Below are 72,089 nucleotides of genomic sequence, written 5' to 3' on the forward strand. Positions count from 1 at the left end.
ACAGTTTCTACGTGATACTGACATTTATTGCAAATTTTAATTTTTTCTATCTGTGATATTTGTATTTTTGCACAGTTCTTTACACTGTGTTTTAATTTGACTATTGAATTTTTACATTGATGTTGATCATCACTTCATGTTGTGTCTTCACCATAGTTTGACACCCAGCCGGTGTATTTTTCGTGCTGGGGTGTCGTTAAACATTCATTCATTCATGCAATCAAATCTTTGAACTCTTTATTGACTGCCCAAACTTCAGCACTAAAGATCGATGCCGAGTTACGCAGTCACATGGAAAGTATTGTGTGTGATGTAAAAGCTGTAGCACAAGCCACATAATTCCCATCCGTGATCCCCTGCGTGTGCATTAACTTCATCGTGGTGCAGGGGTGAACATTCTTTTTTATAGAATGGCCAATAAATGCACAACTCCTCGTATGAGGCGCCTTGTTTGCCGTGAGGTGCATGATGGGATCCTGGTGGTTGGGTCATGGTTAATGTCTGCAACCGAGTATATTGCCACTGACAATACACCACTTTGGCCCGCAGTTCACGTAGACGGGAGGTCAGGAATGGCCCGACCTGATCAATCGGCTGGTCACGCCATGCTCTGGAGCATACAACCCTTTGCTTATACAGTCAAGAACAAAGATTGTTTTATATACCATGTGTATCTGTTGCTCTTAGGGCGGTGGCTAGGGTCAATTGGGTGTTTTTGCTTTTTAATGCCCAAGTTGAACCAGTTATGGATCACTGGTCGGTGCAAGTGGTTTACACCTACCCAATGAGCCTTGCGGAACACTCACTCAGGGTTTGGAGTCGGTATCTGGATTAAAAACCCCATGCCTCGACTGGGATCCGAACCCAGTACCTATGTCCGATGGCCTAACCACGACGCCGGTTATGTCGCAATTAAGGTAACTCCTCATATCTCCCTCAATTCGTCAAAGGGAGTGATCAGAAGCAGAGATCTCGAAGGAGTCAGCGAGGAAGAAATATGTCAAAATCTTAGCTCACAGGGTGCTACTGCTGTGAGGAGGATAAAGGTTCGTCGCAACAATGACTTGTACCGACGAATACTTGCATTCTCACATTTAACATCCCTACCCTTCCCCAATATGCTGGTTACCTTAATATCCCTGTTGAACCTTTCGTTCCAAATCCCTTGCGTTGTTTCAAATGCCAGCGGTTTGGTCATGGACAGAACACATGTCGTGGTAAACTTACATGTGCTCGTTGTAGTCTTTTTGATCACGACAGCAAAATATGTAAAAACGATGGCAACTGTGCATACTCACGCGAGTGTCCACGGTGGAAGCTGAAGAAACAGGTTCAGCGGGTGAAAGTACAAAAGAAATTATCCTTCATTGATGCCAGGAGGTTGGTGGAGACAGCAACATCGACTGTGGCCGACAAGTCTTATGCATCTGCATCTGCTGCCAAAGTCGCCACTAAAAGTGTTGCAGTCAACACAGACCTCACCTGGCATTGTGATGAAGCCAAATACAAAAAGCTGTCTGATATTGAGAAGGCTCAAAAACAGGTAAAAAAGCAGCACAAAAAGAGAAAGTTCATCCCGTGCACAAGGAAATTGAAACCCAAGTGTCATTGGATACTAAGAATCCACCAAATAGGTTGAGCACTAGTCTCCCTAAGACAGGCAATGACAAAAAAGTCACCAAAGAAATCTACAGAATTACTTTATGGCAGACTGAAAAAGAACGAACTACGTTCGGTCCCGATCAGTAATATTTATAAAACCTTGGCTGATATCGGTGATGATATGGAGATTTCATAGCCAGATCATTGCCGATCGGAAAGACCACCAGCAAAGCCAAAGTTAAAACCCATACTTCTTCCCGATGGAAAATAAAGTTATCCAGTTGAAATGTCTTGGACTTAGGCCCAATTTTGATGAATTGAGTCTTCTAATTCAAAAGTATAATCCTCTTGCAGTGTGTCTTCAGGAAACCTTCCTGAAGGATACTGACAGTATTAACATCAGAGGATTTAATCTCTACCATAAATGTCAAGAAACTGAAAATAGAGCGTCTGGGGCGTTTCCATTATCGTAAATGAAAACATTCCCCAGAGTAAAGTTACATTAAAGACACACCTGCAAGCTGTGGCTGTAAAGGTCACAGCTCATAAGACTATTACTCTATGTTCAGTTTATTTACCCCCTCGAAACAATGATAATTTTTACCCTAGTGACTTACAAGGTCTTCTTGACCAACTCCCTACTCCCTTTGTTATCATGGGAGATTTTAATGCCCACCACACTTTGTGGGGATGCGATGACATAAATAATAGAGGTAAACAATTAGAAGACTTAATTCTCAAAAATGACTTAATATTATTTAATGATAAAAGTCATACTTACTTTCATCCTGCAAGTAGTTCTTTCACATTCATCGATTTAACCCTTTGTAGTCCATCACATTGTCTTGATTTCTCCTGGAAAGTGTGTCCTGACCCTTGTGGCAGTGACCACTTTCCAATTATTTTGGAGAATGATGGACCTCCATCACCTGAAAGAGCTCAGAGATGGAGGTTGACGGAAGCAAATAGGGATGAATTTCGGCACCTGTGCAGCACTCGACTGCATCAAACTGCCATGGCTGGTGCCGATGATCCCATGTCTTTGTTCACCTCCATCTTGAAAGATATTGCAGAGGAAACTATTCCTAAGACTTCGGCAATACCGAAGCATTTCAATAGCCCATGGTTTAATGATACGTGCAAAGATGCAATCAAACAGCGAAACAGGACCCTCGAGAGATTCAAATGCGAACCTACTGGGGATAACCTGAATACTTATCGCATTGCTCGGGCAAAGGCTCGTAAAGCTATCAGACAGAATAAGAAATCATCTTGGAGAAATTATGTTTCCAAGTTGACTTCTCAAACATTTGTGAAATCTGTCTGGAATAGGATACGTAAAATCAAGAGAAAAGAATCCAACAATACAGTTCGCCATTTGTCTGTCAATGATACGGATGTGACGTCTCATCGTGACATTGCCAATGTATTGGCAGACAATTTCTCTCATAACTCCTCTTCTTCTTTCAGTACAGATGCTTTTACATCTGTCAGAAATAAAGCTGAAAAGCAACCTATTAACTTTTCATCTGACAATGCTGAAGTATACAACAGGCACTTCTCTTTGGACTAGTTGCAGGACGCTCTACGTAGAGCCCATGATACTTCAGTAGGACCAGATGAAATACACTATCAACTCTTAAAACACTTACCTAGATCATCATTATTGGTTCTATTAAATATCTTTAAAGGGGCATTCCCTAGTTTTTAAACACTAACACATATTTTTGACTATTATAACCATTTGTGATAACTTAAATCATATTTTACTTAGATTTTAGTCTATTTTTAGAGGGTATTTCACCATTTCAAAGTCAGAGACTCATGTTTCACTCAGTTGTAACTTTACCCAAATGTGTTACAGGTTTGTAGATTAACTAAACTTAGTGTTAATTTTCACGGGTTAAAACTAGGGTATGTCCTTTTAATAACATCTGGATTTCGGGTGACTTTCCCTCCGACTGGAGAAAAGCCATTGTCATTCCTATTCCCAAGCCTCGTAAGGATCCAACAAATCCTACCAGTTATCGCCCTATTGCTTTGACAAGTTGCATTTGTAAAACCATAGAACGAATGATCGACTGTAGACTTGTCTGGTATCTTTGAGTCCCACAAATTGCTTACTACCGTGCAATGTGGGTTCAGGCCTAGACGTAGCACGGTCGATCATCTTGTTAGATTTCAAACGTTTTGTAGGGATGCTTTCATCCATAACCAGCATTTGGTATCGGTCTTTTTTGACCTCGAGAAAGCTTATGATACCATGTGGAAGTATGGAATTTTGAAAGACCTTCATGGCATGGGCCTAAGAGGCCGTATGCCTGACTTTATCTCAAATTTGTTACAGAATAGGTCTTTCAAGGTACGAGTGGGATCTACGTTATCCGATTCCCACTCACAAGAGATGGGTGTGCCACAAGGTAGCATCCTGTCAGTAATCCAGTGTTTAAAACCTGGCGTTGATAGCTCGTTATATGTCGACGATTTTCAGATTTGCTACAGGTCGTCCAGTATAAGTATCATTGAACGTCAGTTGCAGCTTTGTTTGAATAAACTTCAACAATGGGCAACTGACAATGGATTTCGATTCTCAAAGTCAAAAACCGTCTGTATGCATATCTGCCAGAAAAGAGGTCACCATTTAGATCCTCAGCAGTTTCTGGACAAAACTCCGGTTCCAGTTGCGGAGGAGACCAAATTTCTGGGAGTTATTTTTGACAGGAGGCTATCTTTTGTTCCTCGTTTACAGTATGTAAAAAAGAAGGGCTTAAAGGCCCTCAATATCTTAAAGGTTATTGGCAAGACTGAATGGGGAGCAGATCGAAAGGTTATGCTCCGACTTTATAGATCTTTAGTTCGGTCTAAGCTTGATTATGGGTGCATTGTGTATGGGTCAGCACGTAAGTCCTACTTGCAAATGCTAGATCCTATATATAACCAGGGACTTAGGCTTTGTCTTGGTGCTTTCAAAACATCTGTGGAGAGCTGGTACGTCGATGCACACGAACCTAGTTTGGGTGCTAGACGTGCAAAGCTTTCTCTGCAGTATGCTACAAAGATTAAATCAATGCCAAAACATCCTACACACAATGCGGTGTTTGATAATAAATATATGAAGTTATTTGATGCGAAACCGAATGCGATTCGAACATTTGGTCTTCGCATTAAGCAGTTTTTATCAGTTTCCAACATTGATTTAACAGACATTTTGGAAACGCCTTCATATTTTATTTTGCCACCTTGGTGTATCAAACCACCAAAAGTTGTATTCGATCTTGTGCATCTAAAAAAAGATCGCACAGATGCAGTTATTTATAAACAACATTTCATGGCAATCCAAGAGCTGTACTGTGATTACATTCCTGTTTACACAGACGGATCACGGGATGGGAATTCTGTGGCTTGTGCTACAGTGTTTCCATCAGAACCAATATTTTCCACGAGATTGCCCGATTAAGCATCAATCTTTACTGCTGAAATTTGGGCAATCATTAAAGCCCTGGAACAGATTAAGGATTCATGTGGATCCAAGTATATTATTTTTACAGACTCGCTTTCGTGTCTCCAAGCTCTACAGTACATGTCTTTTTATCAATTGCCAATAAAGATGTTATATTTTGTTGGGTCTGCTTTGAACTTGCCCCGTGTCCATGTTGGTGTCCCCTTCAAAGATTTTAAATTTCATATTAACCAATATATCTTTTCGACTTGGCAAAACGATTGGGACGGTGCGGTTGCGAACAAGCTTCATTCTGACAAGGCAGTCCTGGGAGAGTGGCAGTCATCCTATAGGCGATGCAGGAAGGATGAAGTAGTCTTGTGTCGTGCCCGCATCGGCCATACATATTTGACGCATTCATTTATTTTAAAGAAGGACCCTCCCCCTCAGTGTGAACATTGTCAATGTAAACTGACTGCGCCACATTTTGGTGGAGTGTGGTCATCTCAAGCCGACGGGAAATGATATATTTGGGAACAGAAATGTCTTGGAATCTTTTAAATTCCATCCAGAATTAATTGTAAAGTTTTTAAAACACTTTGACTTGTATACAAAGTTTTAAAATGTACTTACCTTGATTTTATGTATTGTATTATACTTTTCACCCACAACTCCTTACACTGTGGTTTTACATAAATATATATATATAAATAATATTTCCATATACTTACCATTTGTGACACCCAGTAGCCGATATGTATTTTTGTGCTGGGGTGTCGTTAAACAAACATTCATTCGTTCATTCATTCCCATCCGTGATCCGTCTGTATACACAGGAATGTAATCACGGTACCCGTCTTTAATCTCCATGAAAAACAACATCTGTATGATCTTTCTTCAGATGTGCAAGATCAAACACAATGTTAGGTGGTGTAATACACCAAGGTGGTAAAACAAAATATGAAGGAGTTTCCAAAGTGTCTAATGTCTGTGGGATGGTGGATATCAAAGGAACCTTGGTATTATTGCAAACATATAGCGGGTTTCCTCTCTAAGTCTATATGTTAAAATTGCCATATGTTTGATATCCAATTGCCGATTGTTTTACAAAGATATTTGGTAGTATACCAGATCCGTGGCTAGGATTGTGTGTGTGTGTGGGGGGGGGGGGGGGGAGATGAATTATTTGAACAAACGAGCATGGAAGGCTCAGCATACTAGAGTGGTCAAGCGCATGTCCCCCATGAAAGTTTCAAACCTAGAGCCTCTAAAATATGATTTTTCAGCCATTTCAGGGAGGTTACATAGTTAAAACTCCTTAAACGGCTAAGAAGAAGATTTTCTTTTAAGTTTCTATTATTTTAACCGGATCTGTTTTTGTTTGTTGTTGGGTTTTTGTTTTTGGAGGGACTAGCCTCCACCCCCCCCCCCCCCCCCCCCGCTAGCTACGGCCCTGTATACATGATTATTAAAAATAGAAGACGCAAACGGAGAGTTTTAAAAAAGTATAGTTTATGTATACCATATCCAATTGTAGCAGATCAAATTGCAAAGTTAACGTGTTTAAAAAAAATTCCATCTATCTAGTTGTCCTTGCGTAGAAATTGGTGATCTTTTGTACCTTTTATATCCAAAAATATTAATATAGCTGGATGAATAATAATTGTGCCCATTTATACACACTTTAATTCCACGCTCACGTGTTCACCTTTTGATGGTGGTATATGAATTTGCTTGTTATGTAAATGAATATTGTTCAGTACTGTTTCCATTTATATGTATGTAATTATAAATATATGTTTACTTCAGTTTCCTAGTTTTAAACAATATGCTGAATTAAAAAATTAAATGGCATATATGATATTAATAAATGTAATATATGTGAAGTTACAATCCCGGGATATTTATAATTTTAATCAGCACTAACATATAGTAGACATGTTTAAAATGTGCTGAGATATCGCTGAAACAAAAATATTTTTCTGTGTTGCCTGCAACAATCATTTTGTTGTTTCAAGGGAATCCCTTGAGATGGTGAGACCAAAGAAATGTTTCCTTCTTTGGTTATCATGAGAAAATCCCAGATGGCGTAACAAAAAGAATAATGAATTTCAAATATAGAGACAAAAACGACGTGTGTAACCCGGCAAAACGTGCAGCAAATGAATAAATAATTTTTTCCAGATAAATATAGCTTGTGTAATCCTAAGGGAGGAGATCATAGTTCTGGTGAGAGAACAGAAAGAAATGTTTTATACACGTATTGTGTTTTAAGGTTAAAGTGATATTGAATTGTTGATATTCTGTTTACGGTAAACATCACAAATCATTTCCAGAACAAAACCGGGAAAGAAAACCCTTAACTATTTTTGTTCACAGTTTGTAAATTAGAATGTACTGACAGAATACAGAAATTAAAGTAACTTCTGCTATAGTTAAGATATGCCCGACTAACAAGGAACCGATTTCATACATGTTACTTTACATTTACTGTTGGCAGTCGTACTATACTTTTACAAATATTTGTTATCCACTACATGCAGAACCGTACAGATTCTAATTCACTCGGCATATAACGCGAAATTTGATTGGCTAATCAAATCCATTTGCGGTAGTAAAACTAGCATAAGCTGTCGGAACTTTTGAGGATTCCTGTTTACATATTCATGCGCTACTTCTCGCTGTTTAGTTGACATACTTTCTTTTAAAGTACTAATGTTGAATCTTTTTCTCAAGCAAAATGCATGCTGCTCTAAAATTTATGACGTAAATGCTGTTTATAAACGTGTGTGACGTCATATATGTGACGTTGACAGGAATGCGGAAGTAGGCCTATGTAACGGCAACTATGCCGAATTATGAATCTTAGTTATTGAGCACCCGTTGTCCTGATGAGTTCGAAATAAGTGAAGTCAGTAATAATGGTTGTTATAGTTGTATAAAACAATAACATACTAAAACGATTAGGAGCAGCAGTTGTATTATATGTAAAAAAATATTTTTAATCTGCTTGCGCTATAATATTTGTTTAAGGTGGATGACTTAAAACATGATATCGGTGCATTCTAACTCTTAATACATTATTCATTAAAACAAATTACGTCATTACTAAATTAACTTCTATTTTAACTTTTATAGTGAAAATACTGGTTAAAATGGCAAAGATTATTTTTAAAACGAATAACCCAAAACAACAGAATCCTTTTGGATCTAACCTGAACGATTCAGTCAGGAAATCCTGAGCAGTGGATGGCTAGCATTAAGCGTGATGCACGTGCTGAACGTGAAATCATTGATTTCCTATTTAGTTTTCGACAATCTTTGCTGTGTTCCACCAGAATATATTACTATCACTAGTATCAGGTTTATAAGTTGTTGGGTTTTGGGGTTTTTTTTAAAGTAAATTTTATTGTCCCCAGAAACACTTGGCAGTGCCAAGGTTGAGGAGCCCTGAGCTCACTGACTTACAAATATTTTAAATTTATTTCATATATATATATATATATATATATATATATATATATATATATATACTCTGTCAAAAAAGAAACGCATAGGCGATAGGGAAAGAAGAAAAGTGTTTGATTTTACAAAATATCGTTTGTTTGTTTTTTTACAATGTTGCTGAATGACCATGCTTGTTAATATTCCTGAATGGGACAGCATGCCCAAATGCACCCTGAAACAAATTTAACGCACGTTGTGACATGTGCGACAATTGCAGAAAATCGGCGTGAAATGGTCAGATGTTGGCGAATGCACGTGAAACTCGGGGAAATGATTGGGGTAGTGATGGGTATTTAAAGCTGCAATGCTCGCAATGATGCCTCATTTGATTTTGACATAGACGAGTTGCAAGATGCCAAGACTAAGCCTGCCGAATCAAAACATTGCAATAGGCCGCCTCCAGTTAGGTGAATCGCAGTCAGCAGTCGCACGCCACATGAATGTCCGACAGAGCACCATTTCACGTCTCTGGAACAGGTACCAGCAGTTTCAATCAGCTGAAGACCAGCCCAGAAGTGGAAGGCCTCGCATAACAACTGCAGCACAAGATCGCTACATTCGGGTTCTGCACTTGCGACACCGAACTGTCACAGCAACGAACACTGCTGGACGCATACCTGGTTTGAGAAGGGTGTCTGCACAAACCATTCGGAACGGACTTTGAGAATCTGGTTTATGGGCTAGGAGACCATATGTTGGCCCCGTCCTGCGACGTCAACATCGACATTTACGTGTTCACTGGTGCACGAATGTACAGGGTTGGAACTTGGGGAAACTGGCGGCGATTATTGGTCAGCGACAAGTCACGTTTCCTTCTACAGTGACATGATGGACGACAACGTGTTTACAGACGCCTCAATGAACGTTTTGCCAACAACTGCGTCGCCCAAATTGACAGATTCGGTGGAGGGAGTGTCATGATGTGGGGGAGCCATCTCATACACCGGCAGAAGTGAACTTGTGCTCGTACAAGGCAACCTGACAGCTGTACGCTACCGGGATGACATTCTTCGCCGTCACATGCTTCCCATTTTGGATCGACAGAGAACACTCTTTCAGCAGGACAATGCCAGGCCACATTCAATGGATTAATTGTACAATGGATTTCCTACAGAATGAGAACATTAATGTGCTGCCATGGCCATCAAGATCGCCAGATCTCAACCCCATTGAACATCTATTGGACGAACTGGACAGACATGTACGCCAGCATGTCCCGGAGCCACAGGCGCTTCCGCAACTGTCACATGCACCGCAGGAAGAATGGGCTAGGATTCCACGTGCCCTAATTCAGAGACTCGTTCAGTCTATGCCAATGAGATGTGGAGCAGTGATTGCTGCTGCTGGTGGCCATACAAGGTACTGATTTCAGCATCCTCGTGCGACGCTGTTTCGTGACGAAAACGCCTCCACTGTCGTCAGTCCATAGCAAGAACATTGTCAGATACTATTGTCCAATTTTACTGTGATACGATCATAAATGTCAAAATTATGCAATTTTGTATTAAAGAAATAATTCCATGATTATTTCGCCTATGCGTTTAATTTTTAAACATATACTGCATTCAAAAACTGTCTCACCCACTCACCTACTCACCCCCCCCCCCCCCCCCTCCAAACACATTTTTAAAAATGTACTGCAGTTTACACGCATGTCAGTAATTAGTTTTAATTATTTCTGGGATCATAAGGCTTAAATTACATATTTATATGAGAATGCAAAATGTTTGGCCACGTGCAATGTTTCACTGGTGTTGATTCTCGAAAAAAAAAATCTGTACCTAGAATAATAGTGTAACGTCACAGGTATGGATTAAATATGATTGAATGACATGAAAATGCAAATCCTCCCCACTAAGATATTACCCTGTCTCACATCTGCACCTTCGCACCAGAATATGCGATACATGCGTCTCATCTATTCAATTATACATTTAGAATTGATGTAATATCAGCACTGGCTGAGGACTATGTATGAATGCATTTACTTGTAAATGAGTACGTATTCCATACACAGAAAAATTAAGGGGTGTGTAGATCCTCCCTGGCCTCACTTCTTCACCTTTTGATGGTGGTATATGAAATTGCTTGGTGTATAAATGAATATTGTTGAATAATGTTTCCATTTATATGTAATTATAAACATTTAATATGTTTACTTCAGTTTCTTAGTTTTAAACAATATACAATGGGGTTTGTAGATCCTCCCTGGTCACCAGGTAAATGTGCCATGTTTCATGTTTTTAATCAAATGTGCAATCAAACGTTGCTAGCTGCCCCACTATCACAATGACAGACAGCATAACATGTTAGCCAATGAAAGCAGTTACTTTCCAACACAACTGACGAATAGACGCATAGTTTATCAACAGTGTATCGGTTTACCTTGTTGTTTCTTCTAGATGTTACAGTCATTCTTTTGATAAGTCATTTCTGGAAAACATCTTTAGTGACCAAGTTGTGATGTTTTAGAAGTTGTTTTAACAAATTGTTTCTTAAAATAGTTTTCTTTCAATTTGGAAGAAACAGTGGCATGCATTTGCTATTTCATTTGATTTCGGTAGCATCGGTTCTAAATTTGGTGCAGTCTCCAGGCTGTGAGGAGAAAATCACATTTACAAGAGATGACTTATTTTCCAATTTAGGTTTAACGGAGGGCAGAATTCGTACTCAGGCTGGTGTAGAAAATCAAGCCAAGTGCGCTGTTAAATGTAACCGACTTTCTAACTGTAAATCGTTCTTTTTCAACAAGAATTCTGGCAAGTGCCAGACTAATTCTGTGATTTACCTTTCAACAGCTGGATCAGTAGACGCTGAAGGATTTGTATACTTCAGGAAACAAATGGGTGAGTAGTGTATACACATTATATTTTAAATTTGTTAGAGTTTTCATGCCGCTACGGTTCAATAATGCTACCCCGCACACACTACAACTATTTGGGCTCTCTGTTCAAGAGAGGGGTTTGTTGTTACATCTTAGCGATTAGTGAACGAGAAAACGGTTTGGTGACCTTACAGATGCCGGTACTCGGAGAGGAACCCAGCTCCTATCAGCTTTAAAACCGAGAAGTTCAGCACTTCACCACCTTCGTCGGTTTTCATGCTTAACATTTCAAAACCAAAATGGTCAGGTGAACCAGAAATCATAATAATTTAAAGTCAGGTCAATCAGAGAGAATGTAGAAGTTGAGAGCCAACATAAATAATGAATTATATTTAAAACGACAGGCTGAAAATATGTATCCATGTGTCATTGGAAATGTAAACATACTTGAATTACATGCAAATTATATCGAAATACTAGTCACAGCTTAATGTGAATTGCATTTCTGTATATCTAGTTGAAAAGACTATGTGGGATCAATTAATTTGTAATAATTTATCACATGAAAATTGAACATCAACAAGAATTGTTTTTAAAGAAAACGTCAATTTTGAATATGTCAACTTTGAATACGATATCAGCTTTGTCGTTTTGGTTAAATAGACTTGTGTACACCATAATTTTCATTGTTGTTTGTAAAGGACAATGAAAGACAATAAGAAAGAAAAACGAGGAAAAATGCACTCGTCAAAACTATTATTTTCCATTTCCAGAGTGTCCTGCCCCGCCGTCAGTACCACATTCTCATCCTCAGTTTGACGTGAACTCTCCTCCTACTGCCACAGGTTCGGCTCTGGAATATACCTGCAGTGTTGGGTACACGCCGCAGGGGAGTGTCAGGTGTCAAGTTGATGGCACATGGACTCAGATGTCCTGCATCGAAGGCTTGTATTTTTAATATTAATATCACTGTCAATGTAAATCCATTATATTTGTTTACATGAAGGACAGCGCTACAAAATTAATGTTGGTAGTGATGCTTTGGTGTTTTGTTTTCAATACAGCAACTACTCTTAATATTATAAGCATACAATAGCCTCTCCATTTGGAAATAACTCTGTAGAGTGTCGTTTTGCAAGAAAGTGCCGAATTTCAAAACAAAAATAGTTTTCAAATTTCCGATTCCAGCTTACTCTAACATGATCTCTGGGTTCAATTAAATACCAACAAACCAAATTCGTCATATCTTTTCATAAAATTGTTGATCAATGGACTTTTGACATTTTCAGATATACTGCATTTCCACTAAGTGCCGTTTTGCAATAAACTGCTTTTTCAACAAGAAACGACTTTCTTATTATCTCATAATCACAGTATGTCTTTACCTGGAGGTGGCGAACAATTTCCCATTCCAACTTTTATCAATAATAAATTACAAAAGAAAATATTTTAGTTTATTACAAAAAGACACGCTAATGCATTTTTTTCAGTGTCATTTTTCAATAAAGTGCCGAATAGCAATATTTATTTTTTTAATTTCCAATTCCAACTTACTCTAACATGATCTCTGGGCTCAAATGAATACACCCAAACCAAATTTGGCATATATTTCCATAAATTTGTTGATAAATGGACTTTTGAAATTTTCAGCTATACTGACTGCATTTCAATGAATGAATGAATGAATGAATGTTTAACCGCACCCCAGCACGAAAAATACATCGGCTATTGGGTGTCAAACTATGGTAATGGAAACAAATAAGGTGATTATCAAAATCAACAGAAAAATTCAAGATATAAATAAACACAGTGTAAAGAACTGTGCAAAAATACAAATACAAATATCACAGATAGATACTGACTTTTACTCTAAACTTCAATTTGTGCTGTATTGGCCATTCTCAAAGAGAATGTTACACCCCTGCACCACGGTGAGGTTACAGCACACGCAGGGGACTGCATTTCATTTAATGTGCCGTTTTGCAATAAACTGCCCTTTTCAACAGAAAACGACTTTCTCCTCATCTCAAAATTACTGAATGTGTTTAACTAGACATGGGGAAACAAAATCCCATTCCAACTTTTATTAATAACAGCATACATTTTCTTTATTTGAGTTTATTGCAAAACGACACGCTAATGCATGTTTTCAAAGTGTTGTTTTGCAATAACAAAACATTTAATTTCTAATTCCGACTTAATCTAACATGATCTCTGGGCTCAATTGAATACCCCCAAACCAAATTTAGCATATCTTTTCATACATTTGTTGAACAATTTGGCACTTTATTGCAAAACGACATTCTACATGGTGTAACCGTCTTGTTTTTCGGGTTACCTTTGTTTGTAATAACTACTCTGGGGGATGTAGTAGGGAGCAACTGGAGTCAGCCTAGTTATAAAATGAAGAGAGAATGAATCGAGCGTATATCGTCTTTATTGCAATCAGATGTGTGTCTCTATTGCAATACATACGTTTTGACTGACAAATAGAAATATTACATTTGCAATGAAATGTAATAATAAATGCTTATTCATTGTAATAATAAGTAGTATGAATAGATAATAAGTAGCATCTGTGTATATAAGGCATGTTAGCATTTATACGTGCGTGTAACTAACGCATAAGGCGTGTAACCATTAACAAGTGACATCTGTGTATATAAGGCATGTTACCATTCATACGTGCGTGTAACTAACGCATAATGCGTGTAACAATTAACACATGTTATGTTCTAAGGTATGTGTTACAGCATAGAAATATATAAACATGAATGTGAGATCGACATAGATAATAATTGCATAAAATAAACATTGTACGAAATATATAGTTAAAATGACTTACCTAGTTATAAAATGAAGAGAGAATGAATCGAGCGTATATCGTCTTTATTGCGGAATCAGATGTGTGTGTCTGAAGCACATTTGCGTCTTGCTTAAATATAGCTCGATTCATATGGTTACGTAAACGTCTTATTTCTTGATTAAAGGTTATATTGCTAATGGCGACATACTGTCTAGGTAATGTTTTGTGTGTGTATCGTCTATCAGTATAAACCCTTCATTTTGTTTAATTAATGTATAGTTGATTGGCGTACCTAGCTGCCGTCTTTAAGTGTATCCCTATTAATTTGTTTGCTGTATTCATTGCTGATTGACGTTGCTGGCGTAATTAGCCGCCGGTTGTTAATTGATAAGTACTCTGTTTATTGCTGCACTGTATTGTCAACGTTACGTGTTTTGTGCAGATCTGCCTTGGGGTTGTAAATGACACTGTGATAGTACCCCCATGCGGAATATAGCTTTTGTCCTCGAAAGCCAAAATAAGTTATTGATAATGAAAGAACATACTAGTATACATCTAAACATAAAGATGCATAATTACATACATACATACATACGTACATACTATATTTATATACATTTCAATACTAACTAAATACATACATGAGTATTGCCCTATGTCACATGTCAACACTATTCTAGGTAGTGAGGAGCTAGCCGTTTAATATGTATTGGCCGAGGACTCTGGGCCAATAAATTTAAAAAACCCATGATGGATAAGTAAAATATAGGCTGTAAATGACTGTTGGAAGAGATTACGTAGCTTCCTAGCTGTGAAGAAGGAAATGCGTATTTGTGATGGGAGTGCCCAGTATTTAGTTGCGATATGGACAGGAGGAGCAGGTTTGAAAAGAATTCCATAATTCAGTCGTTGAACCGGTTTCACCGCGAGGACAGGAGATGTGCATATCATCAATAGCCAAACAAGCAGTCTCCCCATGGTAGAACCTATGACAGGATGAAACCAATGGAATACATCAGTGGGTGATCCAAAATTGAGATATGTTGTTGCCATCAACAATCCCAACTCGTACATTTATAACATAAGTAATTATGTTGTAGAAAACCCACTCACATAGTCACGAGTCTCAGACATGTCACGGACTAACACAGGAAGTCAAAGTTTGATTTACGAAAAATATTTGCGACCTCATTTGCGTCTGCGTCCAGACTGTGTCCTGCGGATATGAAAGTCCTTCAAAAGATCTGCTCGAAAATTTGTATGTGGTTCCCATGTAGGTGTAGGATAACCCATCCATGTGGTTAGGTAGTGTTGAACACCTTGAATACGTTTCATTCTCATGAGCCGCTCCACTGTATATGTTTGTGTTCCCGGTTGTGAAGTAGCTGGTTGAATGGGAGACTGGGCAGCTGGATGACTACCAAACTGGGCAGCTGGATGACTGCGAGACTGGGTAGCTGGTTGAATGCGAGACTGGGTAGCTGGTTGAATGCGAGACTGGGTAGCTGGTTGATGGACTGTTGTATGATTCCTGGCGTTCATGTTAGCGTCCGTAGTAGGCAGTGTGCGAGCTCTTTGTTGCAATTCACGTACATCTTGTGACTGATGTGATTGTGCAGGCTGTTGTGGGGCTGGTACTGTACTGCTGGAGTAGAGATCAAGTTGAGAGTCTCTATCTCTGGTAGCGCCGGTTGTTGACTGTTGCTGTGCCCTGCGTGTGCTGTAACCTCACCGTGGTGCAGGGGTGTAACATTCTCTTTGAGAATGGCCAATACAGCACAAAATTGAAGTTTTGAGTGAAATTCAGTATCCATAAAATTCTGTGATGTTTGTGTTTTTGCACAGTTCTTTACACTGTTTTTGTTTGTCTTGAATTTTTATATTGATGTTGATCATCACTTTATTTATTTGCATTACCATAGTTTGACACCCAATAGCCGATGTATTTTTCGTGCTGGGGTGTCGTTAAACATTCATTCATTCATTCATTCTGTTGCTGTGCTGTTGGTTGTGACATCTGCGTTTCCTGAGAGTGACGTGTTTGTGTCGATTCTTGTGGGGTGGATGGCATTCTAGCGTCAAAATGTTTGAGACGATTTGCATGTACCAGGGACGTGTGAGTCTTCTTGGACGCTGAGTGACAAAGCTTGTATGTATGATTAGGTCCTATTTGCATGATGAAGTAAGGACCATCCCATTTTTGTGTCAGTTTTGGTGAGTGACCTATCATCTTGTCCTGTTTAAAAAGGAGTACTTGGTCACCAATGGAAAACGTAGGCTGTTGTGATTTGAGATCTTGGCGATCTTTGTTGACAGTTTGGCTTGTGGCCATATTGTCTTTTGCAATAGCCTTGACTACCTTGAGATTATCAATGAGTGTCGTGATATGCATTTTTGCGTCTTTGCCTAAGCTGGGTTTGGGAAGAAGTGAGGTATCAGAGGGCAGGTGCATTTCTTTTCCAAAGAGAAGGTAATGTGGAGAATATCCCGTTGACTGACATGGTGTATTTCGCATTGCCATCATGATACATGGAAGTAGGTCAGCCCAATTAGTCTGTTCTTTATTGACGTAAGATCTGAGAACTTGTTCAATGGTGCTGTTTCTTCGTTTACACATACCATTTGTTTGAGGATGATAGGTGGATGTATAATGATGCTTCACTTCAAACAGTTTCGCAAATTGCATTTACCAGGAGGGAGGTGAATTGACGTCCTGGATCTGTGATGAGAGTGCGTGGCGCACCATATCGTGTAAATACCTCGTTGAAGAGAACTTTGCCTATTTCCGTTGCTTCTTGTGTACGCAGTGGAAAAGCTTCTGTCCAGTGGGTAAATGAGTCAACTACAAGAAGTATGTACTTGTATCCTTCTTTGGTTGCTGGTAAGGGCCCGAGGATGTCAATGTAAAGACGAGAGAATGTATCTTCAACAGGCATAGGAACCATGGGAGCAGGTTTTGCATGCTTGTTGCGTTTTGACTTTTGACACTCTTCACAGGAATGGATGTAGTTTTCTATGTCTTGGTACATACCTGGCCAGAAATACTTGTTAAGAATCGCTTGTCGAGTGGCATCTTTTCCAAAATGGCACCCTCCTGCTTTAGGATCATGATAGGCAAAGAGAAGATCTTTTCTGTCCTGTAGTGGAACTACCAGTTGTCGTACCATAGGTGGGCGGTTATGTTTCTGTCCTCTATGTTTGGGTAGATAGAAGTGATACAAGATGCCATTTAGGACATCATATTCTTGTGCTCGCCCTTGAAGACCTTTTATCTGTGACTGTGTAGTTAGGTGGCATTTCATTCTTCTCTATGTAGTCAATCACAGGTTTTAAATCAGGAGACTTGCGTTGTCTATCTGTAATGTTCTATTTGTCCAGATTTGTGTCTATTAGTACAACAAATGCATCCATCGGAACTGTTTCGTGATTGTAGTGGAATTCAACAGAAAGCTGAATTGGCTCTTCTGAGGGTGAATTCAATGTTTGTGTTTGCGTCGAAGGTATTTGTTGTAAATGTTGTGGTGTATCAGTGTCAGTTGTACACACAGAGGTTTCTATTTCATGTGATTCTGCTAGCTGGGCTGAAGTTGGTTCTTCAAGCTGGATGTTCCTTAGATCTAATGAAGGGATGTCATCTGTAACTGGCAGTGTCGTTTGTTCCTTATACAGGATTCTAGATAAGGCATCGGTATTTCTGTTGGCGGTCCCTGCACGGTGAATAATATCGAAATCATACTCCTGTAGCACGAGTGACCATCTGGCTAGACGTCCCGAATCTGGTTTTATATCTTTTAGCCATGTCAGTGCTTTGTGGTCAGTGAAAACTTGGAACTTCTGTGATGTAAGATATATTCTATAGGTTCTGATGCCTTCTAGTACAGCAAGACATTCTAGTTGTGTGGTTCCCCATTTCTTTTCACATGGATGAAGAGATCGACCTCCATAGCAAATAACATGTTCTCTTCCAGTGGAATCTAGCCGACTCAAAATATACCCAAGAGCAGTCCCGGAGGCGTCTGTTGTGAGTATGAATGGCTGATGTGGGTCTGGGTATGCAAGAATAGGTGCAGATGTTAAGGATCTTTTTAGCTGTAGGAAGGCTTCCTGACATTTGTCTGTCCACTGGAATGGATACTCTTTTTGTAACAGATAGTTGATAGGAGTGGCAATCTTTGCAAGTTGTGAACAAATTTGCGATAGTAGCTGCATATTCCTAAGAAATGTCTGACATCATGGACTGTCTTTGGAGTAGGAATGTTTACCACTGTATCAATTTTGGTATTGTCCACCTCGATTCCCTCTTTGCTAAACAGATGTCCGAGATATGTTACCTTTTTCGCAGCAAACCGACATTTACTAGGTTTAAGTGTGAGTCCAGCTTCCTTTATCTTTTGAAAGATGCATTCCAAATGTTGGAGATGTTCTGTAAAGTTTTTGGAGAAAACAATGATGTCATCAACGTAAATCAAGATGTATTTCCAGTTCATTTCTTTGAGGGCGGTTGAAATTGTTTGCTGGAAGGCCATCGGAGCATTCTTCAATCCAAAGGGTAGCCGATTCCATTCAAAAATACCATCTGGAGTTATGAATGCTGACCGATCTTTGGTGGCTGGATCAAGAGGTATTTGCCAGAATCCGCTTGCACAGTCAAGGACACTAAATATTTGAGCATGTAATTCACCAACTGAGTCAATGACATCTTCAAATCGAGGTAATGGAAAGAAAATGGGCTTTGTAACAGCATTGAGCTTCCTGTAGTCAACAGCAAAGCGGTAAGTACCATCATGTTTATTCACCATGACTACTGGAAAATGCCATTGAGAGGAACTCGTTTAAATAATACCCGCATCAAGCATCTGATGGATTTGTGTTGAGCATTCTTTCATAACCTGTATATTTTGTCTGTAAAAGGGAAGTCGGATAGGTCTAGCATCACCTGTGTCAATTTTGTGATGATGCAAGTCAGTTTTCCCCAGTTCAGACCAATCTTTAGCAAATGCTGTGCGGTGACCTGAGAGAAATTGTTGTAGCTGTACCTTCTGTGTTGGAGTGAGGTCAGAGTCAGAAAGATCAAAGAATATGTCATTTGATTGGGATTGATTTTCTGACGGTGTAATAGAAGAAACATGTGGATGAGTTGATGGAGGGTCTGGGACATCTGCTAGAGTATGCACACAATTAGCATCTACCACTGATGCGGTTGCAACTACTCTTCTTGAACCTAGACGAATGAGTAAATTAGTAGGATTGAGAACTCTTAACCAACATGGACTTTTTGTCAGATTTGACCAAACACTTTGCACCCTGTAATTGTAAGTTTTGTAAGCTCGCTGCAGGCTCGAGGAGAACAATTTGGTTTCTACCGCACCGGGATATCTGTACAGGTATGTCTGCTTGCGATAGTGGGGGAATAATGACTGGTTTTACTAATCTGACACGGCCAGCATTTGTATCAGCTATACAGACAGAAATTAGACCATCATGAATGAAGAGTGTGCGTGAAGCCAAGTCAATTGTAGCACTGTTTTGTGTGAGAAAGTCGATCCCCAAAATGAGAGAATGATGGAGAGAAGAAAAGACACGAAATGTTTGTGAAATGGAAATGTTGCCAAACCGAATGTTCAGAGTTATTGAGCCTAATACTGGATGTTTTTCCCCCCCTACTCCTATGATCACGGGGATGTTTGATTTGGACATTGTATTTTGAAATCCTAACTTTTGAATGAATTTCTGGCTAACACAGCTAATAGATGCCCCTGTGTCAACCGAAGCTGTTGTTTTCAATTGTCTCACCTTAACATGGACTGTGTTTTTTGTTAAGGGGGCGACAAGAGAAACATTGACTGGTTTGTGTCTGATATCAGAAGCTCTCCTTTGCCTATTGTAACGTTTCATGCATACAGACTCATGGTGACCAACGTTGAAACAATATTTACAAATTGTATTGACATGTGGACAAACATTACGACTAGGGCAATACTCACCACATCCTGGACAGCGTTTTTTCTTAGATGAGCTGGTACAGCGGAACGGTTGGTTCCAGATGGCTGGTGTCGTGGACCTGCTCTCAGTCCATTGTTGTATCGGCGTTGTTGTTGGTATGGCGTCTGATGTTGTTGTTGGCATGGCGCCTGGTATAGTGGCTGATGTTGTTGCTCACATGGCCCCTGGAATGCTGGCTGATGTTGTTGTTGACATGGCGCCTGGTATACTGGCTGATGTTATTGTTGACATGGCGTCTGGTATACTGGCTGATGTTGTTGTTGACATGGCCCCTGGAATGCTGGCTGATGTTGTTGTTGACATGGCGTCTGGTATACTGGCTGATGTTGTTGTTGACATGTCGCACTTCTTCTAGTGTTTGGGGTTCTTTAAGGTGGACCCACTGTCTCATTGGCTGCTTTAGTCCATTCACCGCAATGGCTACCACCACTTCCTTAGGCAGATTTCTATTTTGTGTGGCCGTTTGCACTCTTGTCAAGAACTCCTCCACAGTCTCCATTGCGTTCTGAGACATACTGAGGAGTCCCAATTGAAACACCGAACTCTTTTTAAAACGTTTCTCGAAGGCGTGCCAGGTGTTTTTGAACGTCATCGGTGAGATGTTGGTGCCACACCTTTGCTGAGCCTTCTAAATAGAACGGCAGTAGCAGGCATGCTCGTTCATTAGTATATACATTTAGCGCTGTTAAGTCTGTAAAGTCATGCCACCAAGTTGTGGGATCCTGGCTACCTGAAAATGTTTCGAGTTTAACATGCGCCATCGTGTCAGAACCTCCTTGTGTTGTTGGTATCGCAGGAAGCCATGACAAATTGTGCGTTGTAGTTGTGGATGACGACGGAAGTGTCTGAGTGTTGGTCGTAACCGTTGTTGATAATGATGATGGCTGTGTAATTATTTAAGGATATAGCGTTGTTGTTGTTGATGTGTCTGTATGATTCCGTCGAAGCTTCTCTCTGTAGTTTATTGGGCTGGCTCCGTTCATTGGTCGGGATCGGCTGCATCTCCACCACTTGTAACCGTCTTGTTTTTCGGGTTACCTTTGTTTGTAATAACTACTCTGGGGGATGTAGTAGGGAGCAACTGGAGTCAGCCTAGTTATAAAATGAAGAGAGAATGAATCGAGCGTATATCGTCATTATTGCGGAATCAGATGTGTGTCTCTATTGCAATACATACGTTTTGACTGACAAATAGAAATATTACATTTGCAATGAAATGTAATAATAAATGCTTATTCATTGTAATAATAAGTAATATGAATAGATAATAAGTAACATCTGTGTATATAAGGCATGTTAGCATTTATACGTGCGTGTAACTAACGCATAAGGCGTGTAACCATTAACAAGTGACATCTGTGTATATAAGGCATGTTACCATTCATACGTGCGTGTAACTAACGCATAATGCGTGTAACCATTAACACATGTTATGTTCTAAGGTATGTGTTACAGCATAGAAATATATAAACATGAATGTGAGATCGACATAGATAATAATTGCATAAAATAAACATTGTACGAAATATATAGTTAAAATGACTTACCTTGTTATAAAATGAAGAGAGAATGAATCGAGCGTATATCGTCTTTATTGCGGAATCAGATGTGTGTGTCTGATGCACATTTGCGTCTTGTTTAAATATAGCTCGATTCATATGGTTACGTAAACGTCTTATTTCTTGATTAAAGGTTATATTGCTAATGGCGACATACTGTCTAGGTAATGTTTTGTGTGTGTGTCGCCTTTCAGTATAAACCCTTCATTTTGTTTAATTAATGTATAGTTGATTGGCGTACCTAGCTGCCGTCTTTAAGTTTATCCCTATTAATTTGTTTAATGTATTCATTGCGGATTGACGTTGCTGGCGTAATTAGCCGCCGGTTGTTAATTGATAAGTCTTACTCTGTTTATTGCTGCACTGTATTGTCAGCGTTACGTGCTTTGTGCAGATCTGCCTTGGGGTGGTAAATGACACTGTGATAATAGCTACTAATACAAATTCCATGAAGAAATTTCAAACAAGGAAAGCAGTTTCATACGTTAAAAGTAAGCATCATAACAATATATACTAAAACAAAATGACGAAAGGCGGTTGGATGATGTTTTGGGGGATTCATACCCCGATGAACGTAAAATAAATAACTGACAATCCTTTAAGTTACAGTGTCTGGTTACCATATAATACTATCATGCACAAATATGAAATACAAGTTCAACTGCACTTTAAAAAAATCGTATGTGTACGCTATGAACGGAGAACGTCAATAGTATACACTCGATTCGTCGCCTGTGCGGCCATTGCTCGTCAAACCACAAACGACAGCCTGTCGTCAATTTCAGTTAAAAGGTGCGTTTGAAATTGTAGGGTTCGTCTCAAAAAATTAAATGAGAGTTCTTGCGCTGTACAAAGAACGTTCGGTTGAGGATACGTCCTATTTTTTCGTTAAAACCCGGGTTTGATCTTGACAACGTATTATCGACAATCGTACCTTCCTATTTAAGAATTAATATTTTATAAAGTGTTAGTGGAACTTTCAAAGTTTAGTTTGTATAACACATTGATCATGTATATATGTTTAATAAAATATACTAAATTAGAAAATGACCGTTTTCACTTTTTAATTTTACGTGTGGTAAAATCGACAAATTCAAATAAATATTATTTCGTTTGGAAAGTGTAAAGTTAGTTTGTTTTGTTTAACGACATCAGTGTTAGAGCATATTGATTTAATAATCATCAGCTTTTGGATGTCAAACGTTTGGTAATTTTGACATATAATCTAAGAGAGGAAACGGGCGCATGTGCAGGGGGAGGGTATTGGGGGTCGAAACCCTTCCCTGACCAAGATACAAAAAAAACATTAAATATATTTTCTGGGGGAACATGGCTCAACGCAGTCTATAACCCCCAACCCCGCTGAAATCCCTGCACACGCGCCTTGGGAAAACCGCTACATTTTAAAAACTGTTTTTAGCAAGGGATCATTTATAAGTACCATCCCACAGACAGGATATCACATACCATGGCCTTTTATATACCAGTCATGGCGCACTGGCTTGAACAATCCCGCCGATGGGGATCGATCCTAGACCGACCGCGCATTAAAAAAACACCACATTTTTAGGTCTAAGTAATGAATAGAAATAACATATAGTCTTCATAAATGTTACGTATATAGAACATACCGCCCTCTTCCTCTACCCCTTTCTGTCTGTATGTTTTGTTACCTTTGATCATATTATTATTTTAACAACAACTTATTCGCTAGAACTGTATTGGGCATCCTGCTGCTCTCCATAATTGATTCACGTACCAATTTCATCAATAACATGCAAACAGTGAAATGTCCACCCATATAAAAATGCTATGCGTTTATTTACTGACAAAATATGTGTGTTTTAGGAAAGAGCACGGTCTGGTTTCTGTGCTTAGGGTCTAGTGCACATGGATTGCTGTTCAATATTCTAAAGTAATCATATATATTTTGTATTGCAGTAGCGTTCGGCCAATGTATTACCTCAAAGATTTAACTCTATAGCATAATAAATCACCTTGATGCGCACTATTTGTACATCAGGCCGCCAGTCTCACTTTTTATTTCAGTCAACTTAACCACAATTACCTCACTACTACTACTCTTACTACTACTGCTACTACTACTACTACTACTACTACTACTACTACTACTACTACTACTACTTCTACTACTACTACTACTACTACCACCACCACCACCACCACCACTACTGCTGCTGCGTCAACTATTGTAATTACTGTTAGTCATACTATTATTACCATTTACACCGTTACTACTACAACACTATGTACACTACAACTACTTTACATGCAGCTTATGTTGTGACCATCACTAAGACAATCAATTAATTATTATAAATTCGTATTCTAAACTCCCGTCATAGTGACTACAATTGCTAATGACTAGTATCTCAATTTTGTTATATTTACTAAAATCACAACCAAAATAATTAAATAGGTTTGCAATATTAAAGGAAAGGACTAGTGTTTCATTACATTTTTGAAAAGGTACGATTACACAGAGATACGGTCTCACTACACGGATGTCATCTGCCATTGAAATCCATGTTAAACTGCCCAACTTCAAATAAAGATTGCCAATAGAACGAGTTCTCGTTGGCACTACCAAGATACTCCATTGCGAACATACATTATATAAGCACTTATTTTCACTCCAAAATTGAGAACATGTCTGTAGTATATGACTGCATCTGGCTGTAGTTTGAACCCGAACATTTGGTTCATTAACCATTTCACTCCGGCTGTCTCTTGCGCTATATTATACACCCACGTCCAAAAAAGTCAGTGCACAATATTACAAAATAGCATGGACAAAATACAGCCATGAGGCTTACTATAAAACACACATACTGTTTTAATTCTTCTCCAATTCCTAGAAGTGAATATGTGAACCTAACGTGTCACAATTAGGAACTATAGTGGACCGTGATCAATGAACTCTGCCACGGAAGTGAAATGTGTAGTGAGACCTAAGACTGGGGAAGCCAAATTATGTAATGACACCGCATCACACAATGCTGTCATCCGTTGGTCAAGTGATATTGTTATGACACACGTGTGTCGTACTGGCTATATGTGACTATATATCTAGCACTACATGAATAATAATAATAACAATCATTATGTGTTGAATTCCAGACTGCCCAAGTCCTCCTGTCGTACACAATAGTAAGCAACTATTTGATGCATCAGCCGTCCCTAGATCTCAGGGTACGTCCTTGCCCTATGAATGCCAGTCAGGCTTTGTAGCTGAAAATGATCTTACAACAATCATCTGCCAAGAGAACGGAACCTGGACACACATAGTTTGTAAACGTAAGTGAGTTTAACACATCTAATAGGCAAATGTCTTTGTGCTCAATCTGATTAAAAGTAGCTCTACTGGCTCTACCCTGGTAGATCTAACATCATTGCTTGGACTCCCATGTCCAGGTGACATTTCATCTATAAATAACAATTCAAATATCCACCAATTACACTTCACGGTTTATAGCGTTATTCAGGAGCATACAAATTCTAAAAATATCGGGCGAGACTATTTATGTAATAGGGGAACTTGTTGGTCTATTTCAACATGAAAAAAAAAACAAGGGGGAAAGTGCAGTAATAAACTCTGGATTGTATACTAGTATAAACAGATTTTATGGCTATATCATCACGTTTTTGTTTTTTTCGTCTTAAAACGAATTTTATATAAAATGTTATATTGAAATTAGTTTCCGGCATACTTCGTAATTCACCCGAATCATTTCATATACCCTCGGCATAATCCCGAATGTTTTTAATTTTTGTTTTTTTAAATCACTGGTATGATTTTGCAAGTAAGGTTTTGATTGGTCGAATGAAAGGTCAACTGGACATGAGCTCCAACGGGCTGCTGTTAAATCCACATTTAATAGTGGAGCTAATTTTAATTAGATTGATTTGTTCTTTCCTAGTATTTTAACATTAACTATGAAGTGTCTTTTTAAGTAAAAAAAGAGCTAATTATCCTAATTTGCATTTCATTTTTTTTTTTTTTTTGCCGAATTTTGGTTTAGGAAAAAAGTTAAAAAAAATTCTTTCCTAGTATTTTAATGTTAAAGATAAAATGTATCTTAAGTAATGTATCGTAATAGAGTAGAAATGGAGATACCCTGAGAAGCAAAAGCAAACACAGGTAGGGGTTACAATGTTACAGGCATCCAATGAAATCGCGTGGTTCGGCGACCCTCTAAGGCACAAGACACAAAAACTGTGGGACTGGGTCTGGTGAGTGACGTCACAATACACCACATATTCCATGTCGACTGCTGTCAGATCTGTAGTTCGCGTCAACAAAGATGTGTTGTGTTTAGTTATCTTCAGTTCAGTTCGTTTCGTTTTGACTGATATTATGGCCGTTTGTCTCATACCCAGTTCCAATTTGTTCTGTGTCTAACTGAAGTTAGATCTTATCACCCATTAACCATAGGATGTCTTCGTCAGTAGGTCTTACCAAACCAAAGTTAGCATTTAAACAAGTTCCATCAAACTACAAACAGACTGTTAAGAAACAAAGAAAGAAATTTCCAAATATGTGATTAAATATGTCTGGTATACTTAGAAACAAATAACTTTACGAAATGTTCCACCATATTATAAATTTCAAGAACAAAAAACACTTTCTTATTCTCACACAAAGACAATTGCATTCAAATGTTTCAGTTATAGGGATTTTTTGCAGAACCTTGACTTGAACAGTCACAACAGTACATCCTCAACATGTGGCTGTAAAGATTCACGGTTTTCCTACCAATCAGCTGGGCACATTATAACATGCGATCTCTCAATAATTGAAAATGCCAGCCTTTGGCAGTTATTCCATTATGTTCCCAAATATCTCGAACAGTAAAACATCAATTGGAAATGTAATTTAAAATCGTTATAGTGTCGAAGAATATGCAAAAATGGGCTAAATGTGAGAGGGAACCTATTAAATGTCTTCAGAAAGGATTAATTTGCCTTTGAACAGTTGTTGTGCACTGGTTGGAATCAGAAAACCCCCAATCAGTTGAATGGATCCACTGAGGTGGTTCAGTTATGTGAGACAAGTACCTAAGGTGAGAACTCAACCGACTGAGCTAAATCCGCCACCCCCCGTGATAATCTGGTTTGCCACACATGGACAGTTAGTGATAGTGTCCAGTGAAAAAGCCTCTAATAACATAACCATCATAATATATAAGCACCATTACATCAGTTGTCCCCTAAATGAACTTGGAATTGTGATAAAATCTACTAGTGGTGCATATACGGCCACTATGTTGTCTGAGAAAGAAATGTGTCAAAACAACGAATCTGTTCTTCTCAAATTTGACTTGACTTTAAAATCTGAGTATATGTTCATTCCTGGATTCCAAACCTTCATAAGAATCCATACAAGGAAACAGACATTGCGGGGTCCAGAAATTTTTGTGTTAAAAACTAGCCATTACCCAGACCACTATCAAGAATGGACTTTCAATATATTGCTAACAAGTCTTCAAAACAAGTTGTTTTAATGACATCTGGATTCTCAAGAACTCCAAAGATTTACTTGAAATTATTCAGTCACAATCCAGGTGAAAGTTCACCAGTGTTAAAACAATTTTTAAAAATTCAACACTCTATAAAACGACCCCCACACACAACAAATCTAACGATAAACTCTATTCCTTAATCAAAGGGGCATTTGTTACTAAAACAGGTGAACCGAGATAACTATATGTAATTATATCCAATTTATCTAGATGATGTATTATGACTGAACGTTAATCAATACAACACTATACTGAGACAGACATATGTGAAATACTGGACTTCCTCATTGACAACACATATGTCAGATTTTGGGATAGAACATATAGACATGACGTAGGTATCCCCATGACCACCAACTGTGCTCCACTACTCGCCGATTTGTTTCTCTATACACATGAATAAGGTTTTCTAACTAATCTGACTAAATTAAAACAAGAGTGGCAAAAGCGTTTAATTTCATCTTTCAATATATTGATGATCTTATAACATTCAATAATAATAATATCACAGATTACCTTTCCTTGATTTACCAACCTGAGTTTTGTTACCTGGTTATTCAAATGTGAAGGGAAAATTACCAATTGCATAATGAACCTATCTTAGTAATACTTATATTCTGGAGTAATATTGATATTGATATTTGCACACAATTAGAGAGACACCAACAAAATTAGGTGAGCGCCCAAACACGTGGCTGAATAGTTCGAGAAACAAGATGTTCACTACACCCTATGAACATAGTTTTATTACTGTTATTACTATGAGAACAGCCACCACTGCTATCAAGGCAATCACTGTAATTGCCGTCAACAGTTTCCACAGTGTATGGAGAAACCTTGCATTATGGATGTAAATCAGGTTTTATAGCTGAAAATGATGTCACAACCATCACCTGTGATGTAGACGCCACATGGACAGGTGTAGTTTGTAAACGTAAGTGATCTATTAACTATACTGGTTTGGTTTTTAATTTTTGTTTTCACTTTTTATACAGGGTCAGTTTTGCTGCAGTTATTCGTATGGCATACAAACCAATGGCTTTGTCTGTGCCAAATACGACCCATCACCGCATGACTTGGCAAACACACAAACTGACATCAGACAATTTAAATGGTTTGCCATTATACCTCTCCGCTTTCTGTTCTCCGTGTCCCCACAATGGCTGGAGTAACAAATAGAATAGCAAACTTGGTACAAATTATTGTAAAATTTATGTTCCTCATGAAATAACTGTCCTATGTTACTCGCTAAAGCTCGAGCTAAGTGGAGATTGTTTCACTCGGGTCATGGGCATGATAATAATTCGTCATCTGTATAATACTTAAACCAACCTAACCCCACCCCCTACACAAATTAGAGCCCGTATGCCTATGCTCCTTAAGATGACAGAGCCTCCCGAGGAGTGCCAATCTTTATGCAGACAAAATACCAGACTTAACTGTTTGGATAAACACGATTTTGATTACGACAATTTTTTTTTCTTTCCAGATTATTACAAATAAGATAAGCCATTTTAATTAAACAACTTACCTCATTATTTCAGGACCGGACTGTCCCAGTCCTCCTCCTGTCTTTGCAGACAGTGACCAACAATTCAACCCATCGACAGTTTCCACAGCTTACGGAGAAACGTTGCAGTATGCATGTAAAGCAGGGTTTGTTTCTGAAAATAATGTCACAACCAGTACCTGTGGTGTCGACGCGACATGGACAAGCATAGCTTGTAAACGTAAGTGTTATGTTGACTATTTTACTTAACATGATATAATAATTACCGGAAAATCAGCTCAACATGTTATAATAATTGTCAGAAAATCAGCTCATGGACCTAGCTACCACTTAGTGGAAGTCATTATTGTCGGTTTCTCTCTAAAACATTTATTTCTTCTTTTGTTAAATCACATTCTCCCCTGCAAAATGCATTGACTCCACGAATGTTTAAGAACTGTAAATAAAATACAGTGGAAATATAAAAATCATATTCTTATGAACAAATTCACGATTCAATTGTCACCCTTTAACTTATTACAATCTGATTATTGGGGTCAGTGCCACTTCATCGTTTTTAATTTCAATTTTATGATTACTGATCGTATTTGAAAAATAAAATAAAATAATTTAATCAACAGTACCTATAAACAATATATTCGAAGTGTAATGTTGGTAAAATAATGGTGACATAATATCCTGCCATTGAATGGAAGTTAATATTTTATTTCGCGTTCGATTCAAGTTTTATATTTGTTGTTTTTTGGATGATCACTTTGTCAGGTATGTTTTTACAGCGGTATTATTAAATAATTATTAATTTAATAATTAAATAATGGCATTCCCTGCATGTACTGTAACCTCACCGTGGTGCAGGGGTGAAACATTCTCCTTGAGAATGGCTAATACAGTACACCTCCCCTTTTGGGGCGCCTTGTTTGCCGTGAGGTGCGACCCGTCAAAATGAATGATGGGATCCTGGTGATTGAGTTGGGGCATGACTTCTGACAATACATCACTTTGGCCTGGAGTTCAAATAGACAGGTGGTCAGGAAGGCCCGACCTGATCAATTGGCTGGTCATGCCAAGCTCCAGAGCATACAATCTTTTACTGTGTTACATTACCCAAGAACAAACATTATGTGAATCACCATTTGTATTTGTATTTGTTGCTCTTGAGGTGGTGGCTAGGGTCAGTCAGGTGATTTGTTTCTTATTACCTGAGTATATCAACCAAGTATCCCTGGCATGATTGCCTGGTGGTTATCCACAGCTTCATGTCCCATCGTTGGACTCCGTGGGGGGTGGGGGCTTGACGAATTGTATGAGCTAAATTATGGCTACAAACAATTTAATATCAATTGATGGGACCCTGAAAAGGGTCCACACCGAAGTTTCGGACTCTTCATCATCAGATGAAGAGAGTACGACATTGACTGCAAAGAAATCTAGAGTGATTTCTTCAAAAACCTGGCCAAGGTTTCTTGTCATCAGGTCTACTGATGATGAGGCCTTGAAGAAATTGTTGCCTTTTACGATTCAAAAAGGGCTTGAAGGCTTAGCCGGCGAGCCCAAAAGTGTTAAGAAATTAAGGAGTGGCTCATTGTTGGTCGAATGCTCAACAGAGTAATTCCAGAAATCTTCTTAAATCCAAACATCTATGCAACATTTCCATCAAAGTTAGTCAGCCTTAATTCTTGTAAAGAAGTAGTTCGGTCTAGGGATTTGGAACGAGTCAGTGAGGACCAGATTTGCGAAAATGTCTCCTCACAAGGTGTCACATCAGTCAAGTGGATTAAGGTCCGTTGGAACAATGAACTGGTTTCGACAGACACCTTAATCCTCACATTCAATTTGCCGACGCTTTCAAATTCTGTCAAGGCAGGTTATTTAAATATACCTGTCATGCCTTATATTCCCAACCCTTTACGATGTTTCAAATGCCAAAGATTTGGACATGGACAAAATACATGCCGTAACAGATTGATATGTGCTCGTTGTGGTCAATTTGACCATGACAGCAAGGCATGTCAAAATGATATGGCATGTACCAACTGTAAAGAGAAACACTTTCCGTACTCGCGAGAGTGCCCAAGGTGGAAAGTGGAAAAAGAGAACATGTGAAAGTGGAAAAACACCTCTCTTTCACAGAGGCTAGAAAGGTTGTGGAAGCATCAACACACCCAGCAGCTACTAAATCATATGCCGCTGCTGTGAAGGTATCTACAAGCAGTATAGCCATTCAGACTGACCTTGCATGGCCTAATGGTGAGGATAAATTTAAGAAGATTTTTGATATTGAAAAAGTTAAAAAAACAAAATACAAAAGCTGCTACTAATGAAGTTTCCAAATCACCCCAGGTGTCTTTGGATTCTACAGATCCATCAAGAGGCTCATCTGGGTAGTCAGGACCCAGTAAGCTTCCGTCAAGAAAAGACACTAAAAAGCAGAATAAGGATTCTTCTTCAGGATGACTGAAGAAAGCTGAAAAAAAGAGTTGGTTTTAACCAACAATTCATTTGAAGCTTTGGCTGATGTGGATGATCAAATGGATATAGTGCCAGATGACCGTCCACACCCACATAGATTTCATAAGCCAAAGATAACTCCTGTACTTCCCCTTAATGACTAATTTAGTCATTCAGTGGAACTGCTTTGGGCTTAGGCCCAATTTTGATGAATTAAGTCTTTTAATTCAAAAACATAATCCTTTTGCAGTGTGTCTTCAGGAAACTTTCCTGAAGGACATTGATCATATTACGATGAAAGGATTTAACCTCTATCATAAGTTTCAAGAAACTGAAAATAGAGCATCTGGGGGTGTTTCCATTCCTGTTAATGAAAACATTACTCAGAGTATAGTAACATTAAATACCAATTTACAAGCCGTGGCTGTAAAAGTCACGGCTCATAAAACTGTTACTCTGTGCTTAGTTTACTTGCCACATCGAAATCATTTTAATTTTAATCCTAGCGATATTCAAGGTCTTCTTGACCAGCCACCTACTCCCTTCATTGTTATGGGAGATTTTAATTGTCACCACACTCTTTGTGGGGATGCGAGGATGTAAATATTAGAGGAAAACAATTAGAAGACTTAATACTCAAAAATTACTTACTTTTATTCAGTGATAAAAGTCATACATATTTTCACTCTGCAAGTGGTTCTTTCACTTCTATAGACTTAACCCTTTGTAGTCCTTCACTTTTTCTTGATTTCTCCTGGAAAGGTGGTTCAAACCCTTGTGGTAGTGACCACTTTCCCATTATTTTGGAGAATGATGGACCTCCATCACTTGAAAGGGTACAAAGGTGAAAGTTGGCGAAGGCAAATTGGGTTCAGTTTCAGCATCAGCACTCGTCTGCCACAATTTGCCATTACGGATGCTGATGATCCCATGTCTTTGTTCACTTCCATCTTGAAGGGCATTGCAGACGAAACTATTCCTAAGACTTCGGCAGTGCCAAAGCGTTTCAATAAACCATGGTTTAAGGATACGTGCAAAGATGCATTCAAAGAGCAAAACAGGTTACTCGAGAGGTTCAAACGTGAACCTACTGGGGATAACCTGGATGCATTTCGTATTGCTAGGGCTAAGGCTCGAAGAGAGATTAGACAGAGTAACAAATCATCTTGGAGAACTTTTGTCTCCAAGTTGAATTCACAAACATCCGTAAAATCTGTCTGGAATAGGATCCGTAAAATCAAAGGTAAAGAATCCAGTAATACAGTTCATCATTTGTCTGTCAATGATATGGATGTTACGTCTCATCGTGACATTGCCAATGCATTGGCAGACAACTTTTCTCATAATTCATCTTCTGCTTTCAGTACAGATGCTTTTACATCTGTCAGAACTAAAGCTGAAAAGCAGTCCATTAATTTGTCATCTGAAAATGCTGAAGTGTACAACAGGCGTTTCTCTATGGAGGAATTGCAGGATGCTCTTCTATTTTTAAACAAACTTTAAATTTGGAAAAATACTTTATTAAATTACCCGAAAAATTGTGGACCAACCTTCTGAAATTCAGAACATGTAATCATTATTTACCCATAGAAACAGGACGCTGGAATAGCATCCCAGTCGAAAATAGATTATGTACATTGTGCGAAGAAAATGATATTGCAGATGAATATCACTACTTATTTAAATGTAATTATTTTATGAATACACGCAAAAGGTTTATAAAGCCATATTATTATTAAAAAAACCTAGCACTAAATTCAAAGAACTGTTTAATTGTAATAAAATAAGCACTCTCCGTAAATTGTCAAAACTAATCTCTGAAATTACAAGTAAATTTAGTAAACCATAGATAAACATCTCCGATATCATTTTATACTTTTAAAAGTACTGACGTATAAAGATTTATCTGCTTTATTTAAATGTTCTGTCACCACGTGTCTTCTTTTTAAAATGTGTATATAGCTATTTTGAATTATGTCTGTATATATTCTATGAAGAACTCCTGTTGTCATCTTGTCACTGTAAATAACTATTGTAAAATATGTCCTCATATGCTGTCGTTTGACGGCCTGAGTGAATCGAAATAAAGTTTGAAACGTTTAGAGCCCATGATACTTCAGTAGGACCAGATGAAATTCATTATCAGTTATTAAAACATTTACCTGAATCATCTTTGATGGTTCTTGTGAATATTTGAAAAATAAATCTGGATTTCTGAAGACTTTCCTTTTCATTGGAGGAAAGCTATTATCATTCCTATTCCCAAGCCTGGTAAGGATCCAACCAATCCTACTAGCTATCGCCCTATCGCTCTATCGCTTTGACAAGTTGCATTTGTAAAACCATAGAACGAATGATCAATCGTAGACTTGTCTGGTATCTTGAATCCCACAAATTGCTTACTAACGTACAATGTGGGTTCAGATCTAGACGTAGCACGGTTTATCATCTTGTTAGATTTGAAACGTTTTGTAGGGAAGCTTTCATCCATAATCAGCACTTAGTTTCAGTGTTTTTTTTATTTGAAGAAAGCTTACGATACCACGTGGAAGAATGGGATTTTAAAAGACCTCCATGGCATGGGCCTAAGAGGTCGACTTCCTGATTTTATATCTCAATTTTTAAGAGATAGATCTTTTAAAGTCCAGGTGGGGTCGACTTTGTCCGACATTCATCCACAGGAGATGTGTGTACCTCAAGGTAGTATCCTGTCTGTAACTCTATTTTCTATAAAAATTCAAAGCATCACCTTGTGTTTAACACCTGGTGTGGATTGCTCGTTATATGTTTATGATTTTCAGATTTGCTATAGATCGTCCAATATGAGTATCATTGAACGTAAGTTGCAGCTTTGTTTGAATAAACTTCGTCAATGGGCAACTGGCAATGGTTTTAGATTTTGAAAGGCAAAAATGGTTTGTATGCGTATCTGCCAGAAAAGAGGTCTCCACTTGGATCCACAGTTGTTTTTGGACAAAAATCCGATTCCGGTTGTGGAGGAGACTAAATTTCTGGGGGTTATATTTGACAGGAAGCTATCTTTTGTGCCCCATCTTAAATATTTTAAAAAGAAGTGCGTAAAAGCTCTCAATATTTTTAAAGTTATTGGTAATACGGATTGGGGAGCAGACTGAAAGGTTATGCTCCGTCTGTATAGATCTCTTGTGAGGTCTAAACTTGATTATGGATGCATTGAGTATGGGTCGGCACGCAAGTCTACTTGCAGATGCTAGATCCTATACACAATCAGGGACTTCGGCTTTATCTTGGTGCATTTAGAACATCTCCTGTAGAGAGCTTGTACGTTGATGCACACGAACCTTGTTTGGGTGCTAGACGTGCAAAGCTTTCTCTGCAGTACGCTACCAAGCTCAAATCTTTACCAACACATCATACACAAAATGCGGTGTTTGACAACAAATATATGAAGTTGTTTGATGCAAGAAGGTCAAATGCTATTCGTAAATTTCGTCTTCACATTAAGCGCTTTTTGTTACTTTCCAATATTGATTTAACTGACACTTTGGAAACTCTTTCATATTTTGTTTTACCAACTTGGTGTATTACACCACCTAAAATTGTGTTTGATCTGGCGCATCTGAAGAAAGATCGCACAGATGCTGCTGTGTATAAGCAATTTTTCATGGAAATTCAAGACAAGTACCGTGATTACATTCCTGTGTATACAGATGGATCACGGGATCGGAATTCTGTGGCTTGTGCTTCAGTCTTTCCATCAGACACTATTATTTCCATGCAACTGCCTGACTCGGCATCGATCTTTAGTGCTGAAATTTGGGCAGTCATTTAACATTAAAGCCTTAGAAGAAATCAAAGATTCAATAGCATCCAAGTTTAATATTTTTACTGACTCACTTTCGTGTCTCCAAGGTTTGCGCAATATGAAGCTAGACCATTTCTTAATTGGGATGGTGATACGAAAAGTGTGTCTTTTTATCTATTGCCAATAAAGATGTTGTATTTTGTTGGGTGCCCAGCCATGTTGGCATCAGGGGTAATGAAAAGGCAGATTCTGCTTCCAAGTCTGCTTTGGATTTGTTTCATGCCAGGGTTGGTGTACCGTATATTGATTTTAAATATTGTATCAACCAATTTATCTTTTCGCCTTGGCAACGTGATTGGGACTGTGCGGTTGCGAACAAGCTTCATGCCATCAAGCCGGTCATGGGAGAGTGGCAGTCCTCCTATAGACAGTGCAGGAAGGATGAGGTAGTCTTGTGTCGTGCCCGCATCGGTCATACTTACTTGACCCATTCCTTTATTTAGAAGAAGGATCCTCCACCTCAGTGTTAGCACTGTCAGTGTCGTCTGACGATGCGACACATTTTGGTGGAGTGTAAGCATTTGTCAGCAACTCGAAAAGATTTATTTGGACAAAGAAATGTGATGGAATCATTTCGATTCCATCCAGAACTTTTATTGCAGTTCTTACGTGATACGGATTTTTATTCTAAATTTTAATTTTATCTGTCTGTGATATTTTTATTTTTTGCAAAGTTTTTTACACTGTTTTTATTTGGCTCTTTAATGTTTATATTGATGTTGCTCATCACTTTAGTTTTCAATTTACCATAGTTTGACACCCATTAACTGTTAAATAACGCCGAGCTAACTAATTTTAACTAACTTCTTATTTTAAGAATATTTAACTAACTTAACATCAATCCATTCATGTAATTTTAATAATGAAAGATCAAAATCATTTTTTAATAGCAAGAACTCTTTTTAATATGATTCAAAGACGAAAAACATTTTTAATTAAATTATATATATATATATGGGTTTTTTTACACTCCAACGTCAATTATTTTAATATACTTTTACCTTAGGTGGTTTCAGTGGATACAATTCTTTTATAATTTTATAATAGTAAGGTCTAATTATAAAATTATATTTTATTAACATTTTTAAATTGTATAATGTATTTTTTTTTTTTTTTATATTACATTTTTTATATGAATAGGTTTTTTTAATTTTAATATTCGTTATACTACGCATTTTGTTTCAAGTGTTTCACAAGCCTATGGTGGCTGGGTGACAATACGTGATTGTATATAGTATGATTATTTTAGGTGTATTGTCATGTGACACTAATAAAGAAATAAACAAACTATAAAATCCAAATATTTAGTTTACTGGTATCATAACCAAATACCACTGGGTTTATTGTGTTACTGTAACACTTTGAAACCATCGATATACCACCCCTCATACCTTGTTCTCTAAATCTATACAACTCTGGTGTATGCAGATGATCCAACTCCACCTTACTTAACTTTAATAAAGAATCACAACTCATACCAGGTGAAATATAATAATGAATTCAATTGTTAGTTTTGTTCTGTTGTTGTCGTTTTAAATGTTTCAAACATATGAGATAATAATAAAGTGTCTGCTTTAACATATAGGTCATGGTATTCACATAAACATTTACACTTTAATGAATTCCATAATTTTTGTGTATACTTATAATCTTCATCATTTACTTCCTTATTATATAATGAAAGTAGTAAGGAAGCCTATATGGGGCCATGACCTACTTTTCTGTGACCTTCATGGCGTCATAGTCTTGTCACGTGGCCCGGCCCTGTCCTACTTATACCGGCCCCATCCTACTGGCACCGACCCATTTAGACCGTCCCGACTTATTTAAACTAGTCCTGACCTACTTAGCCCGGCCCCGATCCGTCGCCGATCTGTACTACTTAGCCATCGCCCGTGCTATCCTGTCTGTGGGAAAGTGTAGGATTCCTTGCTACTAATGGTAAAGTGTAGCGGGTTTCCTCACTAAAACTGTCAAACTTATGCTTGACATCCAATAGCCGATGGTTAATATATCAAGGTTATCTAGTCGTGTCGTTAAACAAAACCACTTCTAAGGACTCAGCCTGACGCGAGTTACGTGTTCAATTTTACTGCGCTGAATGTTGAATGGTTATAACTGCTTAAATCTGGCAAGAGATAGTATCATGTTTTTGTTTGTTTTGTGTTCTTGGTTTTTTTTTTTTAGTTTCTAAATAAAATACTCTATGGAACGTCTAGAAGTTACATTCTCAAAGACGTGAAATATGAAATGATTTAAATAGGTGTAAAAAGGAATTTTCGTCCCACGCTGTCTGATAACATCAAACATTTGCAAAATCATTATTAACTATTATATATAATACATGTATGTATGGTTTAAATGACAGAGTTTGTTTATATCTATTAACTAGCTCAGTCGGTAGCGACTATGACTCAAGTGTAGAAGGTACGCCGTTCGTATTTCAAAGTGGGGAATTGTTTTCAAGCAGCCTCCTTTTACCTTTCTACAAGCAGCCTATATAACCTGCAGGGTGGGGTCTGTATAGGTAGGTTGTGTTGAAATTTAACATTTCATGTACAAGCAGCTGTTTAATTAATTTATATTAGATTTTAGGGTGCATATATATTCACTCTCATTATATAAGGACATTTATTTAAAAATATACCATGTATACATAGAAGATTTAAAATTAGTATGCATTTAGAAGTGTATTGTGATTTTGTTTTTAGTCAGTATGTAGATGTAACCTATTAAATATACAGAGACTGTGTTGTTAAATGGTTCAATGCTACCCTGAATACCCATCATATACTATTCAACCGTTATATATACCAAATATATGTCAACAATTTGTGCACATCTAACATTTATGCAACAGGTGATCAATGTAGTTTGGATGGTCCCCACAATTATGTATGACTGATAAACAATCAATGCATTTACTTGACATATATTTTCCCAATATCCATAGCGAAATTTGAAACTATCAAATCACTGACAGCACATTGCAGTGAAAACAAAACACAGTGCCTACATCCATCCGTCCATCGTTTTTTTATTTTTTTCATTTCATTTATGTCTAAATTACAATCACTATAGACAACTACACATGAATAATGGAAACACATTGGGTTACATCGAGAGGCCTTAAGGTGACATGTGAATAGTATTAGTGTTCATTTCTCTTTGTCATCTTTGTCCTCATCATCATCGGTATTGTCGTCATCTACTTCGTCCAAATATTCGCTGATCCAGGAACGATGCTAATTTAATTTAAAACGAATCTATGGTCTGTTAGGATTCCCAGATTGTAGAAATTTCATTGTTTTGGGGCCTTTGTCAAAGTAATGCATATATGTCAGAAAGCGAGTTTACGTGTCTTAAATAACTTCCATTGCAATGTCTTCATGTTTCTTTCGATGGCATCTTGGAAAATGTTTTTTTTCTTCGTAGCGTTTCCTCTTACTTTCGAAATAGTCACGATTGATGTCCAATTCACGTTCCACCATAAGACATACGCCTTTGTTTTCCAAATCGGGCGACAGCTCTTCATGTCCCTCCTTGAACGTTTTAAATCACAGATGCCGCTGCAAGTCACTTCCGTCTTTAGAGACCAGACCACACGTATCGTAAGACTGCATCCTCTTGACTTTTTTTTCAGATAAGGTTCTACCTCATCATCTTGTTCGTCATCACTTCCGTACGCCTGGTAGTTTTCTCTTGAATGCGTCCCTTTGCATGATTTGCAAGTAGAGCACTTTCTTCAACGGTGGTTGCACGTCTTCTGAGACATTCGCCGTTACGCTTGTGCTTTTATACCATTCGGACGGCCCCATCTCTAAACCATTAGGTCGAAGAGGCCAATGTTCGGGCGTGGTCGGTTTAAAGTCCACCATGAGATGTCCGTAGGGTCTGTGGGTAGCTTCCTCGAACGTTTGCATCCCGTGGCAAATGTTTTCCGAAAGCATCTGCTGTGCCGACGTCAGAACTTGCTGCTTGTCGATGGGGTTGTTGAACAGCGCTAGATAATGACAGTTGTTTCTCTGTGTCGGGTCCTACCTGTGATACAGGTTCTGGTTAATGGCGATCACGGATAAGTTTCTGTGGTGACTTCCTTCTGTGAACAGGTCGGTTATCCTTGGGTCTTTTCCAGCTGTAGACATCAGGTCGTCCAACACGATGAGATTTCTGACTCCTGACTTCTGGGATCAAAATAACATTCATTTTCCAAATTCGCAGGTATGCCTTGAACAAAGTTCACTCGAACAGTTGCCTCAATGATGTCGTACAGGTGTTGCCATCGTTTGTAGAGCCAGTGATGCGTTGAGGCGGTGGGAAGAGTTTACCATCCCTTAGCAGTTTGTATACCAGAAATGTCTTTCCACACGATCATGGTGAAGGGATGGATTAGGAAAGCAGGAGCCATAGGAGCAGGAGCTATATGAACCATAGGAGCAGGAGCTATATGAGCCAGAGCAGGAGCAATAGAAGCCCTAAGAGCCGGAGCCGTAGGAGCTGGAGCAGGAGCCATATGAGCCCTAGGAGCCAGATCAGGAGCTATAGAACCATAGGAGATGTAGGAGCCTGGTCTATAGGAGCCGGAGCTATAGGAGCTGGAGCCATAGGAGCTTGGAGTTGAGTTGAATGGAAGATCTTCCAATGACGTATCATGTTTGATGGTTTTCAAAACGTCTGGACATACGGGACACGATCTTCTGTTCATGACATGTTCAGGAATAAATCAATTCTGATTCATGATGTTGACTGTTGAAGTGCTCGACGTGAACTGGCGATATCTGACCCACATAGTTCCTTTTTGTAATATTTTTAGAAATGCTTCTGCCGTTTCGGGTCTTTCCAACCCGTAACAGTTTGTTGTTGTTGTTTCCACTTCAGATCGGCCCTGGCTTGCTCTACCATTTTGTTGTGTGGGGGTTTCCATGACGACTTTGGGTGACGGGGGCTTGTTCGGTTCCTCGTTTTCTTTTCTTTTCCATGTGGCATCGTAGAGTTCTGGACATCGTTGTACATGATCTGACTTTTCCGACCACGTTGAACTGGAAAATGAGGTTGAAGTTTTCCTTGTGCCTGCAGCTTGTAGAAAAGGGTCCACTTGTCTACGTCGGGTACATATAACTTGTATTGGTCTGACATGTTGCTCTTCTGAAGGTTCTACCTCAAATGACGAGTTTTCAAAACTATTTTATTTATATACCTTCTTCCTGTGACTTTCCCTTGCTATTTTAACATTTGAACTTGTGTCTGTCTGTCACACAGAAGTATCAAACATAAATGAACTTGCCATCTCATCTGATTTATAAAATTCCCACACAGAACCCCACTGAGCCAGACTAGGGGACACACTCGGACACATATGTACACTAGAAAAACATATATCAAGTAAAGTAAATCCATCGAGGTACCGTTCCAACCGAGACGTGATTCCCAACTGACCTATAGGTCACAAAGTCATGCTATTTATAAATAACAGATTCAAAAGATACAACAATTTATTACTACACAACAGAAAGAAAGAAAGAAATGTTTTATTTAACGACGCACTCAACACGTTTTAATTACGGTTATATGGCGTCAGACATATGGTTAAGGACCACACAGATATTGAGAGGAAACCCGCTGTCGCCATTTCATGGGCTACTCTTTCCGATTAACAGCAAGGGATCTTTTATATGCACCATCCCACAGACAGGATAGCACATACCACGGCCTTTGATATACCAGTCGTGGTGAACTGGCTGTGACGAGAAATAGTCCAATGGGTCCACCGACGGGGATCGATTCCAGACCGACCGCGCATCGAGCGAGCGCTGTACCACTGAGCTACAGATTCAGAAATGTAGTACATAAAATATATGACAAAGCATACAGTTATTACAAAAACATACAGGTGTCTTACACGTGTTTGAAACATTTAATGTCTGAACACATTGTTCACATGGGGACATATTGGAGAAAGTCTGTAATATCCCATCACTGGATCGTCCATCTTCTCTTCCACCAGTAGGTGCGTAGACCACAGCAGAAGCACATGATGGCATTGTGGTTTCCAGTGTAGTAGAAACCGGCCTTGGCGAGTTCCTTTGGTTTTTGACGTAACTGTATGGGCCATCGAGCATACGTCAGGATCTGGGTATAGAAATGGCTCATTTTGGAATGATGACAGAACAATTAACGTCTCGAATACCAGTCATCCTCATAGGCAGCATCTGTGGCGTACTCACGAGCTGCATCTGTCCATTCGTCTTCATCGTCAGCATCGTAGGAAACAGCATAGTCAGGATCTGTTTCATGACCAGCATCCTTCTGATCTGTGGGTTCATCCACGAGTTCGCCCTCTTCAATTCTATCCCCAATTTCGCGTGTAGCATCCATTTGATCCACATAATGAGAACTCTCCTTCTCATCTTGTTTGGTTGTCACTACTTTACATTTGATTGTATGTCTTTCTGAACATTTGCAGACCAAAACGTCGTCCTCGTCCCTACTGCTGCTGCTTCTAACACTGCTCGAATATCTCGATGTAATTGTGTTCGTTCCAGATAGAGTGCAACAAGACACAAAAATGCAAATATCATATGAAGTAAAACAAACATAGATCTGGTTGTTTTCGGCGAGTGAAAAAATACCTTTTTTTTTATACTCATTGGTCTGGCCTTCGTAGGTCAGGACCGGTCTAAGTAGGGCGAGGCCGGTAGGATGGGACCGGTTCAGTAGGACGAGGCCAGTTCACGTGACACGACCGTGACGTCATCAAGGTCACAGGAAAGTAGGTCAAGGTCCCTTATAGGCCTCCCTACTACTAACGGATTATAAAATATACGTTTACATGGCAGCGGTTTATCACATGTATTGCATATAATCATACAGGTAAAAACCTTTTTTATTTACTAGCTCAAATTGCTCTGTAGTAAAAACACATTTTGGTTATTGGTAAATTATCCATACCACATGGCAATTTATCTAGTGATGCAGACAAAAATTGAAGACTATAAATAAATCTAAATTTGCTAAATGAGAATGAAATATATTTCTGCATGCTATTAGGAATAACATACATTTTGTTTTCAAACTTTCATATTCCTTAAATTATAAGGTGGGAATCATAACCATGTCGATTTTGGAAAACACTGGAATCTAACTTTTAAATTATACAAGTAATGTGCAACCCCTCGGTATCCACCAGTAATATGTAGAGAATGTTATTACCAATATATCATTTAGGTGATATTTTCTTTCTGGTGGTACATTCTTCATTGGTTTTGGTTCAATATTAGCTATTTTATCACTTATTTTTGCTAAACATTTTAACAACACCTCTAGGGGATTTTTTTCATCTATATACATTCATGTTTAAACAGATCTAACAATAACAAATAGACATATATACTATTTAAAATGGTTATTATTTTTGGATATTTTGTCTTCTATTTTTGGTGATACTCCTTTTAACAATGAGAAGGTATTACACACATTATCAGTTTGTATGTAACAACATTTTAAACACAATAGTGTTTTGAGGTTTTTTATATGTTTATTTTGGACATTTAATAATTTACTCAGATCTTAACGCATACATAGTGATTTTTATAGATTAATAAATTAATTGCTTTACTTTCTTTATCTGAGAGATAAGCGGGAATACAATCGGATTTAAACACATTAATACGTAAATTGTTGTCATTTTCTATTGGAATATGTTCTACTGGGGTTGGGAATGTGCAGTTAAACTTTAGTTTGTTAGATATCCCCATAATTACGTATACAGTCTGCATGAGTTTTAACATGTGTAAACAACTCAATATAGTCCATTCTATACAACGATCATCATTACACTAACCATCGTCTTCATTTTCCATTGGAATATGTTCTACTGTGGTTGGAAATATGCAGTTAAAATTTAGTGTGTTTAGATATTCCCTATAATTACTTGTACAGTCTGAATGGGTTTTAGCAGGTGTAAACAAGTCAATATAGTCGATTCTATACAACGATCATCATTACATTAACCATCGTCTTCATTTTGTATTGGAATATATTCCACTGGGTTTGGGAATGCGCACCAAATGAAACAAGTCGAACGCACTATGCTGTTTTTGTAAATATCAAATGCTATGTTGTACTGTGTGTGCTGTCGAGCACACTATGCTCTATTGCGTGTAGTATAATTGCATGTACCAGAAACTCCAGCCGGGACCTCAATTTCATAAAAATGAAAAATGTTTCTATTATTGACTTAAACGTTCACTAATTTGTTTTCCTTTTGCAAATAGAATATACACACATTTTTGTATGGGGCTACAAATTGTGTTCAGCAAATGTGCCGAAAAAACATTTGCTAGGTTATTAAAAATTATTATTAATAAAATAAAAAACCCCACCTACATTAATACCACTACTACTGAAAATAATAATAATAATAACACGCACGCACGCACACACACACACACACACACACACACACACACACACACACACACACACATTGCAACTGGGGTTTTTACGTTAATTATAATTAACCAAAATAGTTTAGTGTATTGTATTTGGTACTTGCCGTGCTCGAAGGTTAATGACACGAGATTGGGCTTGTACCATGACATGATTGTAGAAGCTAATGCAGAATTGTAAACCGAACAAAATGAACCAAACTGCATATCCATAGGTTATTGTGTACATGAGTTACGATCATTTTGCTGATTTGTGGGATTTTTGCCAAAATGCAGTATAATACATACGAATATGAATGTAAGTATTTTTCTAGAAGTAAACGGAAAGGCGGGGGTCTTGTTCTACTTTACAAAAAATAAAGTGCTTTTAAATAATGTTTCCATTGTAAAATATGTAGATTCGTTAATTTGGTTGAAAATCAAACACTGTTTTTTTATCAAATGTACATAAATGCTTTTCCTACATACCCCAGACACACTCTGTTTACAATATTACCTCAGAATATCAACTCCTGACTACTAGTATTATACAACACCAATTACAACATTTTGTGTTTCTTCGTATCAGCCGCTCATTGAACAAGGGAGCTATTTATGGCATAGAAAGATCACAAAGAAAATGTAAATTGTGAAATAAGGACGACATAGAAGATGAATATCATTTTATATTGATATGTCCATTGTATATAGATCTACGATCCCGTTATATTAAGATTTATTGTTGGTTCATACCACCAGTGTATAAATTGTACAATTATTATTTGTTTAAAACGAAAAAGAACTCTGTAATTTTGGTAAATATCTCACAGACAAACTAGTTACGTTCTCAACTCATTTGAATGTCCATCTTCCAAATACACAATCTCTCATGTTTATATTTCTGTTTATGTCTCATTGTATATGTTAAGCCTATGAGCCGCAATGTTTAAAGCAAATAAACTGTACTATACCGGCTCACACCGAGCGAGTTTTAATTACTCAATGAGTAGCAGTAATGCCACTACACCCTCTCATAAACAACTAACAATTAACCCACTGTCATGGACAGCGTGCTTGAACTTTAATTGCATATACCACTACACCCTCTTCTATCTCATAAACAACTAACAATTAACCCACTGTCATGGACAGCGTGCTTGAACTTTAATTGGATATGAGTACAAAAATAAGTTAAAATGAAAACGCGGTTGTTTGTTGGATTTGTTTTTAATTTATTGTCCACAGAAACAAGAACAATGTCAATAAAAACATTTTCTTGGTAAATACATTTTGGGTGTATATTTCAGAAATCAGATCATGTTCTGAAGTGAAGGCGTGTAACAGTCAGTACGGAGATGGTGAATACTGGATTTCTCCACCTCTATATAGACATGCAAAAGTGAAAATCTACTGCCACGGTATTAACAGCAGTACGCCTACCGAGTATGTGACTCTGAATGTGGTAAACACAGCATACTATCCGACGAATGCCAATCCAGACTGTAAGACAAAGATATCTTCATATCACAAGACAGACTACTCCAAAATTCGAGTATATATTCAGGTATATATGATGATACGTACTGTAAGGTTTTGTTATTATTTTGGCATTGTCATCAACAGCAGCAAAAGTGGCGGCACAAGTGACGGTTGTTGCAGTATTTATTATCATTGACTGAGTTGCAACAGCAGTAAGACCAGTAGCTGTAGTAAGACCAGTAGTATTACAAGCAGCACTAGTAAGACCAATAGCTGCAGTAAGACCAACAACACTAGTAAGATCAATAGCAGCAGTAAGACTAGTAGCAGTTAGACCAGTCGCACTAGTAACACCAATAGCAGCAGTAACACCAATAGCAGCAGTAAGACCAATAGCAGCAGTAAGACCAGTAGCAGCAAGACCAGTAGCAGCAGTAAGACCAGTAGCAGCTGTAAGACCAGTAGCTGTAGTAAGACCAGTAGCAGCAGCGAGATCAGTAGCAGCAGTAAGACAGTAGCCAACCAGTGGTAAGACCACTAGCAGTAGTAAGACATGTAATAGTAGAAAGAGCAGTAGCTGTAGTAAGTTCAGAAGCTGTAATAAGATCAGAAGCTGTAACAAGATCCGTAGCAGTTGTAAGACCAGTATCCAGTAGTCAGACTAATAGCTGCAGTAATACCAATAGAAGTAGTAATACCAATAGTAGTAGTAGTAGTAGTAGTAGTAGTAGTAGTAGTAGTAGTACAAGACAACTAGTAGCATTAAGACCAGTAACCAGTGGTAAAACCAACAGCGGCAGTATGACCAGTAGCAGCATTAAGACCAGTAGCAATTGTAAGCCCAGTAGCTGTAGTAAGACTTGTAGCAGTATTAAGACCAGTAGCCAGTATTAAGACCAGTAGCCAGTATTATGACCAGTAGCTGTGGTATGACCAGAAGTAAGACCATTATAGTAGTACGAGTAGTAGCAGCAGTAAGGCCAGTGGTAAGACCAGTAGCTGTAGTATCTGTAGTAAGACCAGTAGCAGTAGTAAGTCCTGTAACCAGTAGCAGTAGTGAGACCAATAGCTGTAGTAAAACCAATAGCTGTAGTAAGACAAGTAGCCAGTAGTAAGACCAATAGCTGTAGTAAGACCAGTAGCTGTAGTAAGACCAGTAGCCAGTAGTAAGACCAATAGCTGTAGTAAGACAAGTAGCCAGTAGTACGACCAATAGCTGTAGTAAGACCAGTAGCCAGTAGTAAAATCAATAGCCGTAGTAAGACCAGTAGCCAGTAGTAAGACCAATAGCTGTAGTAAGACCAGTAGCTGTAGTAAGAACAGTAGTCAGTAGTAAGACCAATAGCTGTAGTAAGACAAGTAGCCAGTAGTACGACCAATAGCTGTAGTAAGACCAGTAGCCAGTAGTAAAATCAATAGCCGTAGTAAGACCAGTAGCCAGTAGTAAGACAAGTAGCCAGTAGTAAAACCAGCAGCAGCAGTAAGATCAATAGCTGTAGTAAGACCAGTAGCTATAGTAAGACCAGTAGCCAGTAGCAAGACCAATAGGTGTAGTAAGACAAGTAGCCAGTAGTAAGACCAGTAGCCAGTAGTAAGACCAATAACTGTAGTAAGAGATATAGCTAGTAGTAAGACCCGTACCCAGTAGTAAAACAAGTAGCCAATAGTAAGGTCAATAGTTGTAGTAAGACAAATAGCAAGCAATAAGACCAATATCTGTAGTAAGACCAGTAGCCAGTAGTAAGACCTGTAGCCAGTAGTAAGATCAGTAGCTATAGTAAGACAAATAGCCAGTAGTGAGGTCAATAGCTGTAGTAAGACCAATAGCTGTAGTAAGACCAGTAGCCAGTAGTAAGACCTGTGGCCAGTAGTAAAATCAATAGCTGTAGTAAGACCAGTAGCCAGTAGTAAGACCAGTAGCCAGTAGTAAGACCTGTGGCCAGTAGTAAAATCAATAGCTGTAGTAAGACCAGTAGCCAGTAGTAAGACCAGTTGCAGTACTAAGACCAGTAGAAGTAGTAAGACCAGTAACAGTAGTAAGACCAGTAGCTGTAGTAAGACCCATAGCAGTACTAAGTAAGTTCAGTTACTAGCAGTAAATGCATTTCAGTGGTATTGAAGTATATTCACTAACATATGACATACACGATGTATCTACTTATCCTCTTCAACAAAACACTACAAGATAACCGATTCTGTGTGTCTAGCGATTAAATGTGTTCTATCTACCAGACCTTTGATCAATTTATTTTTACTGCAGTCAATGGAAGTGAACCGAACAGATAGAACATTTGCGAAGACAGTTTCCGACACGCCGCAAGATTACGGTGAAGCAGCCGATTGCTGCATAATGCATTGCACAGGAAGAGCGAAATGTGGACCAGAAGGAACATTTAGTATAGACACGACTGGAACTGGGCTGATTGTCGACAGAAACGTTAGTTTTTACACTGATAAAACATAAAACAAGACAAAAACAAAAAGCCCCATAAAAACAAAGGAAAGAATGGAAAAAAACAAACAAACGAGGACGGGTAGGGGGAAGAATAATACCAAAACACAACAAAAGCAACAACCTAAAAACAAAGAATACAAAAAAAAGAAGAAGTAAAACAGCACTTGTTTGAATGCGCAACTGAAGTACAACAAAAATAGTCGGCTATTGTATGTGACATATTTGGTATTTAAGGGGCGGGATGTAGCCCAGTAGTAAAGCGTTCGCTTGATGCGCGGTCGGTGTAGGATCAATCCTCGTCGGTGGACCCAATGGGCTATTTCTCGTTCCAGCCAGTGCTCCAGAACTGGTGTAACAAAGGCCGTGGCATGTATTATCCTGTCTGTGGGATGGTTCATATAAAAGATCCCTTGCTGACAATCAGAAAGTGTAGCCCATGAAGTGGCGACAGCGGGTTTCGTCTCTCAATATCTTTGTCGTCCTTAACCATATGTGTGACGCCATATAACCGAAATAAAATGTGTTGAGTGCGTCGTTAAATAAAACATTTCCTTCCTTCTATTTGGTATTTATGACTGAGTCTTTGAGAGAAAACCCGCTACATTTATTCGTCAGTAGCAAGGGGTCTTTTATATGCAACATCCCATAGACAGGATCGCACATTCCACGGCCTTTGATATACCAGTCGTGGGGCACAGGCTGGAGCGAGAACTACGCCAATTGACCACCGACAGGGACTATCTTGATGTACAGTACATCCTTAACTACACTATCCAGTTTTAGTGCCCCCTCCACAGTGATTTATTTTCAGTTACAATCGGTACATCAGGATTGTTGTTGCACTAACGAAAATTGCAGCAGATTATATGTCAAAATTACCAAATGTTTGACATCCAGTACCCCATGATTAATATATCAGTGTGCTCTAGTGGTGTCATTAAACAAAACAAACAAACTTTAACATATAAACATAGCTTAAAGGGACATTCCTGAGTTTGCTGCAATTTTTAAGATGTTATCGGCTAACAGAGACTTTTTTACAATTGTAATTACATATCAAATACATTTTTCTGCATAAAATATTAGTGGCTGTAATTAAACGTGTTTCAGATCACTCTAGTATTTATATTAGGTTAAGTTACATTTTATTTCCTAAACTATTATTTTTTTCGTACGTACGAAATTATTTGAAGACAAAATCCAGTTTGTGCGTCTTACAAAAATTAAGATGACCAGAAACTCATCGAATATACACACTGATATTCTAAACAAGAAAATAAATTTAATATGTAAATTTAATCGTAGAAATATTTTAATAGTCAAAAACATCTTACAATACAGCAAACTCAGGAATGTCCCTTTAAACAAACGTATACATTATTCATAACATATTAAATATATATCACATAATTTTTTATTTTTTTTATACATACACATAATACATTATCCATAGTTTATCACATTCGCATAATATATTAACCATGATCCACCATATAGTTGCATATTTATCACATAATAATACATTGCAGGACATTGTGAAGAGTGATACGTAGATCTATTATAAATATAAATAATCTTTTCTCCGAGCTTAACTTTATTAATGGACAATAATTGTATTATGATATATTAAAATATGTATAATGAAAAAAAAAGATCGACGTTATACTTTAAGTTTGGGTTTAGAGGTTGGCTGCCGTACTGGTAACGTTCTTGTATCGAAAGCCGTTGTAATATGAAATAATTACTGTTTTCAGCTGGACTTTGAGTTGTTTGGTGCGTGTCCCTGGGGTGAGTGGATCCGCAACACTGATGGGACAAGAATCGACTTACGTTGTGGAGGATTGCACGCCGGGTGTAGGCCAAAGACTCGGATGAAGTTATATCTCGGACCAACTGGTAACTGTTGTTGATGTGGTTTTTGTTAGCCATCTATATTGCAAAAAGAAAAACGGTAACAAAAAACCCCAAACAAAAACAACAACCCCCCCCCCCCAAAAAAAAACAAAACAAAAAAAAACAAAAACAAACAACAAACAACAACAACATCATCCCGAGAACCCCAAATAAAAAATCAACAACTGTATTGCAATAAAAAAAACCTCGACCCTATCCACCAAAGACACGCTCCAAACCCCACAAATAACGCTCAACATCAACTTCAGTGTCAGTTATATCTGCTCTCTTCTTCGTTTGTCTATTTCTGCAAGTGACGGGATGTAGCTTACGGTAGAGCGCTTATCTGAGATGTGATGGGTCCCAGGATCGATCGCCCTCCATGGTCTCGTTTCTTTCCTTCGTCCCAACCACGCGGACAGGTTTATCACAGGACGAGGTAGTTCTGTGCAAGGGCATGTGCAGCTTTGTCAGAAGGCGTTATAGCCCATGTGTAAGCAGCGGATTTCCACACCTCTCTAGGGCGGGACTTAGCCCAGTGTTAAAACTCTCGCCTGATGCGCGGTCTGTGTGGAATCGATCCCCGTCGATGTGTCCATTGGGCTGTATCTCGTTCCAGCCACTACACTACGACTTGTATATCAAAGACAGTGACATGTGCTACCCAGTCTGTGACCCATTGCTACAAATGAAACAAATGTAGCGGGTTTCCTCTCTAAGACTATATGTCATTTTCACCAAATGTTTGACATCCAATAGCCAAAGACTATTGTGTGCTCTAGTGGTGTCATCAAACAAATCAAACTTTTACTTTTTCTCTCTAAGACTACATGTCAAAATTACCCAATGTTTGAAATCCAATAGCCGAAATTTAATAAATCAATGTGCTCTAATGGTGTCGTTAAACAAAACAAACTTTAACGTTTCTTCTCTAAGACTACATGTCAAACTTACCAAATATTTGAAATCCAATAGCCGATGATTAATACATCAATGTGTTCCAGTGGTGTCGTTAAATAAAACAAACTTTACTGTTCTCTCTTCTCTATTGACCAAATAATGATGTGACCATATCTTAGACATCAAACGTTTGTATTTAGCATGTGCTGAGGTGTCTTTTAACAAACGTGCCTTTCCTTTCTAATATATTTTCTGTATTAATGAAAGATATTCTTCGTACACAATAGCATTCGCATAAATTATTTGTCTGAATGATTTAAGGCTAGTACGTAATGGGTTCGTATCATTCAGTGGGGAGGTGTTTAGTCCACTATACCGACTTCTTTTTAACTATCCTCTAACTATATAACCATTAACCCTCTATCCGAAAAGAAGCCCAGATAGCTGAGGTGTGTGTGTGTCCAGGGCAGTGTTCTTGAACCTTAATTTGTATAGGCACGAAAATAAATTGAATTGAATTTTTATTTTTTTCCCCGGTCTTTGACACATTTTACCTGGATATACCCAAGACAAATGTCCTTAACGTTCATTGGATGTAAGCACTTGATTTATTGATTCTCGTTCCAACCAATGCACCACAACTAAACAAAGGCCGTGGTATGTTCTTTCCTGTTTGTGGGAAACTGCATATAAAAGATCCCTTGCTGGATTAAGCAAAACGTAGCCGGTTTTTCCTGATGACTACGTGTCAGAATTACCAAAAGTTTGACATCCAGTAGCCGATGATTGATTAATCAATGTGCTCTAGTTGTATTGGTAAACAAAACAAGCCTTAACTTTGATTGATTGATTGATTGATTGAATTTGTTGTTTTTAATTCAGCACCACCGAGTAACAGTGCCATCAATCCGACTTGTTCCTAGACACACGGAGATTCAGAGCGACTTCTCTCTCGGTGCCGGTTGAAGCCGTCAGTCATCTTGATATCCCAATGCGTACGGATATGCTGACTACCCCACTAAATGTTGTCCCTATTGTGTCACTTACATTTCAGTAACGTATGTTACTGCAAAGAATGTCAATCTTTTTCATTATCATCCGAGTACACAGAACATTAATTCCAGTGTTTGGTCTCCACGAAATGTTCACAATTAATTTCCAGATGTATATATTGTTTTAAACTGCGATATAGTGTTACTGTTATTAATTAAATATTACATTGTTTTTAAGTAACCTATTTATGTATTTTCATCTATTGTGTGTGTATGTTGTCAGTTTATTGTCTGTTTTATATCATTTTCTTACGTGGATCGTGTGGTCTGTCGATGTAAGACAAATTACATTTAAGGTCATGAAGTATTCTATCTATCAATCTATCTATCAATCTATCTATTGATCTGTCTGTCTTTGTGTCTGTGTGTATGTCTGTCTACCTACCTACATATCTATCTATCTATCTATCTATCTATCTATGTCTATTTCGTATCTATCTCGTATCTATCTCGTATCTATCTCTCTATATCTCTATCTCTCTATACTGACGTCCAAAGGAAACTTTACACGGCTTAAAATTGTATTATAAAAAACCAACAAACGGTACAGTGGGATATGAAAGTATTATAAAGTTTAACATGTAAACGTCACAATGCACAATGCAAAGTGTTTGCAACGTGGTTTCTAAATTGGTTCTTTTAGATTAGCAACAACATTTATCAAATTATTAAAATTGTTATGAATGTAAAGTTTCTTTTGGACGTTGTGCACGGGAAAAACGTTTAATTATGATTATTATTATCTTTTTAAAAATAGTTTATTTTCCCAGAAATATGTTATGGAAATGTCAGTGATGGGACCCTGAGTTCATTGCCTTATATAATCTTAATATGAAAGTAATATAACATATTGATATCAGAACTAAATAGAGCAATTGCAAAGCGGAAATAAAATATAGTTTAAATAAAGATATATGGTAAGGATAAAAGATAAGTAGATATATTTCCCAATTTGGCATCGTGATTAAAGAATACATGTATGTAATACAAGTAATAAATGTCTCAACTATAGCGTGCTAGAATTCTCAACCAAGGTTCCCAGTTGTCGTCGAATTGTGTATGTAAACCATTTTTATAATATATATACTTTTCTATATTTTCTATCCAGCCAGTGCACCACGAATGGTATATCAAAGGCCGTGGTATGTGCTATCCTATCTGTGAGATGGTGCATATAAAAGACTCCTTGCTACTAACAGAAAATATAGCGGGTTTCATCTGTATGACTGAACGTCAGAATTGCCAAATATTTAACATCCAATAGCCGATGATTACTAAATCAATGTGCTCTAGTGGTGTCGTTACACAAAACAAACTTGATTTGTGTTGAAACAATACTGATAATGAAGCTGGAAGAGGGCAGGCGGTTGGTTTAAAGCAATATATCTCAAAATGCCCAAAGGCAACAGTATGTCATCCACCAGAAATATGTTGATAGGATATGTCCTGAAACCAAATCAACAAGAACATAAAACAAACCGCTTAATGCCCCAATTTCGACTTTTGAGAAAAATCTGTTTTCTCTGCCGGAAAACAACAACAAGATCTGGTCTTAATTTTCTTTTCAGGTAGAGGTGGGTGTGTGTGTGTGTGTGTGTGTGTGTGTGTGTGTGTGTGTGTGTGTGTGTGTGTGTGTTGTTGTTGTTTTCGAGATTATACGTTTAACCTTTTTGACTGATATATATATATTGATGTTTTGTACACATATCTTTATATGTTTATTCCCTAATATCGGACTTTTTCCCTGTAAAAAGTCTATTGCATTACTATAAAAATATGAACAATTATAGTTAAATAAATAAATAAACAAACAAATAAACAAGCAACAATAACAGCAGCAATAATAATAATAATAATAATAATAATAATAAAGTAATTATTATTATAGTATACATGCACCAAAAGTTATTATTTAATATAATTAATATTGTTTTTATTATTATTATTATTATATATTATTATTATTATTATTATTATTATTATTAGTCCCCTACCAGTCCAGCCGGAGGGGATAAAACGTTTCGTCTCCGTCATTCTGTCTGTCTGTCATTATGTCTGTACCTCATATAATTGTTCTGCTTTTGTAGGGGAATGCCTTAAGATATTGAGCAGACATTTTATCACGTACAAATCAAGTTTGATTTGTATGGAGATTTACCCATTTTTGTCCGAGTTATAGCCCTTAGTGAGTTATAGCGGAAATACTTCATCTTAGCTACGTCCCCGTGTCACAAAGTATTTTTCCGTCCTACTATATTTGTAAAGTATGCCGAATATACATCTGTTTTATTGCAACGAGCATTTAATAAAATATTAGGTAATATTTTAGTTTTATAACTAAACGTTATAATTTGCGTATTTCAATGTGTTTTTCTTCTACTCTGTACTTCCGATATTTTGACGTACCTACGTAGTCTGATACACCTGCCGTCAACTGATTTTACGAAAAATGTGTCGGACTACAAACAACGCTGCATAGTTAATCCTTTGTAAACGTGATACAATATTAATAATACGTGAATCATATATATATATATATATATATATATTGTTTCAAATATGTAAACACCTACTTTAGTAGAGACTTCAAATTAAAAATGAATGTATAATTGTGGGTTAATCCATTATCTACCACCTACATGTAAGGTGAGGAAATGGGGTTAAATGACCTGACAACTGATACCATTCACTGAAGGTACTTTTTCATTAATGTAGTATATTATATTACATAATATTTGGCTAATGTCAGGGCTTTAGACTGCACCAAAGATGCACATGTACTATATATGTTGGGGATAGTTTTTGCAAAATTTATAAAATTAAGATTTCAATTTTAATTCAGTATCTAACTTATCAGGGTATATTTCCATTCTATATGTAATGCTAATTCAGTAAGTAAATGCCTTTTTATGTAGACACTAAAAATTAAATATGAATATTAGGGTTTAATCCTTTATCTAAAAGATCACAGTATTTAAAATAACCTTCATGTCTGTTCACTCTTCATGCTAGGAATAGTTCTAGGATAATGAGACACTTGAGATGTCAATAGGGTGGATTTTATAGTACCCAGCCACCGAGGGAACAATGGTATCATCCATAAGGGTAATGTTTCCTTTAACGGGACATACCATAGTTTTTAAACACTAAGACATATTTTTTACTATTAGAGCTGTTTTTGATTACTGAAATCATATTTTACTTACATTTTATTGTTTAGATTATCCATTTCCGTACTTTCGAAGTGTTTTGGTCATCTGAGTGTTTTTAATATAACAAAATGCATTTCTCATATTTTAAAAAACGTGCGTCTGAGAGGTAAGAGTTGTCGATTTTAGTCTATTTTAGAGGGTATTTCATCATTTGAAAGTCACAGACTTATGTTTCACTCAATTGTAACTTTATCCAAATGTGTTACAGGTTTGTAGATCAACTAAACTCAGTGTTAATTTTCATGGGCTGAAACTAGGGTCTGTCCCTTTAATATGGTATATTAATTTACATATTTGTTAGGTAATGTATATTTCAGCTAAGTAAAAACCTTCTTATGTAGACACTAACAATTAAACATATATATATATATATATATATATATATTATTATTATTATATATATATATATATATATATTATTATTATTATTATTATTATTATTATATATATATATATATATATATATATATATATATATATATTATTATTATTATTATATATATATATATATATATACTCGCGGAAAAAGTTCCTGTGCACCAAATGATTGAATATAGAATATAATTTACTTGAAATCTGGTTATAAACATTTCAGTAACTGAACGTGTAATCACTCCCGTCGATATTCCAGCGGTGTCCTGTCAACTGCACGAACTATTCATACTTTGTGATCACACGTTGCATTACTAGCATTCTTGGTCACGTGCTCCTGTTTGACGTCATTTATCTTATCATTGGACTTTAAAACTATTGTATGGATTCTCATCACTCAGAAAAATATTTTTGTTGGTATCTGATCGTCGTCAGTATGATGCCACGCCTGCCAGAAAATGGACTCCTTCGAACGATGGGTATGATTGAGGTTAGAACGGAACAAACGCTGTTGCTAGTAATTTTGGTATTCATTGGCGTTTATCAGAACACTATGCAATATCTGCGGAGATGTTCTCGACAGTTTAGGGCTACTAGGGATCTTCCATGTTTAGGGAGTCGACACGTGACGCCACGTCAGCAAATCGTCAGTATTAAGCGGGTGCACATATGGAATCATTTGGAAATGATACGTTTAACATCCTAATGCATCTCTAAGTTAAGGCCAATCAGTGGAAGAACTGAACGCAACCGGTTAGGTGATAACAAAGTACGACCATGACCGTACATCAGTACGTTGTTCTGTTACATCATCACCGACGGCGCACCAAACATTGTGTAGACAGTACTTCAGGTTCAGAAGGCAGGAGAGGATCACCGTACTTTTAACAGATAAATAGTACATCTATGTAAATCACAATATTTTAAAATTTTAAAAATGTAAGTTTTATTGTTGCACAGGATTTTTTTTCCGTGAGTATATATATATATATAATTATGTTGTCATGTCTGTCCAATAATTTTCTTAACTGTGTGCTGTGATCTGGACTTTTCTTAAGTAATTTTAATATTGGACAAAACAGAATATTTATTTCTACATTTAGTAGTAATTATTTGCATATTTGCTTGTATTCTGTAATGTCTGGAATTATACCATTTATTATAGTTATTGTTTAATGAAATTCTTAGTAGTGCAGTTTGTCGTGTTGCGCACTATAGACAAAAACGAAATTGCGTAACCAGTTATTAGCGATCGTTTGGATGCACAATGCGATCTACATTTAGTTGTATTTCAAAATAATATGTTTATAGTGTATGAAACTATGTTTGAAATAGTTGCCGTAATTTATTTATGGGATATTAGTATATTACGATCGCTAAATGTGTTAATTTAATGCTTGACGCCCGTGTTGTGTCTTGCGGTCTTCGACTTTATTTAATTCCCAAATTCCTGTGCATATAAAAGTTTTGACACAACGTTGACATTAATATTATTGATGTAAATATTTCCATAATTGCAAAATGTCTGTACTTCAACACTGAAAACATCCTATGGGCATATAAATAAACCTGGGATAAATTTCCGTTTGATCGACTGTTTTAACATGGCTGCCGGGATTGATCTTGCCCTTCAGTAAAGTTTATTTTCCCCCAAAACGTGTACAATTGATTAGCTATTTTCTTAGTTTAACGTATCCTAATATTGTTTGTACATTATGACAAATCATTTTATTAATTAATTGAGATAATAACTGGAAATTACTGTAATATTAGTGGTTTTAGGAACTATATCCTTGTACGCTGAGAACCTGTTTACACCTACTGATTGCCAGGCCCGTACACAGAAATATGTCACATTTTATACAAAAATTGTAGACGAAAGGTTATTACATTTAGGTTAGCACATTTCTACTGCGCATTACGACATGGGACCCGCCGTAACTACGAAAACTTCATACAGTTCACATCGTCAGACTATTTTTTGTTTTACACATCCACGGACGGATCTCGGCAGACTACTGGGGGTGCGTAAGCACCCCTCGCACCCCCCCCCCCACACACACACACACATACACACACACACCATCCACCCACCCACCCCCACCTGCGTTACGGGCCTGATTGCTAAGGTCAGATATAACTATTAAAATGCTGTTTTTATAATTTCCTCAAAGGCTTTTTCATTAAAACTATTTTATATTGAAACACATCAACTGTGTAGTGATAGTCTCATTTTTATGCACATTAGAATTTGTTTGTATTATTAGCCTGAATATTCCTAACGTATTTGCAATGCACAATAGCGTGTTTCTGTGTCTGGTCAATAATGTCGTTTTTATAAATATTCTAAAGGCTTTTTCTGTGAATTTTTTTTACGCTAATTTTAGACTAAAAATGCAATTAATAAATGTTAGTTTTATATTTATGCACTTTAAAAATTTCCAGTATTAATTATTTCAAGTTGGTAATGCTTTCGCTATGGGCTAAACAGACGTATCTATAAGAGTTGAAGTTTCTCAGAATCTAGAGTGTGCATTTACAAACTGTAAATTGCAAACGGAGGTTGGATCAAAAAGCAATTACTTTATTTATTGAGCAATTGTGTGCATAACGTAATTATTAAATGAAATGATATTGATTTTGTAAAGTAGATCTCTTCCTAGCGTGACGTAATTTCTGATAGGCTGTTATGACGTCACGTGGTACTTAAAAAGTATAAAAGGCTGACGTCAATGGACGTCAACGGTTGTTCTCTCACTTGTCCGCGGTCTGACAAGCAAACATTAAAAACATGCCCCTTTGTCCAACTGTCCAACTTTATTACATTACCTTCATTTAAATTGACACTGGAATAATTTTAACTTGTATTTTTAAAGTATATTTTATTAAATTAACATCTCTATTTAATTAACTTGTTTTATGGAATTAATATTTATAAGCAACTGAAAACTGTTTACATTTATTGGAGATACAATCCTTACTGGTTTAATATACCTGTAGCTGAAAGGAAGAGATTTATCTACCTGTTGAAAACTTACCTGTGAACATTAACTTTATTTTCATTTACTCATAACTTTTAAATAAATTTATAATTCTGAAAACTGGAACACTTCGACTTTGTCATCTGTGGATGTTATTTTATATTCTCTGGACATTGTTGATATCCTTGGGACACGGCCACAACAATATATATATATATATATATATATATATATATATATATAGATATATATATATATATATATATATATATATATATATATATATATATATATATATATATAGATATATATAATCTAACTTTACTATATGTTTATTATCCATGCTAGAAATAGTTGTAGGAAAATGATACACTTAAGAATTTAATAGGCTGGATTTTAGAGTACCTTAACCACCTTACGTACCAGATCATCCACCGAGGGTACTTTTTTCTTAATTTGGTATACTAATTTACGTATTTTTTAGTTAATGTATATTTGAGCTGAGTAAACACGTTCTTGTGTAGACATTAACCATTATATATGTATATAATGGATTAATCTATTATCTAAATTATCAGGGTAGATTTCAAAATAATAAGATTAAAAAAATCCACAACAATACATACATACATACATGCATACATGCATACATGCATACCTATGGATGTCTGGATAGCGAAGAACGTATTGGGACAAGTATGAAAGGTGCAGGCAATACGGTGTCATAGGTTCGAGGCCCAGCAACGGCATGGGCCAATTTGTGAGGCTAGAAAGGATTTAATTATCCCCTGCGCCAGTGCGTTAATATCTATGTATGCAATAGTCAACCGCGACCTACATACAATATATAGATATCCATCCATCAATCCATCCATCCATGCATACATATACACATACATAATCCACACCAAGACAATCCAGTTGTCAGTGTCCTAAGCCATGGCATAGTCTGTTTGTCAAACCCTCATTTTTGGCTGCACCTTGTATTTCGGATCGCACAGTTGTTCTTTGTTTAACCCTTGAGCATTTTGAAATATTCAACATGGCATCCAAGATGGTTGTCAAAACAGTATTTAGGGTATTTTATCACCTGTGACAAAACTATTATCTATGACAGAGTTTTAGGTGTAGGCTGGGGGAATTATCACTTGGGTGTCCAGAATGCATAGTTGTTCTCTACTAATTCTGACTATTGGGGGTTCACATCATTAATCCATTATAACTACCCCAAATTGATTAAGACGTTGCATTAGTATTTAACTCCAAAATGGCCGCCACTATACAGTGTCTCCTTGGCTCCTAAACCCATGGGGTAGTAATTATAAGCACGCTATGACCATTTTCCTGATTTGGCCACCATCTTGGATTTTTTATATCTTCCTCGAGGGTGCCCTTATGGCACCCGATGGATTATTGATATAGACGCCCACGCCCCCCCCCCCCCCCCCCCCCCCAACTGATTCAAATTTTACAAAGAACAACTATGCATAGAATTTTGCACCAAAGTGGCAATTGGCAACTAGACTAGGGTAAAACAAATCATTTGAACTACTTTAAGATGATTAAGTCATTGCATCATCATTTAACTCCAGGATGGCCACCACGACGCAGCCAGAACAAGGAAAGTGCAATACATCTCATTTTACCTCAACTATGTAAATATTTTTATGTTAGTAATTGAGTTGTATGGGCCAAGGGGTCCATTTATATTGAGATATTGCATCATCGTTTAAATCCAAGATGGCCATGAAAATGGCGACCAAGAGTCAGGACGTGGTCAGATCTGACATTTTATTTATTTGCTTGTTTGGTAGATATTAACGTGCTTATATCCCGAGGGTAGCCTAGAATGTAGCGATCTAAATGACCATAGGTTCAAAAGATATATCAGTGACAATCCGTCATACAGTTGTGGTTTTTCCTTTTAAAAATACACTTCATTTTCTGTTTGCATGTCCTTTGTATGATAATATTCGCCATTCAAACAGTGGTTTTGACCTCAAAAGAGTGTTTTTTGGTAGAAATGACTATCCTCCAGACATAAATTTAAGTATAGTGGAATCAGTTCATGGATTTGTAACTGCTTCAATCTGTTGTGATTTCAATTAATGCACTAAGTGATAATTTATAATTATTGTCACCTGCGTGCTGGTCTATAGTAGCTGGGTGTCCACGCAACTACTTTCTTGTACTAGCATATTGATTTAAATGCCTGAATTTACCAGAGGTACTGTGTGAACACGAACTATACGAAAGACCAAGTGCAACATTTGTGATAAGTGTGTGTTGGTAACAATACCCAAACATATCAATGTTTCCAAAAAATAATGTTTATTATATAAGTTTTAGGTAATAGTAATGGAGAATTATTGACCATATGTTATATCTAAAATGTATGACTTAGATGTTATGTTGTGTTCCACTCTTAAAGGCATATAGCCCCCCACCCCACCCCACCCCACACCCCTGGGTGGGTTGTTATTTGACTAAAGAAATAACACACCTTTTCTTCCCTCTTAGTAGTAATCAAGGTTACTTTTATTTATAATCCTTACTGGAGTTGATGCTCAACACATCTAAGTTTAGTAAATAATTATGAGTAATCGTGAAAGTAATCGCTGATTACGATTACATTAGCAATGTAATCGATTACGATTGCGATTACACGACATTCTCAAACAATGTAATCGATTACGATTGCGATTACATGAAAACATGTAATCGATTACGATTACCCCAACTCTGGTATGTATGATTATAATTTATGTGTATGTATGTGTATATATATATGTATATATGTATGTATATATGTATATATATATATATATCTATGTTACAGTCAATGTGTAAAACCAGGCAATCTGTAGAATACCTGAAAATATCAGGCAATCTAAAGTAACTGATTCACTCAGGCAATCTGTATATTGCCTAAATATTTCAGGCAATATACACATTGTCTGACTTTTCAAGGTAATTTCTAGACACAGTGCCTGAAATGAAAGATCCATCATTCATTGACAGCAATTGTTATAAAGGTAAACAACTAGTGACAAAATGCAATATTATTTAATTCACATAACTGATAATTAATCACAAGATGCACATCATTAAAACAATTAGAATATTTTTGCTACGGATTTGAGATAAATGCATTAAAACATACATCACATACATCATTAAAATATTTACAAACTAGCGCTTCTACACATTTATTTATTTAGACAGGTCAGACTGGAGTGGCATCTGCTATTGCACTTTACACCTGCCTTGTAGCACTTGCAGCGGTTTGGTGAGCATCGTTTGCCACTAATAGCACAAATACATTTTCCGTAGCCCTGACCTCTACCCAATGAGTCGTCTTTCACTGCATGTCTGAGTCCCACCTCAATGTCGGTACACATGCCACTTAAAGTATATAACTTTTGGTTACATAAATCAAACTGGTTCCTGCTGCATCGTCCTTTAAGTAGTCCTGCGTGAACTGCAATGCAGTACAAGTCATTTTGATCTCGATCAACAATCACACCCATGATGTTACAAGGATCCCCTTTACCACGGTCTACCAAAGGGATAGGAATGGTCACGTAGTCTCCTGGGTTACCAGCAACATGCTCCAGACGACTTCGTTTGACCATGCGTTCTGCTTGTGCCATCTGATCATCAGCTGCTCGCTTACGTTGAATATAGATGTTCTCTTGCTGCACTGAGAGTTGAGCTAGTTGTTCTAGATCTAAAATAAAACGTTGTTAAATATTTTTTTAAATATTGATAATAATACATATATCAGTTAACTTTTTATTACATGAAAAACCACCGAGAGAAAAATCTTGTCATCCATTAACCAAAAAACCTGTTATATTAACATATTATTAATAGTACTAATTGTGGCATAGTGGTGAACTTTTTTGTGTGTGTATGAACAAGTAATAATATGCACAAAGTACAGAGTAAAATTAATTTTAAAGTGGTTCATTTGAAAGTAATACTATACGATGATAACATACACAGCGTCATATAGTGACGAACAGTGTGAACATACCTGACAAGGATTCGGGAACATCATTGGTGACGTTGACTGTGTCCTGCTCAGGTCCATCAGATTCTACAGCATCCATGTTTGATGAACTGTCTGTTGTAGCATATGCTGCAATGAGATTCTCTTCAGACACCATACGTTCCAGAATGTCAGTTGGTAAGACAGAGGTACGCAATCCAATTCGTGCATCAGTACCGAATAAGGCCTTGTATGGTGTCTGCTTGTTGCCAGAATGATAACTGCAGTTTTTCTGGAATTGAACAAATCGCAATCCCATAGGCCAGTCTGTTGAGTTGTTATCACCGAGCCATGCAATCAACATATCTTTCACATCACAGTTCAGCCGTTCAACGGATCCTTGACTCTGAGGGTGCCGAGGCTTGCATTTTGTCACTAGGTGTGTTTACCTTTGCAACAATTGCTGTCAATGAATGGTGGATCTTTCATTTCAGGCAATGTGTCTAGAAATTACCTTGAAAAGTCAGGCAATGTGTATATTGCCTGAAATATTTAGGCAATATACAGATTGCCTGAGTGAATCAGCTACTTTACAGATTGCCTGGTTTTACACATTGACTGTAGCACACACACATATATATATATATACTCTTCAAAAAAAGAAACGCAAAAGGGTACAAATGGGTTATAACTCCGATTTTATGTTTCCTACCGGTTCATGCTTTGTGAATATAAGGTCATTGCATGTCCCAAACACATTCCCACGGTTACATTCGATAAAACGCAGCTACTGTACAATAAAGTTCCAAAATGTGAATATTCGCAAAAACGCAGCCACGTGCAAACCATGTCACCACTGCACGTGCGTTGTCTGCACGTGCAACATGAACACCGACAGTATAAAAGTGCAGGTGTGTTCGCTTGCCTGGCCTCTGTATCTGGCCGACAGTTGACAATCCAGGACATGCCACGTCTCAGTGAACCGCAGAGAAACAATGCCATCGGCCGACTAGACGCAGGCGAATCCAGAACGGCCGTTGCCAGGGCATTCCATGTGTCCCCAAGCACCATCTCCAGACTGTGGGACCGTTACCAGCAACATGGATCAACACGTGACCTCCCTAGATCCGGTCGACCACGGGTCACTACCCCGGGCAGGACCGCTACATCCGGGTACGCCACCTTCGGGAACGATTGACTACTGCCACCTCCACAGCCGCAGCAATACCAGGTTTGCGCAGGATATCCGACCAGACCGTACGGAACCGCCTACGTGAGGTAGGAATTCGTGCCAGACGTCCAGTTCGAGGTGTCATCTTAACACCACAACACCGTCGACTCCGACTGCAGTGGTGCCAGATTCATCGACAATGGCCTCAACTGCGATGGAGACAGGTGTGGTTCAGTGACGAGTCCCGATTTCTGCTCCGACGTCATGATGGAAGATGTCGCGTGTATAGGCGTCGTGGTGAACGTTATGCGGCAAACTGCATGCAGGAAGTGGACAGATTCGGCGGGGGTAGTGTCATGGTGTGGGCAGCCATCTCACACACTGGCAGAACTGACCTGGTCCACGTGCAGGGCAACCTGAATGCACAGGGCTACATTGACCAGATCCTCCGGCCACACATCGTTCCAGTTATGGCCAACGCCAACGCAGTGTTCCAACATGACAACGCCAGGCCTCACACAGCACGTCTCACAACGGCTTTCCTACAGAACAACAACATTAATGTCCTTCCTTGGCCATCGATATCACCGGATTTGAACCCAATTGAGCATCTATGGGACGAGTTGGACCGACGCCTCCGACAGCGACAACCACAGCCCCAGACCCTGCCCGAGCTGGCAGCAGCCTTGCAGGCCGAGTGGGCCACCATCCCCCGGGACGTCATCCGTACTCTGGTTGCTTCAATGGGCAGGCGGTGCCAGGCAGTTGTCAACACACGCGGAGGCCACACCCGGTATTGACTCCAGATGACCTTGACCTTGGTGGTGTGTCCTATCACTTGCTCACAATGGACTAGAGTGAATTGTGAACAATCCTGCAACATTTGGTAATTATCGGACTCACCATTCAATAATTAAATCAATTCTATATATATAATATAGATACATCATACGTTTGCTTAAATGTCAATAAATCTAGTTCCGTGATCTCGATTAATTGACATAATTTGCAAAGTTATCAAATTCTCAAAGTATGTGATCTGAAAAATATCACATACTTTGATTGCAAGGAAAATGTGAGATACACACACACACACACACACACACACACACACACACACACACACACACAGAAAATGCAATTTGGTTTTAATGGAAAGATTATATGGCGTCAGACATATCGTTAAGGACCACACAAATATTGAGGGAGGAAACCCGCTTTCGCCAGTTCATGGACTACTCTTTTTGATTAGCAGCAAGGGATCTTTGATATGCACCATCCCATAGACAGGAGAGCACATACCATGGCCTTTGATGTACCAGTCTTGGTGCACTGACTAGAGCGAGAAATAGCGCAATGTGCCCATTGGCAGGGATCGATCCCAAACCGACCACGCATCAAGTGAGCGCTTTACAACTGGGCTACGTCCCGCCTCTTGGTTTTAATGTGACACTAAAACAAATATATAATGTATATGTATGAATGTATTACTATAACATACTAAGATGTATTAAAGCATGTCAACGTCGGTGTCCGAGTTTATAATGAGGATCTCTCCATGCAATTATCACAAAATGTGAAAACTAAAAATGTGGTGTAAAACTGAAAGTTTGTGGAGTATGTTCACAATACTTTGCACGAGCAGTGCTAACAGTCAAGTCGGGGAACCCTCTTCAAAATAAATAAATGAATCCAGTATGCATGGCCGATGTGAGCACGATAGAAGACTATTTCATCCTTCCTGCGCCGCCTACAAGAGATCTGCTACTCTCCCATTACTGATTTGCCAGAATGAAGCTTGTTTGCAGTCACATCGTTCGTTCCAATCATCTTGCCAAGTTGAAGATATGTACATTTAAAATCAGTATAAGGTGCACCGACCCTTTTAATTACCCCTGATTCCATCATGGCTGGGCACTCAAGAAAACACAGTGTCTTTACTGGTAATGAATAAAAAGAGACACTTTTGGATCATCATCCCAATTAAGGGGTGTTCCAGCTTCTTATTTCGTAAAGCTTGGAGACACAAAAGTGAGTCTGTGAGTGGAGACTCGTTTTGGGCAGATATGCATATAGACAGTCTTTGACTGTGTAACCTAAATTCATTGTTAGTTGCCCATTGATGAAATTTATTCAAACAAAGCTGCAACTGACGACCAATGATACTCACACGGGGGAAAAACAGGAAGTTGACCTCTAAAACCATTGCCATGGAGGTTTTTTAAAATCCCATACTTCCATTTGGTATCGTAATAAAACAATTCGTCTCCAGTATTGTAAACACATTTTCAAGGTAAAAGAACGTACTCCATTTTTTATTGTATTTGGATAATTAGGCAGGTTCCCTTTAGAAATACAAGTATAAGTTACGAATTGTAGTTACAGACGAATATAATGGTTTCTTTTCTTTTGTTTTTCGCCACAAAAATATACAATATAGTACTGATATATATTGTTAAAATAAACATTTAACAATAAAATAGGTGATGCATTATAAAATGGTGTTATACATATTAATATAAATATTAATATAATTAATCTGTAAGTTATATATATATTCAGTAAATATAATGTACCCATAAACAATTCTGAAACATAAATATACATTATACTTTATACAATTAGGGTTGTCCAACAATTCCACTTTTCTTCAAATTGGAGTGTTCTGTTGTTTATTATGGACATAAACGTATCTATGAGATAATACGTCTTCTGACTATTCTAGAAATCAGTTAACGTTAGTTGTTGACTTTTGTATTTTTATTTATATATGTATTGTTTGGTAATTAGTAGTATTAAATTTATAATATTATATTTTTTATAATAGTTAGGGTTGCCTAAAACAATTGCTTGTGCATGCACTTGAAGTCTGATTTTACTTTTTAAGAATATCCAGTTTATTATAACAGTATTCCAGAATGTCTGAACATGTTTACATAACCAAAAAGGTGCATTAAAACTTAACGAAACATGACAATATTCACATTTATCTCAATCGTTTATACCATATATTACGAAGTGCTTATTTGTGGTTAAAATAAATAAAAATATCTTCTGCTAAAAGTAACGAAGTCCTATGTCTGTAATTACCTTGAGAGGGAGAAGATATACATTTCCCCACCATTTGTCATAAAACTCCAAAAGTATGATGCCATTTTACTTGCGCGTTTGTTTTATTTTTAGATATATATTCGTTTACACAACCATTGTAACACTTTTTACAAGCATTTGTTTTAAGACATTCATCTAGGCCATTAAGTATTATGGACATTTGTAATGTTACTAATTCTGTATACACATTCAATTTATATAATAAGTTTTCATTTATAAAATCAACCCAGTATAAGCTGTAAATAGTGCTTTAAAGCCATATTTCATACAGAATTCATCATATGTAACACTTTTTACAAGCATATGTTTTAAGAAGTTCTCCTAAGCCATTATAGTGGTTTAAAGTCATATTTCAGACAGAATTCATCATGTGTAAGGCACGTGGTATTATTAAAATATATTTTAAGAACATAATTCCTTTATTTGTCTTACAATAGACATGCTTCTTATTGGGTTTTAATATATCAATTACATCAAATTGGTAGGTTAAGTACTTTCATTTTGTCACTTCTAAAATGTTTGACTATATATTTGATTTTTTTTCCAAAAAGGATTTGTGCATATCAGTGATTTTGGTTTGCTGTAAGCTGACCCGAAAGTCAATACTAACGAAGCGTTAGACTGTAAGGAATTAGTCAATAAACAGGCAAGGTCTTAGTTTAAATACACACTTTTCATCCACAATATGTTGTGTGCGTTGAAAAATAGTTTTAACATCTACTGCTCTTAAACCACCATTTTGATAATCCCTAATTAATGTTTGTTATTTTTCTAGCTATTTTATCAGTCTTTATATTCCAAATAAACTGAGAGAAATATGTTTCTAATTTGTTTGAAGAAAGCTTTGGTTGGGTTTGGAAGTAAAAACTTCTTCTTTTTTTTTTGGGGGGGGGGGGGGGGGGGGGGGGGGGGGGGGGGGGGGGGGGGGGGGGGGGGGAGCCAGACTTTTAATTACAGCAATTTTTCCTACTGTTGATAAAGAACGTTTTGACCATTGTTTAAAGGGACATTCCTGAGTGTGCTGCAATTTTTAAGATGTTATCGACTAACAGAAACTTTTTAACGATTGTAATTACATATCAAATATATTTTTCTGCATAAAATATTAGTTACTGTATATTAAACGTGTTTCTGGTCGTTCTAATATTTGTACTAGGTTAAATTTCATTTTATTTCCTAAAATATTGTTTTTTCATAAGTACGACATTATTTGAAGACAAAATCCAGTTTGGGCTTCTTAGAAATATTAAGGCGACCAGAAACACATTGAACATACAGAAATTGATATTCTAAAGAAGAAAATATATTTAATATACAAGTTTAATCGTAGAATTATTTTATTAGTTGGAAGCATCTTACAATGCAGAAAACTCAGGAATGTCCCTTTAAGTAACTTCTTTTAGTTTAGCATTATAGTTTATTTATTGTATTTGATAGAGATTAGTAGAGAGTCGATTCATACCCCAAGGACAGTAAATTCTGTAGTCCATTTTAACTTATGTTTTGGATACATTTGTCTATGATCAGTTTCTAATTTATAGACTTGAAATATTTGTAAAATATTGCAATATTTCAATGTATGTTGTAGTAGTGTTTTACACAACAAATTGCGATATTTTAAATTCATTACCGTTTATCTCAATCATCACTTTTGAAACTTGTAGATGGTTTCTCTGCAGTTTCAAATCACCCTTTTCTCTCTCACTAATCACCAACAACTAACCACTGTCCTGGACAGACAACCCATATAGCTGAGGTGTGTGCCCAGGACAGCGTGATTGAACCTTAATTGGATATAAGCACGAAAATAAGTTGAAATGAAATGTTTCAAGACACTCCAGCACAAACAAAATGCATCGGCTATTGGGTGTCAAACATGAAGTGATGAAAAACATCAATATACAAATTTAACAGTTAAATTAAAACAGTTTCAAGAACTGTGCAAAAATACATATAACACAGATAGGTAAAAATACAATTTAGAATAAAGTGAATATTACGCAGAAATTGCAATAAAAGTTCTGAATGGTATCGAAATGATTCCGTGACATTTTTCGACCAAATATATACTTTCCAGTTTCTTTCGGATGATTACACTCCACCAAATTGTGCCGTACCGTCAGAGTACACTGACAGTGCTCACACTAAGATGGAGGATCCTTCAAAATAAATCAATGGGTCAAGTATGTATGGCAAATGCGAGCACTACACACAACTTGTCAAAGCGATAGGGCGATAACTAGTAGGGTTTGTAGGATCCTTGCCAGGCATGGGAACAGGATTAATAATTGTTTTCTACTAAATGGAAACAAATTCACAAGAAATCCAGATTTTGTTAACATTTTTAAAACCTATGATTCCGGAAAACGCTTTAATAAATGATAATGAATTTCATCTGGGCCTACTGACGTATTATGAGCTCTACGAAGTGCTTCCTGCGATTCCTCCATAGAGAAGTGTCTGTTGTATACTTCAGCATTTTCAGGTGAACAATTAATGGACTGCTTTTCAACTTTATTTCTCACAGATGTAAAGGCATCTGTACTGAGACAAGTTGTCTTCCAGTGCACTGGCAATATCACGGTGAGACGTGACATCCATATCATTGACAGACGAATTATGAACTGTATTACTGCAGTGTTGTTTTTTTTGTTTTGCCTTTGATCTTACGATTAAAGTATCTTACAATGGCAGCGAACTCAAGACAGTTCCTTTAATCGATTTTTGGGACTAGTTATTTACCATTGCAATCAATATTAATCGTAGAAAGTAACAGGTAAATATAGCTTATCGATTTTGTTCCTTCGAATGTAAGAACGGAAAACTCGACGAGGCTCGGTTCCTACAATTTTATGTTAAACTGGTAGGGCACTTGCAACTCCTCTTAAGGCGGACACGTTCACACATTCTCAATGTAACATTTGTGTATGTATCTGTACGCTACAATATGCATATTTCAAATCAGTTATATTTATAGGATATTAAACGAGCTTCAATTTTGTATCATATTTATTAGTCCAGCGGATATGCTACAAAATTGTGCCTTTTAAGATAAAAGCATGCAACTTTTCATGATGCTAGGACATACCCTAGAGACAACAATTAGGTATAAGGACATTGCAGATTTGTCCTCTGGGATCCATGGCGGCCATTTTGAAAAGTGGCCGCCATGACTAACACAAGATACAATGCGAGTGTCTGAATTTACCATATTTTGTGCCATTTTTAGAACTAAGTATAACAAAATCCGTCATTATGTAACTGATGTACATTATAAGTATGTATTATAATGTTATATTCCTTTTATGTTTTATATTCAAAGTGATAGTCCCACTAGAACGCCAAGTGGGACGCAACACTTCGACGTCACACGATGTCGTTATTTAAAGAGGGTGGGAGTGGGTAACGCATATTCTATCCCCATCGGCTTTATATTGGAATTTTTAACAAATGGTGGTACGTAGCCCAGTGGTAAAGCGCTCGCTTCATGCGCGGTCGGTCTGGGATCGACCCTCGTCGATGGTCCCATTGGACAATTTCTCGTTCTAGATATATAGATATATATATATATATGTGTGTGTGTGTGTGTGTGTGTGTGTTTGTGGAGGATGGGCGTATACATCTAAATTGAGTGTGTGTGTGTACGTTTTCCCTCTATTACTGCGTCCTGATTATTGTGGCACTGTCGCCCTTCTTATCTCAAGCTAGGTACCGCCCTGCATGTGTATAATATATAGGGGATATTTCACTTTTTTCTCTCACGTTTTCTGTACGTGATGTCTATTACGTCAGAATTAATTGAACTAACGAATATCAATATTTAGAGATTATAATATACGTGTAAAATTGCGTGCATCTCAATACGTTTCCAATATTCAGTATCATTCGTATCATCTTGTTGACTGTGGAGAAACCTCGTATACATTGACACTCTCAGCATAAGGTAAGCAAAAACACATCTTGAGCTTAAATGTTTTCTAATTTGCCTGTGGAGAAAAAAAATTAATTGCACGTTTTCTTCCAATTACAAAGGCCGTACAAATATTTTATTGTGTCTGCATAAGTGTTTAAAATACCTGTACACATATATGTTAGTTTCGCACACTCAAGACATTTCACAAACACATGTAAAATTGTGTTAAACTGTCAAAACTACTTGTCTGTGACAAAACATATTTTATTTATTTTCTAATATCGCTTCTTGTCTTTGGAGATTATCCAAAATTGTATGCCTTTAACTCGAGATCGAAGTTGTACCAAGTGCTTAAGTTATGTTCATATTGGCTTTGCAAAATGCTATTACTATGAATGTGTTGTTTAAAAAGAAAATAAATACATTCTTTTTAAGGTAAATCTTTATTACTAAAATTAGGCAGTTCCATGAAAAGGTCAACCTCCTGCTCAGTTTATGAATATTCGTTAAAACTTCAATAATTGGTTTAAAAGCTATAACATTGAGGTTTATTAATCTATAAAGCTTTTAAAAATATATATATATATTTCATTGTTAAATTTTGGAATGGAAGGAAATGTTTCTTTTACGGTTAGATGGCGTCGCATTTTTTAAATGAAAATATGAGTTGCCCAGAAGGACGATGAAATCATCAAAACAGGGACCAAACATTGAAATTTCATTTTTAAAGTAAAAACAATGCTATTATTGTTATGCTATTGTTATATTGGTATGCATGAAATACATGTATTATAAATAACATTTCTCACACTTTGAAAATGTTGGGGGGATATGCAGGCCTTCCTTATACCTCATCAGCATTGTACGTCTGTCCCAAATTTTTATAAAACCCCCCACACCTGTTCATAGTTTTATATTATAAATAAAAACTCTCATAAAAACAATATGCATATATACTTAAGTAATCATACACAGATGTTCACAAAGTGGGTGACAGACGTACATCACCATGGTATGTACGTCCGTCACACAATACATTGTCATGAATATGGCCAAACAAAATTTAGTAAGCGTGTTTAAATACACTTAAAGAACAATTAACTGAACCTATCCCAATATTGAAAATTTAGGTAAGAGATAAAGTTTGATTTGTTTAACGACACCACTAGAGCACACTGATTAATTAATGATCGGCTGTTGGATATCAAACATTTGGTAATTCTGACACGTAGTCATCCGAGGAAACCCGCCACATTTTTCCTAATGCAGCAGTGAATCTTTTATATGCACTTTTCACAGACAGGAAAACACATACCACGGCCTTTGACCAGTTATGATGCACTAGTTGGAACGACAAAAAAAACCCAATCAGCTGAATGGATCCATCGAGGTGCTTCAGTTACATTGTGACGGACGTACAATTCAGACATTTAAATATTAAATTGTGACAAAAAGTTTAAATGAGCTGGATAAAGTTGATGATGGGGACATCAAGGTAGCATATCTAGGCCACCCAAAAGTATACAAAAATTTGCATAAATCCTGAAATGGTCACACAAAGGTGTGTGGCGGACGTACACGCAAGATTAGTGAAAATCCAGTGTCAACAACTATTCATCAAAACTCTGTGAATCTTTCTTATTGACTGAACTAATTTATAATGGCAAACAGAGTACGATCATCAGGGAAAAGCACCACCTCATGAGCATGATGTAACAAAAACCTTGAACCTCTCTGCTACAGGATAAATACTGTGACGGACGTACACGTACGACCGTATTAGGTTCATTCAGCACGCAGATTAATACTGATTGTCACGGGGATCCTATAATACCCGTAACTGAATAAAACACGATTATCCAAATATCTCTCCTAACTGTATATCTATTAGATCTCTCTGTATCGGGCAGTCCAATACCCGAGTGGCTCGGCTCTAGGTATAATCAGAGATACGATCTTATATAATATATATTTTATATAGCACGTTTAGTTCACTAGAAAACACAACAAAACACAATACACTTTGGAATCTGTATTAACACTAC

At 37.4% G+C, this 72,089-nt stretch overlaps 3 protein-coding genes across 3 annotated transcripts; 2 read left to right on the forward strand and 1 right to left on the reverse strand.

The window, feature by feature from the left end:
• Positions 1-10,933: 10,933 nt before the first annotated feature.
• LOC121381453 lies at positions 10,934-12,330 on the forward strand. The gene is made up of 2 exons (XM_041510772.1): positions 10,934-11,394; positions 12,146-12,330. The coding sequence occupies exons 1-2, from the start codon at positions 11,082-11,084 to the stop codon at positions 12,328-12,330; spliced, it is 498 nt and encodes a 165-aa protein (XP_041366706.1). The 5' UTR covers positions 10,934-11,081.
• A 3,829-nt stretch (positions 12,331-16,159) lies between these two features.
• Positions 16,160-16,699, reverse strand: LOC121381454. The gene has a single exon (XM_041510773.1). It carries the CDS (start codon positions 16,697-16,699, stop codon positions 16,160-16,162), a length of 540 nt encoding a protein of 179 aa, XP_041366707.1.
• Positions 16,700-20,302: 3,603 nt separating this feature from the next.
• LOC121381457 lies at positions 20,303-51,693 on the forward strand. Its single transcript, XM_041510774.1, has 7 exons — positions 20,303-20,492; positions 24,882-25,058; positions 28,828-29,013; positions 44,819-45,075; positions 47,251-47,427; positions 49,200-49,341; positions 51,121-51,693. Exons 1-7 carry the CDS (start codon positions 20,303-20,305, stop codon positions 51,159-51,161), a joined length of 1,170 nt encoding a protein of 389 aa, XP_041366708.1. The 3' UTR covers positions 51,162-51,693.
• Positions 51,694-72,089: the final 20,396 nt, after the last annotated feature.

The sequence above is a fragment of the Gigantopelta aegis genome, chromosome 9, assembly GCF_016097555.1.
Source record: "Gigantopelta aegis isolate Gae_Host chromosome 9, Gae_host_genome, whole genome shotgun sequence".
NCBI lineage: Eukaryota > Metazoa > Mollusca > Gastropoda > Neomphalida > Peltospiridae > Gigantopelta > Gigantopelta aegis.

Excerpts from the sequence above, each read along its gene's own strand:
- LOC121381453 (XM_041510772.1), top strand. The coding sequence starts at position 11,082 with ATGCATTTGCTATTTCATTTGATTTCGGTAGCATCGGTTCTAAATTTG. Across the intron at positions 11,395-12,145 it reads ATACTTCAGGAAACAAATGG|AGTGTCCTGCCCCGCCGTCA; the intron begins GTGAGTAGTGTA and ends TTCCATTTCCAG.
- LOC121381454 (XM_041510773.1), bottom strand. The coding sequence starts at position 16,699 with ATGGCAATGCGAAATACACCATGTCAGTCAACGGGATATTCTCCACAT.
- LOC121381457 (XM_041510774.1), top strand. The coding sequence starts at position 20,303 with ATGGCGCCTGGTATAGTGGCTGATGTTGTTGCTCACATGGCCCCTGGA. Across the intron at positions 20,493-24,881 it reads TGTTGTTGACATGGCGTCTG|ACTGCCCAAGTCCTCCTGTC; the intron begins GTATACTGGCTG and ends GTTGAATTCCAG. Across the intron at positions 25,059-28,827 it reads GACACACATAGTTTGTAAAC|GACCGGACTGTCCCAGTCCT; the intron begins GTAAGTGAGTTT and ends TCATTATTTCAG.